This window comes from Lygodium microphyllum, chromosome 13 (assembly GCF_053477565.2).
Source record: "Lygodium microphyllum isolate KBCC chromosome 13, Lygodium_microphyllum_v1.1.10, whole genome shotgun sequence".
In the NCBI taxonomy this organism is placed as follows: Eukaryota; Viridiplantae; Streptophyta; class Polypodiopsida; order Schizaeales; family Lygodiaceae; genus Lygodium; species Lygodium microphyllum.
This window is the reverse complement of record NC_141147.1, coordinates 148,198,532-148,270,620: the sequence shown is the minus strand read 5'-3', so window position 1 is coordinate 148,270,620 and position 72,089 is coordinate 148,198,532. Positions and strand designations below refer to the sequence as shown.

At 40.1% G+C, this 72,089-nt stretch overlaps 1 protein-coding gene across 1 annotated transcript; it reads left to right on the top strand.

The window, feature by feature from the left end:
* Positions 1-14,897: 14,897 nt before the first annotated feature.
* LOC148027333 (eukaryotic translation initiation factor 3 subunit I-like) lies at positions 14,898-69,158 on the top strand. The gene is made up of 8 exons (XM_087691902.1): positions 14,898-15,262; positions 32,800-33,015; positions 34,211-34,338; positions 37,452-37,571; positions 37,659-37,748; positions 67,788-67,874; positions 67,988-68,067; positions 68,717-69,158. Exons 1-8 carry the CDS (start codon positions 14,908-14,910, stop codon positions 68,790-68,792), a joined length of 1,152 nt encoding a protein of 383 aa, XP_087548028.1. The 5' UTR covers positions 14,898-14,907; the 3' UTR covers positions 68,793-69,158.
* The last annotated feature ends 2,931 nt before the right edge of the window (positions 69,159-72,089 follow it).

The following is a 72,089-nucleotide window of genomic DNA, read 5'->3' as shown; positions in this document are numbered from 1 at the left end:
TTATGATGTCTTGGTGAATGCTTTATGCTTTGGCTGTGGATGGCAGTTGTTTGAGCTCGTCTCAACATTCATTTGAGTATTCCCTTGAGCAGTTGGACATTGACTTGGCTTTTTCCATTACGACCTTGGATGCTATATGGGATTTGATGCTCTGATTATGGATCTTGGCTAGTACTTGGATGCACTTACAGGTATTGAGCAGTGAACTGCTCCCTTGTTTTGACAGTTGCCTATTGAGCTGTGATTGCTTGTTTGCCTTTGATATGCAGGATACTTACTAATTAGTGGACTTGGATAGTGCTTGGGATTTATAGTTATGGCTTTCTTGCTCCTCTGTTGTTTAGCTTCTATGCTAGTTGGGCTCCTGTTGCCCGTCTATGTTAGAGAGTAGATGCTATGTATGCTTACCCGTCTGTGCACATCATCTATTGTTGTATACCTTACAGAGCCACTTATTTGGATATTGTTGTATAGATGTTTGGGCTTCACCTAGAGCTTGACTCTTGCAAGATGCTTTGCCACTTGTCGGTCTTTACTTGACTTGGATGTTCCTTGGTGGCATGATGTACTGCAGAGCTATGCGTATGCATATGGTTATGGGTTGATTTCATGGCTGAATATCATATGCTCTTATGACAGATGTCTTATGCTTTACTGCACTATGGTTGGTTATGTCATGCAGTTGGGTACAACTCTTCTTCATGTGGGAGCTTTTGCATCCTTGATTGATGCCTTTATGTCCTCCCATCCATTGAGGTTTCATGAGCATTTGCAGCATGCTTCTACCACTAATGTACTAGCAGATGATTGTCTTTATGAGCAGGTTCCCTATGTTGGGATAGCCCTCGACTACTTGAGCTCTGTGGATGCTATGGATATCCCTATTCATGATGACTTGGATTCATTGTCATCTTCTACAGGTTCTTCTACATCAGATTTTGTTTGCTTCCATTGTGGGAAGCTTGGGCATGTTCAAAGAAAATGCTTTAGATGGATTAGAGAGCAGTAGAAACAGAGACGGACTCGACGTGAGCAAAGAGTCAGCAATAAAGCAGGTATTACCAATCTTTCTAGTGGTGAGGTACATGCAGTTAGCCATGATGATGTAGTTGAGTATGTCCTCCTATCATCTAGTTTCCCTACAGCTTACTTGCTCAATGATCAGGCCCATGCCTTTGATTGGCTTTTCGACTCTATGGCATCTTGTCATGTTACCCCTCATAGAGCATGGTTCTCTTCTTAGAGGGAGGTTGATGGATGTATTGATCTGGGCCTTGAGCAGACTTATGCTATTGTTGGTACAGGGAACATACACCTAGCTTTGTCTAATGGGACTTCTCTTATGCTCAGGGATGTTCTACATGTTCCCATGCTCAGTAAGAGCCTGATTTCTGTCAGTCAGTTGCATGATGCAGGTTACTCTGTTTCTCTTCAGGATAGGTCATGGAAGATCTGTCATGGTTGCTTGGTTTTGGCCAGAGGTTCTCTAGTTGGTTCTCATTACCCAGTGTTGCATGTCTCTCGTGTGGGAGATTCTATGGTTGCAGTTATCCGAATACCACATGCATTGTTATGGCATTATCGCCTAGGCCATATGCACCACAGAGAGATGGAGATCTTGTCTTGTTCAGACTCATTATTGCCTCCTATGTCACTTACAGATCTTGATGCTTGCCCTAATTGTACTCTTGGTCCTTGCAGAGCCCCCTTGGCTTATGGCGATCATATGAAACATGCTCCTCTAGATCTTGTCGATTATGCAGTATATGGACCTATGCCTTCCCAGTCACTTGGTGGAGCGGCGTACTTTGTGACCTTTGTTGATCATGCTACCCATCGTGTTTCTCTTGGTGCAGATTGAGGATGTTGCAGTTATGCTTGACAGGTTTATGGGTTTTGCTGGTAGCAGGCCTAGGTGCTTGTAGATGGATTATGAGAGTCATGCTCTCTCTCCCAGCTTTCGGACCTCTTGCCAGCAGTATGGCATTGATTTCTTGTGCCCACGATATTATGGGATTGCTCATGGCATGTGTCTGACCTTATAGGCAAAGGTTGCTTCTATGCTTACCAGAGCTAGGTTGTCTTATGGCTTTTGGGCTGAGACCCTTATGACAACAGTCTATTTGGTTAACAGGACGTCGTGCTTGACCTTGGATGGTATTACACCCCATGAGGCATGGAGTGGCATGCAACCCTCCTATGATTACTTAAGGATGTTTGGCTGCCAAGCATCTATACGTATGCCACATGAGCCTATGTCACATAGATGTATCCTCCTTGGTTATGGAGATGGTGACTTTAAGACCTACAGATTATGGGATTTGGATGCTCAGCAGGTCATAGGCAGCCGTCATGCTGTCTTCTATGAGATGCAGACACCTCTTAGCCCTCTTGATGAGCATTCAGTATGCTTTATGGCTAATTTACAGCAGCTACAGTGCCATTACAACAAGTTGTTTATGTTGAAAACGAGGCACTTATTGGCCCAAATGATGTAGCTATGCATAACAGTCAGGGTCAGGATGTTAGTGGTCAGTTGCTAGACCCCTTGCAGGCTCATGAGAGCCGTTTTCTTGTAGTTTTGCAGGCTAGACAGCCAGCCATATGTCAGTCTTCCACTTCGCTGAGGCCACATGTAGTCTTGAGACCCCATTGGACGAGTGTTCGGGATGTTGGCCCTCTTTCAATGATTGACTCTAGAGAGTTTGACTACTCTCCGCTGTCTTATATGCGCCATGCTGATGCTATGCGCGACTCTGATGCTTTACAGTTGTGCACTAATGAGTTGTGCTTGCTTCATGAGAAGCATTCTTGGATTGCTTCGTTGTATGGAGCTGTGGGATCGCTTATCTCATGGATGTCATGGACTCGGGGATGCTTGACTCTTCTTCTGTAGAGGTTCCTGACACTTCTTGCATAGCTCACTTTCCAATTGGGCGTTGGGTGAGGTGTTATGATTCCTCACCTTGTCTTTCTTTTCTTTTCTTTTCTTTGTTTTCACTCCCTAGCCACATTGGCCTTTTAGTGGGAGGTTGTTGGGGTAAAAGGCCTCTGGGCCTACCCGTGTATACTGTGACCGCCCATTATTTATTCATATATAATATGATAGTGCAATAAGGCTGTCAGATCAGTTGGACAACACCTACATTCTGTGTGCTCTTCTCTCCCGCATCTTCCTCTTCTCCTTCTCCACTGCCATTGCATCCCCTTCATCATCATGACATATCTTTCTAATATAGACAATGTAAACATGAAAAGTATGGAAACAAACCAAAAAGGACTAGAATATAAGCTGTAAGTCTTTCTGATTTTCTAAATTTGATGGAAAAACCATTTTGTCTTGGTTGAGGCATTATGATGATTATTTTAATGAAGAAACATTTTTCGAGAAGGACAAAATCAAGTGTGCAACTAATTATTTCACAAATAAAGCTTCACTTTGGTGGACCATCCTATGCCATACCAACTGTTTGAGGACATGGAATCGCTTTTAGAATAAAAGTAAATAATATTTTCTTCTACCCTAGTTTCATATTCAAGTGATGCGCTATTGGTCCAACTTATCTTGGCAAGAAAGTGATAATGTTTCTATTTACACTAAAAGATATTGGCAAATACTTTTGCTACTGCACATGCTTGAGAAAGTTTCCGAGACATGTTGCAATGCAAATATGAAGATGGACTTCAATCCAACATTCAAGCTAAACTAACTCTCTTAAACCCACTTCTCTTTATGAAGCTATACATATGCCCATGATGCCAAGAAAGAATTCCAATCTATTGCCTAGATGCTTCACACTCCACAATCCCATCCACTGAGAAGTAGAAAGCTATTTTGTGTGCCCATGATGCTGATTGCTTCACACTCCACAATCCCATCCACCTCGTTTCTTCAATAACAATTGCAATCAAAAAATACCTATTGTACCTTATTTCCCTAACTCTTTTTGGTCTAATAGGTCTTTTGATTTCCAACCATGAAGTAGAATATATGCAAAGTACCAAAATAACAATCTAAACAACAAGGTAAAGCCTCAAACTACAAATTGTAATGTTCAAAATAAAAAGACAAATTTATTTGTCATTGTTGTGGAAAATTTGGACACTTTCAAGTGGATTGTCGAGTTCCATTACCCCCCCAACAACAACCAAAACGTCGCTCAATTGCATAACATCAAAGGAGAACCTAATTACACTCTTGACTAGACTGCTAACACATTACAACAAGAATAACTAATGACAAAAAATCAGATATGTCTATTTCCTTACATGCTTATTTGAAGATGAAAGGTTTTACGCATGGTTTAGATGTGTTTATTTTTCAAGGTTAAATTTGCATTTCAAGGAATTAGGTACAACAATAGAAGGGAAATTAAGGGGTTATAAGCTTCTATGGAAAAAATATAAAGAAAAACATAATTTCTTAGTTGCACATCTTCAATCATCAAATATTATTCTTCATATGCTTTTCAGACATCAATTTAATCATGATATTGATTATCATACACACGCAATAATGTTTGAACTCCAAGGCCAACTTATTCATTTGACTAGTAACCTAGAGATTGAATTGTTTTCATTGATTAGTCATACACAGACTAAGCGAGCACTCAGGAAACAACACAAGGTATGCATGATTTTGTGACTGAAGTTGAAAAGTCTGGCTCTTCTACATTATCACCCACACAAAAAAAGTTTCTAGATTCATATAGACTGTTTTGCAAATGATTATCCAACTAAGTCGCTACGGTCTCATGAGGAGAATTAGATCACAAAATTGAATTATTTCCTAGCGTTACTCCATCACGCAAAGCTCCATATAGGCATGGTTCTTTGCATCAAAAAGAAATTCAAAGACTAGTGATTGGGTTATTAGAAAAGTCTACATTTAGGACAAAATTTGGTCACTATGAATTTATTGTTATGTCTTTTGGTCTTACTAATGCACCAACTATATTTGTTTGAATGATGAATATTATTTTTTTACATTATTAAGATTTTACCATTGTTGTTTTTAATGATATACTTATCTTCAATAAATCATAAGAGAAACATAAAAACATCTTCGTGTTGTATTTGATTTACTACACAAAAATCACTTGTATGCATTAACCCTCATAACATTTTGTTCTTTCAACATCAAATTGAATATTTGAGTCATATAGTTTTTGGTGAGAGTACCATCGTTGACCCTATTGGGTTATATAGTTTCTATTGAGGGTATCAATATTGACCTAAGAAAATTTGGACCATCAAAGATTGGCTTAATCACAAGTGTGTGCATGAAGTTCGATTCTTCATAGGATTAGCTAGATTTTATAGAAAATTCATTAGAAAATTTTCCGCAATTATTTTGCCTTTGACCATGTTGATGCACAAGAATATTGTTCTTCTCTGGGCCCCTAGTTAGAAAAAATCTTTTGATACTTTGAAATATATTTTGACCCATGTACTTATTCTTTAGTTACATGACTTCTCCCAGCCTTTCTTCTTAGTTATATACAAAGCGTATTTTTATTGGCTTGTTATGAAGCATGACATAGTAAACTTTGCCTTTGAATACATTGTATGTTAGTGAAATTAAGCATCACCATGGGAAAACGTACGGTTTACTTATGCCATTGTCAATTTCTAATGGCCCATGGGAGCAATTTTTGATGGACTTTATCACTAATTTTCGTACATCATCTTCTCATCATGACATGATTTGGACCGTTGTTAATAGATTTAGTAAACATGCTTATTTCATTCCCTACAAAGAGACTATGTCTACTCTATAATATGCTAAGTTGTTTGCTAATACCATATTTTTCCATCACAGATTTCCTAAGGTCATCTTATGTGGCTGAGACAATCAATTTATGCAATCATTTTTTGGTAGCTCTTTTTAAGAATTTAGACTCTAAGATGGATTTTACTTTAGCCTTTCATTCTAAGAGTAATGGATAGACCAAAGTAATTGATAATATGATTATTGACGTTCTTACATTCTAAACAATTGACCAACTACCTATTCGTCAATTTTCTTACAACAATACCCCACATTCTACAACTGGTAAACCTCCTTTCAAAGTAGTTTATGGAAAGACATTACTTGTTCATATCTCCATTATTGCTAGTAATGTGCTAGCTTTCGACTCTTTAGCTCTCCTAACCATAGAAAATTTTTAGAAGAAGTCACAGACAAAATTAAACAAGCTCAATTGAGGTACACAGTTTAAGTTAACAAAAGATACAAGGCTATTAAATTTCAAGAAAATAATCTAGTCTAGTTAAGAATGGAAAAAAGGAGGCTTCGATCCATCACAAAGCATCCAAAAAATTAAGCTAGCATCTAGATATTATGGCTAATTCAGAATTGTTCACAAGATTAATAAGAATGCATATAGACTAGGTATTCCTCCTCACTAGAAAATACATAATTATTTTCATATTAGTTTGTTGAAATCATTCAAGGGAACACCTCTAGTTACTCTTGTAGTTGACGATCCACCTTTTTTAGAGATTGATACTGAAATATAAATTCCTGAAATAATCATTGACCATGTGAAGGGGATGCTATGATAGTGGAGAAGGAGAAGAGGAAGATGCGGGAGAGAAGAGCACACATAATGTAGGTGCTGTCAAGAACGATATGACAACCTTATTGCACTATCTCTTATATATGAATAAAGAATATGGATAATTAGTGTACATGGGCAAGCCCAAGGGACTTTTACCCCAGCAACCTCCCACTAAAAGGCCCATTTAAAAGGCCAATGGGCCAGGGAGTGAAAAAACAAAGAAAAAAGGAAAAGAGACAAGGTGAGAAATCATGACATCTGACCCAACGCCCAATCGGAAAGCGAGTTGTGCAATAAGTGGGAACCTTTGTGAAAGAAGAGTCAAGCATCCCCGAGTCCATGACATCCACGAGATAAGTGATCCCACACCTCCATACAGTGGAGCAATCTAAGAATGCTTCTCATGAAGCAAGCACAACTCATGAGTGCAAGGCTGTAATGCATAAGCATCAGAGTAGCACATAGCATCATCATGGCGCATAGGAGACAACTGAGAGCACATAGACTCTCCAAAGTCAATCATAGAAGAAGGGCCAGCATCCCGAACACATGTTAGATGGGGTCTCAAGATAGTATGCAGCCTCAACGAAGCGGAAGACTAACATACGGCTGTAGCATCAACCATAAAGCGCACTGAATGTGCATCAAGATGCTTGAGAGATGTCTGCCTCTCATAAAAGACAGCATGACAATTGCGTATGACCTGCTGGGCATCCAAATCCCATAACCTTATAAGCCTGAAAGTCACTATCTCCATAACCAAGGAGGATACATCTGCATGACATAGCCATATCTGGCATACATACAAATGCATGGCAGCCAAACATCCTCAAGTAACCATAGGAGGGTCTCATGCCACTCCATGCCTCGTGTGGTGTAATACCATACAAAGTTAGACACGGCATCCTATTAAGCAAGTAAATTGTTGTCATAAGGGCCTTAGCCCAAAAGCCATAAGATAACCTAGCTGTGGTAACCATAGAAGCAACCTTTTCTTGTAGAGTTAGGCACATGCCATGAGCAATCCTGTAATATCGTGGGCATAGGAAATCAATGCCAGACTGCTGACAATAGGACTAAAAGCTGGGAGAGATAGCATGACTCTCATAATCTATCTGCAAGCACCTAGGCCTGCAACTAGCAGAATCTATAAACTTGTCAAGCTTAACTGTAGCATCCCTGATCCGTACCAAGGGAAAAGCCCAAACATGGTGGGTAGCATGATCCACAAAGGTCACAAAATGCAAAGCTCCACCAAGTGAATGGGTAGGCATAGATCCATAAACTACACAATGGATAAGATCTAGAGGATCATGCATCTCATGATCACCATGAGCCAAAGGGGCTCTGCAAGGACCATAAGAACAATCAGGGCAAGCATCAAGATTTGCATGTGACATAGGAGGTATAATGGAGTTTGAATGAGACAAGATCTCCATCTCTTTGTGGTGCATATGGCCTAGGCGATAATGCCATAACAATGCATGTGGTATCCGGATAACTACAACCATAGAATCTTCCACATGAGAGACATGCACAACGTAATGAGAACCAACTCTAAAACCTCTTGCCAAAACCAAGCAACCACAACAAATCTTCCATGACCTATCCTGAAGAGAAACAAAGTAACCTGCATCATGCAACTGACGAATAGACATCAAGCTCTTACTAAGCATAGGAACATGTAATACATCATGGAGCACAAGAGAAGCAAAGCTAGGTGTATGTCCTCTGTACCAACAATAGCATAAGTCTGCTCAAGGCCCAAATCAATACATCTATCAACCTCCCTATAAGAAGAGAACCACGCTCTATGAGGGGTAACATGACAAGAGGCTGAAGAATCCAACAACCAATCAAAGACATAGGCCTAATCATTGAGCAAGTAAGTTGTAGGGAAAACTAGATAACAGGAGGACATGCCCAACTGCATCATCATGGGTAACTGCATGTACCTCACCACTAGAAAGAGTGGTAACACTTGATGCATCGCTAACTCTCTACTCATGTCGATTACATCTCTATCTCTGCTTCTCTCTAATCCGTCCAATAAAATTTCTTTTAACATGCCCAAGCTTGCCACAATGGAAGCATACAACATCTGTAACTGAAGAGCTCGTAGAAGACAACAAGGAATCCAAGTCTTTATAAATAGGGCTATCCATAGTATCCACGGAGCTCAAGGAGTCGAGGGCTATCCCAATGGAGGGAACCTGCTCACGAAGACAATCATCTGCAAGTACATTAGTGGTAGAAGCATGCTGCAAAGGCTCATGAAACCTCAATGGACGAAAGGACATAAAGGCATCAACCAATGATGCAAAAGCTCCCACATGAAAAAGAGTCGTAGCCAATTGCATGACATAACCAACCACAATACAGTAAAGCATAAGACATCTGTCATAAGAGCATACAATATTCAGCCATGAAATCAGCCCATAACCATATGCATACGCATAGCTCTGTAGGATATCATGCCACCTAGGAATATCCAAGTCAAGTAAAGGCCGACAAGTGGCAAAGCATCCTACAAGAGTTAGCTCCAGGAGAAGCCCAAACATCTGTACAACAACATCCAAATAAGTGGCTCTGTAAAGTACATGATAGTAGACAAAGTGCATAGCTAGCATCAACTGTTTTCTGACCTGTATGGGCAAAAGCAACCCAACTAGCATAGAAGCTAGGCAACACAAAAGCAACAAAGCCATAACTGCTAAACCCAAGCACTGTTAAGAAGTCCACCGATCAAGGAGTAACTTGCAAAGAATCAAGCATCAATGAGCAATGAAAGCTCAATAACCAATTACCAAGACAATGGAGCAAGCACTGCTCAAACATGTATCTGCATCCAAGTAAATCCAAGATCCATAATCGAGGCATTAAGGGCCAAATAGCATCCAAGCTGCATAAGTGATAAGCCAACCAAATGAAAATTTCTCCACAAAATTCTCAAATGCAACTCGATTCAAGCCCAAACATCTGCCATACTGCAGTCGAACCCAAAAGCATCCACATGAGACATCAGTCCCATGATGGGTAGCACGAGGCATAAACCTTGTCAAGTGAAATGCCAGCTACAAAGATAATGATAGTGAACCAAGAATTGAGCTCTACTCTTTTCTCAAGAAGCATCTGGGAGCATAAACATCGAAGTGACATCATCCAAATACATCAGCATATCATCCCGAGTAGTCGAGAGCACACGTAGACCATAGACATAATCAAACTGGAGGTAAAATAACTTGTCAACCAAGGTAGCACAAATTCCAACCAACAATGAAGTGTCTGTATCCAGATCAAGGCTCAATAGCTCTCAAATAGCATATCCAGGCATAAACCATGATGACCAAGCATCAATACATTCAATAGGACACCCGAATGTCAACAAAGAGCATTATGCATAAGCCGTCCATGATAAAACCTTACTGCCCAAACAATGTACAGCAATGAGTCCCTACATAAATTAAGCTATGGAAGCTCAAACCAAGTCCCAAAGCATCTCAAAACATTGGGCAAACATCCCCAAAGCATTTGGGCATCAAATACCAAGCCTCGGGAGCATCACATAAGCTAAGAGCATGACATTTTCTTGCTGCAAATCAACTCAGATCTGTTGCAAAAAATTCTATGATCAGAATTTGGCAAATCTGACATTGCCATTGCGTCTGGAGCGTCCCAAAACCCCAAGTTAAACTCTTACCTTACCTAAATCGAGTTTTGGATGCCCGAGATATGAGAAAAAATGGGATTATTGAGCCAAATTTTGAAATAGGCACAAAAAAACGTGAGCTGCTACTATGGGACTTGTTGGTTATCCTGAGGATAAGGGGGAAAATGGGGGCATACAAGGTGCCCAATGAAGCCAAGGAACACCTGCAAAGAGCCTAGGAGGGCCGGGGAGAGGTGAGAGATGAAATCTTACCTCGGGGGGAAGAAGCCATGGCTGGCATTGAAGCTCCAAGCTCTAGGTCTTCAATCCAGGCTAAAGTAATGCCTCCACGATCAAGCTCTGATAACGGTTGAAGGGGATGCAATGGCAATGGAGAAGGAGAAGAGGAAGATGCGGGAGAGAAGAGTGCACACAATGTAGGTGCTGTCAAGAATGATATGATAGCCTTATTGCACTATCTCATATATATGAATAAAGAATATGGGCAGTTAGTATATACGAGCAGGCCTGAGGACCTTTTACCCCAACACCATGACCATACAACTACTAGAATAGGAAATCAATATCTTAAATATTTAGTTAAATATAGAAATCATTCTATGGAAAAATCATAATGGATACAGAAGTTATAGCTAACTTTGTAATATGACAATCTAATTAACACCTACCACTCACAATCACATTAAATATCCCATGGGCACAAAATTACCACATTAAGTAGTGTTTTATGTAAAATTTATGGAATGTTATAGTGCATACTCACTACAATAGGCATCACTAGTATGTGGTGCAGATTCCCTATATTAAGTAGCACTTGCATGTGGTTGGTCACCCTTGTATATTCTTCTTTGAGTTATAAACCAATGACATTTACTTTTTAACCCCTAGGAAATGTTATGTAATTATGTTTATCAATGTATTTTATCAAAATTAAGAAATTATATTTATCATAATGTTTTACTAAAATTTATTATGGGTTTTGTTTATTTACCGTATGATCTGTGACTTATCGCATAGGGGATACATGTGTGATATTGGTTGCATTACACCTAGTAGATAAATGGAGGGATAATAATGTGTATTGTGTTGTGGTGAGTAAATAATTAGATGGAGTGAGCGAGATTATTATTTTTGGAGTGTGCAATTTTGTGCGTGGAATTTGTACACACTCTTTAGCATGGAAAAATATTACTAGAAGCATTGTATTTTGTATGTGCCTATCAGTGCAAGGATTTTGTATGTACACATGCACAATAAACTTATTTTTTATGTATTTATTAGACAATACAAAATATTATTTTTGTAAAACGATTAGAATAGAGTATAGAGTGTACTTTGATTTATTTGCACAAAAGAAGCCATACAAAGTGAGGTAAAGCAAGGAACACAAAAATGATGCTTTCAATATATATTGGGCACAAAAGCTTATTCTAATATTATAAATACATGCATAGTGGAGGTACTCACCCATGCATGGGAAAAGATTGTACCCAATCTTGTGTTGTGCAAGTCCTTTGTGTTTTTTCTCTCATGCTATTTGTTCACTCTTATTTTATTCTCAAATATTATTTATCTCATGGTGAAGGTGAGTGACAACTTGAACATTGCTTAGGTCTTGACTTGTGTGTTAGATGAGGTCTATGTGATTGGATGGTATAAAGGTGACCTTTGTAGATCTAGCCTTTAGGTTAGATAGAGTAGTTAAGATGATAGCAACTCAAGGCACATTGCATCAAGTTGCGAGATATAGGAGTTATCAAGGACCCTTATTTTGGGGTCTAGGAGCCATGGAAGTGGCCTTGGGTGGGGGGTTTCAAGGGGGCTATAGGCCCCTTGATAAGGGTCTATGGGGCAACACTTCCAACTTGACAATAAAGGGAATATTCATTGGCTAACTAGTGAAGGTTAATAATATGTTAGGTTGGACAAGCTGACCTAACCGCCTTCCTGGGCAATAAAAGGAAGACACCTCCAAACCCATGATCAATTTATCTTTCACTGAGTCAAAGTTCTTCCAAACCTTCCTACATATTTGTGGAATTTGCTATCAAACATTGCAAGATGGTTGGGAAAACCATTTTATGCACCTCCTCTTGCAAGCCCCTATATAAATCGTCTCTACTTATTGTGGGACACACGTGAAAAGAAGCCAAAGTTTCTTGAGGGGGATATACCTTACATCCAAGAGCTCAAACTAAAATTTGCTTGTAGCAAAATTATTGATGCTTATTATAATTATGCAAATTTGGGGCTACTATCATAAAGAGTGCCTATTAGCATAGTAAACGATGACAATAAGCAATGAGCAAGTTGGATTGAAGTGGATGGGAGAAAATTAGTGGCAGAGTGGTATAGACTCATGATTGGATGGACATAAAAATAATAATGATGGAGGTTGATAGATGATTGGAAACTCCAAGGGTAAAAATTTGCATTGAAAGAAAAGACTTTGAGTGCCTGAGAGTACTCCAAATAAGTCCCCCCATCATTAGAAACTATTGAAGCAATGCTATTATCCCAAAGTAAATTTGGGGAAAAGAAAATGTTTTGATGCAACTTAAGAAAATCTCACTAGAGGATTTGGACCTTGAATATATTGGTATGGATGCCAAGATGCAAGCGGTATTTGGATCAAGTCTAATATCAAGTGGTGATAGGATGCCAAGAGCCTAAAGCCAATGCTAGTTTGGTTCAAATTTTGATGAAAAAAATATTGGAGGAGCAAGGCAATGCACAAACTGATGAATGATTCAGTGAGAGTAGAGAACATTGGAATGTGGAGACAAAGGATATAAAAATACACAAAATACTAACAATAATGATGCAAAAGAAGCTTTGTTTTGGCAATGGATTTGGAGGATGAATCTTGATGTCACTATTATAGAAGAGTATAGATTGCATAATAAAAGTGGGACATAATTGTTGCACAAAGAATACGCTTGTTTTATGGGAGGCATCATGGGAGGAGATTTAGGATGTATGATGCTAGTCAAAACCTATAGGAATCCAAAAGATTTAGGTTTGCCATGATAGAGTGTGGATTGTCATAGTCAATTGGGGTAATAAGGCCTTTGACTAGGTTAATGTGTATGGTTTTCATGACTTAAGGGGAATGAAGAAGATATGGGAGAGTATCTCTAATATAAGCTATCCTAGAGGTCTAAAGAGGGGGAGGGGTGGAAATTTCAATATGGTTCATGAAATAAATGATGCCTCATTTTTATTTTGTTGGCTATCAAGAAACATAATGCATGGAAGCAAGCACTGGTTGAGTTGGGCTTAATTAACATCAGGGATTATTTGCAACATCATAGTCCTATGATGACTTCCAGCTTGTTGAGCCACATTGGATATTGGGGTAGATTAGATAAATAGTATAGTGCCAATCTTGACAGTTGGCTACCATTGGTCATGCTTCTTAACATGGATTTTAGCTCTTCATTATATGATCATGCTCTAATGCTCTTAACCTTGGGTTTGTTTCAAGAAAGGAGATTGATTGATGAACACAAAATTGTTAATAGCTAATTAGAGACATGTTTAAGTAGACACACTCGACTACATTATCAAAGGAGCCATTGGACACCTAGAGGCAGATATTCAAAGCAACCATGTTGACCTTGGGGAGAATTTATTGGCCTTATATAGTAGAAAAAGAGGAAATTCTTTAGGCTAAGAATACACTTCAACAACTAGCCATAATAGCAAGAGGAATGATATTAAATGTTGAAGAAAATCTTTTAGCCAATAGAGCAAATATCATTAAACATGTAGCCTTGATTAGAGAAATGGAGAAATCAAGCTCGATTTCCAAATAAGAGGATGATTTTGGATCTGCAATGCATGTTATTGGGTGAATTGATTAGTATCAAGTGTAGAAGGACTAAAAGCAAGCCTTCTTGTACTTCAATTAGGAGAATATCAATCAAATATTAGATTAGAAGGAAATTGCAACCTTCTTGTACTTCAATTAGGAGAATCTCAATCAAATATTAGATTAGAGGGAAATTGTAGGCATAAGTAAGAGGCATTTTAGACTCCTATACAAAGATGAAGAATCTTCAAATTCTAAAGCCAAGAAGTTCTTACTCCAATTAGTGAGGAGGGTAATAATTGAGCAAGAACAACATTGCTCTTAAGAAAATGTTATTTGAAGGACTACTTGGTGCTTTAAAATATTTGGGAAAGGAGAAGTCTCTAGAATACGATGGACAAAAAGTGGAAGGGAGAAGTCTCACGAATGGAAGATGGACAAAAAGTGGAAAGGAGTAGCCTCATGGATGGCATATGCAATTGTGGACAAAATGAAATAGCCGAGCACTTATTTTGGGATGGAAGATGCAGTGTGGAGAGGATGAAACAACCAAGCACTTGTTCTGGGATGGCTGCACAATGGCAAGTTTGCATTTAAGGGGAAGCAAATACACATGGCAGTCCTAAGGAATTGAGGTACCAAATTGTCAAAATAACGACTCTTCAACTAATTTAGGAGCCTGGCTCAAATCAACCCTCGGGAGACCTAGAATAGAAGTGGAAGTAAACGTAGTATACAAGGTCGCGTGGTATTGGAGTCTTGCTCGTAAGCTTGGTAAAATGTGAGAGGACATGACTAACATGGCTATTTATTGATTCCGATATATCTATTTGCATCTGAAATGAAAGCCTTCAACGAAAATGCTACCCAAGAAATCGCGAAAACCCTACACGAGATCGTCGAACAACACAATTAATGTTTCAGTCGAACCATTAAGGTCCGCGGTGCGTTCCAGTCCCCTCCTCTCGCACTCTCAAGTCTTAGGGTGCCGTGCTGCCGAGTCCATCGTCTCCTCCAGATCGGCGTGCGCCATGAGGCCCATTCTGTTGAAGGGGCATGAAAGGCCCCTGACCTTCCTCAAGTATAACAGAGAAGGCGACCTGCTGTTTTCCTGCGCCAAGGATCATACCCCTACCGTGTGGTATGCGCACAACGGAGAACGCCTTGGAACCTACAAAGGCCACAATGGAGCCGTTTGGTGCTGTGATGTCTCAAGTACGTTGCCATTTTTTCTTGATTTTAGCAAATGCGATATTGTATCCTATCCATTTTCTGCTAGGAAAAAGTATTTAAGTCAGATTTCCTAAATCTGCCGACGATGGCTAGGGTTGCTGTATTAATAAGTTGGGCCTGCGGTCCATCATTGTCCCTGCATGTTATTTGGCAAACCCCTTACGCAATGCTGATGAAGTGAGAGATTGGTGGGATGAGGGTCCCCCGAGGGAAGACACACACACACCCGAATGCCCGCAAGGGGGGGGGGGTGTCTGAGAGAGCGGGCAAGAGCCACCCTGATATTTTTCTATGTTAGCTTGCAAGCCGAATGAACAATGGAGCTTGATTGCACTGGGATACTCCTCCTTGGTGACCCTATGAGGGAAGACGACTAACCAAGTGTTCTAGTGGGCGAGAGCGCCCCTCAATATTGGCAAATCTGGTGGACACTCACATTGCATTAACAACTAACCAAATTATTGGTTGATTGGGGCCAGCTTCCAGGTATTCCATGTTTGATGCTCCAAGGAATGGAGGAATCACACCAGCAACTACCTTTTATTGTCTCTATATGAAAGAATTGGACATTGGCAAGTAGGAGTGATGGGGCTGGCTCTAGCCATCCATTTTTGATGCTCCAAGGAGTAAAGGGATCACATGAGCAACTAGCTTTACTGTCCCAAATACAAATGAGCTCCACAATAGCAAGTATATGATGTGAGACTAGCTTGTAACTGTGAGTGCTTGTTCAGGTGCAGCTTGCACCAACTAGTGACTCACGGATGAGAACATTCTTAATGTCTTGCTTTGTCTTTGGCAGTGCTTGTGCCAACAGACAAGTATATGGGAGATTAGTTTAGTTTAAGAGTTTATATAAGCTTCCTGGATCTCTTGGAATTAATAACCCAAAATTTGGGGTTTTCTTGGCCATTGGTTTTGGAATCAATTCCTAAAGCTAGGAAATGAAGATGGGAGCCCTTTTGATGCAATGCAGCTGTTGAGTGCATGATGCAATGATTGGGCCAATTTGCTCTTGACGAATTGCAAAATCTGGAAGTCCAGGCTGTTGGCTGCTGTAGACTTTGATATTGATAGCAAACTCTTGCTATAGAAGGCAGAAAACAAATGAAGGCACAACTTAAATAAACAAATTTAAAGTATGTGCAGTGTTGTCACAGAGAGCCCGAGCATATCTATGTACAATGTTCACCAGTTCAAGAAAATTGTTAAAGTTGGAAGAAAGCCTTCAAGTTTCCAAGAGATGCTTTTATAGATTCAAAGCTAGACCCAATTTAGTTCTAAATTAGAAAAAATTGGAGATCTTTCACATTGCTGAGGTTGAAGGTTTTTGTATTTGCTTTCAAAAATGCTTTGCATGAATGTAAGCAATTATAATGCACTAAGGCTTGGTATTGTTTTAAAGCGTAAGCAACAATGAATGATAAACTTAGAGCGCTAGGCTAGGAGTTTGATTGCAAGCTCCCTCATATTTTCAATCTCTTTACTCAAACAACGAATATATGGAATTACCTTTGTCAATATGTACTGGCCAGTTTCAAAACTGGCTGACTACATAACTGCACAACCAGCTGATTTAAATGCCATGTGGCTGCCGAATTTTCAGATTAAAAAACTACACATCGGCTTACTTGATTGCCACAGACTGCCCCATGGCAAAGTTGGTTTTAATGCCTTGTGCGTTGATCCAACTGCTGCCACATATCCCTTGCCACTTCATTCTTGCTTTGTGTTACATTTCATGTCATTGCAAGCTGCTTGCTGCCTTGAATTTGTCAATGCTTATCAAAACTGTAAAAGTGATGTCAAGTCTGTCCAGCATGAGGATATGTATTTTTGAAACCTCACTTAACATGTGGATTAATTTTTAATCACATGATTAAGTAAATGTTGCACATGTGAGGTGCAATTGGGGTTAGAGTAAATTTATGAGCCTGAGACCCGAGAAAAATCACGGGATGTCAAAGGCAAAAGTTGCTATAAGTTATGTTGCACAGGTACTTGGTGGTATCTGGTGTCAATTGTTGGCCTAGGTCATTCATTGGCCATAAGTGTCAGTTGGTGACACTAGAGATGTGGTGTTTAATGGTACTTAACACCGATCTAATGGTCAAGGCTGGCACAGAGAGACTCGGGAGTGAAAGATGCTTAGCTAATTTAACTATTGGCCAGTCGGATTATTTTTTAGGGCTTTGAAATAATTATTAAATTAATTTTTAGTAATTATAGGCTGAAAATTAATTTTTAATGATGGATAATGTTGGAAAAACCATTTGGGAAGGTTGCCACTTGGCAAACTTGCCCATACAGGCTGGTAAAAGGCTGAAGAAGAGGAGAAAACGAGATCATTCTTGCTGTAGCAAATATGGGAGAGCTGTGAGTAGCAATGGCCAGCCTATTTTCAGCCATTGCAGCCAGCCATGAGTTAGTTTTGAGGAGACGATTGCAGATTCGGACCCTCCATAGCTAGGCCATTGCATCCAGGTAAAGGTGACAGCTGATTTGGGTGTTTCAGTTGTAGACGACAACATTTAATGTTGTTGCAACAGGGCAACAGCTGCATTTGACTGATTTTCAGTCATTTTTCGCGACAAAACTCTGAATTTTCTCTCTCTACAGCTCTCTCTCATCTCCCAGCCATTTCACAGCTTTGCTCCAAAGATTTCAGCATTTGGACAAAAAAAATACAAATTTCATTGCTGTAAACTCTAATTTGCAGCAGAAATTAGGGTTTAGCAGCCACTTGTTGGACGAGTTCATGACATACCCCAACCCCGCTTTGCTTACCACTTGTAATTACCTCTGCCTCTTATGACTTCTACTAGAACAAAAACCAGTAGTCCAAGAAGAGTGCTTGCCACCCCTCTATTTGATATAAATGTAGGGATAAACAATAGTGCAATGATCCACCTAATGTTAAGGGGGGCCGCTCTCTTGCCAGCTTTTTGCATGAGTCTTTGTAAGATATGAGTGATAGTAGATTCTCAAAATGTAATCATCCTTTAAGAAGAGTGCTAGAAATTGAAAGCTCCAAGACTTGGATTTTTCAGGGTTGAAGGTGAATTTCAGCTAAATTCAGGTGGAGGACTAACCAACCATTGAATTTGGAGCATTTCCATTGTCTATGAAGTGGGTGAAGGCCAATTAAGTGCCTGAATCAAGGGGCAAATCAGATTGAAGACTTGCTAGTCACTTTGGGCAGCAAGGGGAGTTTGGGTTGCGAAGGGGATCGGGAGAATCCCATTGTAAATCAACTTTTCTTCAATAAAGCTAAAGAAATACCGAAAGGGGCGCCAAATTTGGGGCCAATCGGGTGTGCATTGTCCAAGATCAGCAAGTAAATTTGTATTTTTAGATTTGCATTTATTGTTTGCTATTGTAATTAGGTTGTAATCAGGGATTTACCTTCCATCCACGGAAGGAAGGTTGGTTTTAGAAACAATGGTAACAAATTGCTAAAAATGTCTGTAGACCCCACATTGGGCTGATTTTTGTAGTCCATGAAGGGGTGACCAGCATGTTTAGCAAATTTTTACATCTCTACTGACAAAAATCTTGTTCGTGGATGATTTGTACAAGCGGAACCCTTTATTTTCTACAATGCAACTAATAAAAGTGCATTTGACAGCCTTGTTTTACAATTTATGTCTTTGTGGTTGTGGCACCAAAGCATATGCCAAACAACCGAAGACAACTGCGTGACGCCGATGGTTTCCAGCCATTTCAAGGCCCAAGAAGATGTCCATTTAGCCAAATGTTGTAGTGGGGCTACAATTCAGCACATACATTGCACACATAATAGCATCAAGCCAAAACTTTAGGGCTAGCGTATTGTGTGTGAAAGCATATAATGTATTAGCTCCACCAAAGTGCGAGTTTTTCTTTCAGCCACACTATTTTGTTGAGGTGTGTAAGGCATAGCTCATTGATGAATGCTCATTTTAGCCAAAAAACTCTTGGGACATATATTTCCCCCCTTGATTTGTATGGAGTGTAATTAGCTTGCATCCATTGCCATTTTCAGCCGAGGCCAATGAAGGTTTTAAACCATGCAAACACTTTTGGTTTATGTTGTTAGTAGTCATGTTTGTCATGCCTTGTCATCTCCTGCTTGTGAGCCTCAGTCTGAGTCAGACAAGGACTTTAGGAGCTCTGGACTTGTCTATCACTTGCTTTGACGGAGGAGATAGCTCATTCTGGATCACGAGTTCTTTGTTGATTTAGAGGATGAGGTCTCTATTTCTTTCTCCAAGAGACGGAGAGACTTTCGTGCTAGTTCACGCGACGATTGGAGGTCACCTAGCCCATTTTTACGAGATCCCTCTATTCCCCGTTCTCTCCATGTTTCACAGAAGACTCATTCTGTTGGCCTTCATATGCCTTCCATGGCACCCTCTATACATGTGTCCGTACTCCCTTCTTTGTCCAAAGAAGACCAATTTGATGGTTCCAACTACTCTCTTTGGTCGTGTAAGGTGGAGTGTATCCTTGATACCTTCGATCTTTGGGAGTTTGTTACCCACCCTATTCCTCGTCCAGGAGGATTCCACCGTTGGATCATTGATGGATCGTGTGACCTTATGGGATCGGCTCAACTCGAGAGCTCGATCTTTCCTCTTTATGAGATTATAGGATTTTGTCCTAGTGTATGTGCAGAGGTTACGGAAAGCAACGGAAGTGTGGACAAAACTTACTTCTTTGTACCATCAAAAGACATTTGCCCATTGGATTACTCTTGAGTAGTAATTATAGATGCTCGTTGTATTGATGATTCTTCTTCCATGAAGGATCATATCAACAGGTTGGAGGACATGAGGGATGAGCTTGCGTCCCTTGGCAGGATGATCTCTTTCGAGGATATGGCCATGATTCTTTTGACTCAGCTGCCATCTCCCTGTTTTGATGTCTTCTACACTAGCCTTCTTACATAGAAGACCTGTGAGAAGCTTTTATGGGAGGAGCTTGCTCTGCTTGTTTTGGAGCATGACGAGCGTGCCAAAGAGGTAGCGAGTGGATCCACCTCCATCAAAGCTTTTGTTGCAGGTTTGGGAGGGGGGACATAGAAGGAAGGGAGGTGATAGGCTAAAAGAAAGGAGAGTTCTTCAGGTTCCTGACTCCGACTTGGAGAAGTCTAAATGCCCATATTATGGGAAGGGTACACATCCAGAGGAGAAATGTTGGAAGAAGTATCCTCACCTTCGTCCGAGAGCGAAGGATGGAGCTACAACATTCGAGCCTTCTACCTCTACTCTAGTGGTTACCCAGGAGTTAGTGTTCCTTCATATTGTTGACTTGGAGGAGCCTTCTTTAGTGGTTGCCTCATGTTTTGGTTGATAGTGGAGCTTCTAGTCATATGACTCTCTGAGGTGATTTGTTGCAGGATCTATGCCCTTTCGAGGGTTCAGTCTGTTGGTGACATTGTTTCGGTGTCTATTTGTGTTGGCACTTTGCCTTTATTTCCCAAGACCGCACGTCGAGCTTCCTTTCACAGGCTCTTTATGTTCTGGACTTGGGCTTTCCACTCCTCTATCTATGGCCTTACTAGGCTTAGTACCCGGGTTGTCTTCACCGAGCAAGCCGTCTGTATTGAGGATTTTTCTACTGGGGCTGTTATCGTGAAAGGTTGGCAGGAGAGCGGGCTTTACAAGCTCCATTCCCCTTCTCTTATGTAGGGTCCTTCGAGGCAATTGTCTTTTGCCACACCCGTTCCCACTTGTGTACCCTTTTTTCCACAGGTTCCTTCCTATCCCGCACTCTCTCCTCCGGTGGTTCCCTTGTACCCCCCATCCCTTTCAGAGGGGGATGATCTCGGTGATGCGACTATGGATTTTCTGGCCCCTAGTGTTTTAGAGGGGGGTTTTCCAGGATCGTGAGGAGCTTTTTCATCGGCAATATTCATCAACGGACTTCATCGACATTGGCATTCCCCTTGCCACCCCAAGATCCGTTTCTCCCTTGGCCTTCTGCCACATCTAGGATCTGAGAGGGGGTGTTAGCAGTCATGTTTGTCATGCCTTGTCATCTCCTGCCTGTGAGCCTGAGTTTGAGTTAGACAAGGATTTTAGGAGCTTTGACTTGTCTATCACTTGCTTTGATGGAGGAGGTAGATCATTCTAGAGCACTCAACTTATTGCATTTCAGTGCATTTTCTCCTCTAGTCGGGATTTTATGTGCATTTCTTGGGGCAGTTTTTGCATTCTTTAGCCTGTCTCACCTGTTGGACATTGTCCACTCTTTTTGGGATTTTTTTGAGCATTCTTGGAATTTTTACTAGCATTAAATGCTGGTCGGTTTTTGGCCTCAAATTTCAGGTCGGCTAGTTTTTGGGTCTTTTGGCTATTTATAGCCATTTTCCACTTGGCAGTCAGTTGTATTATCATCTTTCCTTCTTCCTTGGCAGGTGCACACTCTTCCTCCGTCTTCGATGCTGCCGTCATCATCAGCTTAATCTGGTGCTCTCACTGACGCTCTGGGCTGCGTGTAGGGACTGATCAGTCCATAGCTTTGTATTCAGCATTCATTTCAGTCAGTGCAGTATTTCTTCTTTCATTTTTTGTTTTCTCTCTCTCTCTCTCTCTGTGTGTGTGTTCATGTTCCTTCTTCCGTTGCGCACTCTCACATATGCCTACAATGACAAGTCATGTCATCAATGAAGGTAACAAAATACAAGTATCCTTTGATGGATTTGACATGTATGAGTCCACAAGCATCACTGTGCACAAGTTGTAATTTCTAATCAACACGCATAGATTCATATTTGAAAAACAAAGCATGATGCATTTTGCCAAGTACACAATTGTCACATACATTATGAGTAGGTGCTTTCAACAGAGGGAGATCAAGCACCATATTTTTGCTTCTCAAGCGAAGCAAACTGCCATGATTAAGATGAGCAAATCGAGGATGCCATAATTCAATGTCATCCTCAATGGTGGTATCAATTGTAATGCGTCCTCTAATGCTCTCCTCTCATATAAATCTAGCGGACAGAGGCCATTATACAATGTTTGAAACTACATCAATCATGGACACTACATCAATCCATGTGGAATTTAACCACAAAACTAGCACTTGCAATGTTTGAAACTGAAAGCAAAATTTTCTTTATGGCAGGGATATACAAGACCTTTCCAAGCATGATAGTTTTCCTATCTATTGCAATAATGGACATTTGTCCACTGCCTTGAATTGCATATGAAGCATTATTTGCACATACAACGGATCCCTCCTTTTGTACATTTTCATATGATACAAACAAGTCACAAATGGATGTTATATACTTGGAAGCTTTGTTGTCAAAATACCATGTATTGCTGTGTTTTTCAGCCTCTGATAAACCATGTGCATGTGAAGAAGGATCATACGAACAATGCACAACAAAGCATAAGATTGATCAATGTTCAAACTTGCTAAATGTGCTGTTGTATCCTTGGTACTTGCTGAATTTTCAGCAACACTCATGCCCGATTGTTTGGTCTTTTCACTTGCGATCCTTTTTCTGCATTCTTCAATAACATGCACATTTTTCACTTTTTCTTAGCACGGTCATCCTTGGTGCTTGAAGAGTCCATGGAAGAAGCTATTTTGCCTTTACCCTTCGAGTTTGGGTGTTGCCACTTCTCTTTGTTTCTATAGTTGGCTGCAAATGCTTGATTGTTCATACTTATGTTAGAGTCATTCATTTATGATTGCTCTTCTTGCAATAATAATGACACCAACACATCAAATGTGTATGCCGCGACATCTCCTCTTGCAAATAAGCAAAGTGTAGTGCCAAAATCTTGATAAGTGTGAGGAAGGCTAGCCAAGATTGTAGATACAAGAGAGGTATTAAGAATTATTTCATCAATATTTGCAAGTTGTTTCGTTATGTCCTTGACACATGTAATGTATGTATCCATTGAATCACCCTTTTTCATGTGCTCCATCTAAAGCTGTTTGTGTAAATAGGCTATACGATTCTCATTGTCTACGTGATACAATGAAGCAAGCTTATCCCAACTATCCTTGGTGGTTGTGCACCATTGAATATGCAGGATAAATTATCTTTTGCATAAGAGTGCAATTAAAGCATAAGCTTGGGCATTACAACCGTCTTTTTTGAAGTGATTTGTGGTGGAAGGTGCAGTAGGGGTTGGAGCAGAAGAGCCACTATCACCTAGTGACAATGGATGAGCTAGATGAACATGTAGCATTTTGTGTAGCTGAGTTTGCAGGCCTAACCTTTGAACCACATACATAACCCCAAAGCTTCGTGGCAGCTAAGACATGCTTCATCATGCATGCCCATATGGGATAATTAGTGCCATCGAATTCATCGGAGTCCCGAAACATAATGAGCAAATCATTTTTCCTGCCATTTCTTGCTGTAAATTGCTGGTATTTGTGACCAATAGCTGTCCAAAGTAGAAATGCAGGGGCAACACAAAATAAAACAAAAAAAAGAGTCCAAAAACTTATAATTTTTTGCAAAATTGATGATGACGAGGAAGAATTTGCAGTTGAAAGGGCTCCAATGTCCGTGAACGTTGGTGTAGAAGATGTAATTGGTCTCAATGTTGATGAATTTGAGTAGATGTCACAAAAGCCCTAAATTTATATGATGAAATTTGGGCTCAAATGTGAAAAGCCCTAAATTTTTGGTATGAAATTGGGCAATTTTTATCCACTGAACATAAAATCGCTATATTTTTGGTGAAATTTGGGATTTTAAGATAGAAGTTCCAAATTTTTTGGAGAAATTAAGAAGTCTATTGAAAAAATCCCCAAATTTTGTGCCTATTAAAAGGGTTGTGCATGAATGGAAGTTTATTTCTGAGGTTGATGTTGATTAAGGCTAGGGTGTTGAATATTTTAATAATATTTAGTGTTGGGCAGATGTGGGAAACATGTCTGCAGGGTACATGAGACCAGTCTTTCTCCTCCGATAGGGTGGTAGATAACTTGATTAAGTACTAATTATAGCAAGTATAAAATTCACATAAACTGAAAATACACACTTTACCACTTTAATCTTGGACATAAGATACCCGGTTGGCCCCAAAATTGACGCCTCTCGTGGTGTTTCTTTAACTTTTATTGCAAATGGATGGAGTACAACAGAGATGCTTTGACCTCCTTTGCTAATCCAAGCGCCTCTTGTTGTTAAAACTGACCAGCAAGCTTCCAAATCAATTTGTTTCTTGGTTTGCTTGGGGATTGGTCTTTACTTTGCTCCTTGAAAGATGAATCCAACCCTAAAACTGAAATTGGTTGGCTGGCCTCTTCAATCTCCTTGAAATTTCTTAATTTTAGTTGCTAGAATTCAAGTCCTAGGTCCGCAATTCTGAGCACACATCTCGAGGTGGCTGTCAAACCCTAATTTTTGTTGTAAATTAGGGTTTACAACAAAGATTGATTGAAATCTCTTCTTCTGATGGCTCAAATTGCTAGAAAATGTTGAGATAACTTGAGAGATAGTTGGGGGATAAGAGAGAATGTTGTAGAGAGAGAAATATTTGAGTTTCATTGCGAGAAATGTTGAAAAACTGTTGTTGGCCCTACTTAAACAACCATGGAAGTTGTCACCTACAGCTTAGGACCATCAAAAAAGTTGATGTCTCCTTTTGCACCAAAAGGACTTTGGACTGCTGTCACTTGCTCTTGGAGAGCTCCAAATTGCTGTTACTTGTCATGAGGACATGTATTTTTGAAATCCCACTTAATATGTGGATTAATTTTTAATCACATGGTTAAGTGAATATTGCACATGTGAGGGGTAACTGGGGTTAGAGTAAATTTATGAGCGCAGGACTTGTCGAAATTACGTGATGTTAAAGGCAAAAGTTGCTATAAGTTATGCCGCACAGATACTCGGTGGTATTTGGTGCCAGTGGTTGGTCTAGGTCATTCATTTGGCTATAAATGCTAGTTGGTGACACTAGGGAAGTGTTGTTTAACGGCACCTAATGTCAATTTGATGGTCCAAGATGACGTAAAGATACTCGGGAATGGAAATTGCTTAGCCAATTTAATTATTGGCCAGCCAGATTATTTTTTAGGGGATTGAAATAATTATTAGATTAATTTTCAGTATTTAAAGATGGAGAATTAATATTTAATTATGGATAATGCTGGAAAAACCATTTGGGAAGGCTGCCACTTGTAAAAAATACCCATGCAAGACTGAAAAACGTCTTTAGAGTCTGGAGAGAGGCATTTTTAGTGTATTCAGCTTGCAAGAGAGAGGGAGGAGATGCTGCTGTTTGATTTGCAGCCTTTGGAGGAACTTCTGAGGCAACCAGGGGTAGAAGAAGACCAATCAACATTAGGTGACAGCATCTACTGGCTGTTGAGATAGGGCAGCAGCAGTAAATGACTGATTTTCTTCAGTTCTTTGCATCTAGAAGTTGTTGAGATCGGGCGACTACAGTAAATGACAGATTTTCTTCAGTTCTTCGTGAAGAAAGTTTGAATTTTCCCTCTCCTCAGCATTCTCTCTCATCTTCTAGTCTTTCTACAACCTTACTCCAAAGATTACAGCATTGAGATCACCAGAGGTTGAGAAATTTCAGATTTCTTTGCTGTAAACCCTAATCTGCAGTAGAAATTAGAATTTAGTAGCAGCCTTGGGAAGTGTGCCAGAAATTGGAAGCTCCAAGACTTGGATTCAATAAGGCTGAAGCTGTTTTTAGTCCATTTAAGTGGAGGGACCAGAAAATCAATGATTTTGGGCATTTTTTAATCTCCATTAAAGCGGATGAAGGCCAATTGACTGTCCGAATCAAAGGGCAAATCAGATTGGTTATTTTGGACAGCAAGGGGAGTTGAAATATTGAAAGGGATTGGGAGAATCCCATTGTACATCAACTTCTTCTTCAATTAAGTTAAATAAATACCGAAAGGGGCACTAGTTTTGGGGCCAACGGGGTGTCCAATGTCTAAGATTATATAGTAAAGTGTGTATTTTAGTTTTGTGAATTTGTTAATTGCTGTAAATAGTGCTTAATCAAGTTATTTACCACCCTATTCAAGGAGGAAGACTGGTTACAATTACTTGTTATAGGACTAATCCTTGGTGGCTGCAAATCACACCAACAACCTCTCTTTGCTCTCTAATAGCCTCCTTCATTCTCACAATGGTTGGAATAGACTCTACCAATCCCTAAAAATCTTTTTTCCACTTGCATGGGCAATCTTTGCCAAGTGGCAGCCTTCGAATCCCATTTTCTAGCATTTTCAGTTTATTAAAGTAATTTTTAGAATATTAATTGTGAAAATTAATTTAATATTTACTTTAATGCTCAAAAAAGTAATTTCACAAGCCAATAATTAAATTAGCGAGGTTGATTTGTCTTCCAAGAATCTGTGAGTAGTTATTAGCCCTTAGATCGGTATTAATTAATTAATTAATGTCTAGTCTCTAATGTCATTACTGGCGTTAGTGGCTAATAAATTGGTCTAGGCTAGTGCGTGTCAGGCATAAATTATTACAACTTTTGCCTTTGACACCAATTGATATCTCGGAGTCCTACATCCTATGCGGTGAAATAATTGACTTGCATCTCACATGTGCAAGTCACCTTAGCACATTTGATTAACTTTTAATCAAATACTTAGCAAAGCAATAAAATTTCACGTCCTCATGATAGACCTTTCTCTTGAAATCCTTGCAATCATCCTCGATTACACTGAATTGGAATTTTTATAATGTATCACAGTCACAATAGGCATCACAATCACAACATTGGCCACTGTTGTCCAACCATGCCATACGTCCCAAATCTATTGAAAATTTCCAGCTAGCATATACATAACTTAAAACTGAAAATTAGTCTAGAACCGTTGCTAGAAACCCATTGGATACATCCATAACTCATGTTTCTCAATTGTTTTGACTTCAGAATCACAATAAAGCATATTCTCAGCATAAACTATGGCTGAAACTATCAGTGGCATTTATTAACATGTTGTTGTCCATGGAAGCAGCTGTAAACCATTGAAAATTGAGCATAAATTGATCACTTGTTGATCTAAGAACTGATCACAAACCGTTGCAAATGTGACCTCAAATTGATCACAAACTGATTGCAAAAATTGATTAGTAATCGACGCAAATACTGACGCAAAACCAATCCCAAAAGTGACCATAAACGGTTCTTAAACTAGTAAAAACTAAGCTGAAATTGATCAGAATTTGATCTCAAAACTGAGGCAAAAACTCATGTCCAAGTGATCATAAATTGATGCAAAAGTATAGTTTCAGCGCTCATTTGCCTACATCTCACAGCGACTAATACATTGAATAGTGACCTCATGGCAGACGTACTATTAGCGTAGTACCTTGGATGCATGTTGAATACATCCAAGATCCACTACATACGAGAACTGTCCACAATTGGTGGAGTGGAAGTGCTACCTCCTCCTTGAGCATCAAGCAATGCTTTGGACCCTTGCTCTGTTGAACTTGACCAAGCTTGAACCAAAGTCGGCTCTAATTGAAAGTATCTCGGTAAAGGTGCAACGATTGAGGATGGTGTGCTAAGTCATCCTCTTCCATCCACTTTGTATCTATTGGTAAAACAATATTGAAGCTTCACCAAGAAGCAAATCGAAACTTTACCTCTAACTTTACTTGCCCCAAAACCTCCACTAGGTTGTAGGCATTTCTTCCCCTTAAGCATTGCAATGCTTTATACTTTCACATTCTTACAATTCCAACTTAACTAATATGTAACATTGCATTGAGTTGACTAACCTCTCATGTGTACCTGACATGCAAGGAGCACCAAATGGATTAGGAAACATTCTTGTTTGCATACATTGGACCATTGCAATGTGATTGTGCATGGGAATTTGCATACTACGAGCCATACCAAGATACATTTTTCCATATGTTGCATGCATTACTAGCTGCATTTTCCTCATGACCAACACTATACGGAGCATTTGCATGACCAGCATTAATACCATGAGTCCCAAACAGAGGGGGTTGCATATGTGTTACCAAACTTGTCACTTTGTGCCCTAGCATCATGTTAATATTGTTGCATATGGGGTTATGTATATTACTAGACATACCCGGATACACTAGGCCTTGCACACCATGCATTGGTTGTGGGATCTTTGTATGTGGTCCCTGATCCACCGTAGCATGGCAACTAGTGCCACCACCAAAGTAACGTGGCTGCCCCATAATTGCATGTATGTCCCTATTGTCCAAAAAGCATTGGATTGGTACTTCTAAGTTGGCCTTGCATATGCATCAATTGCCCCATTGGCATCATTTGCTTATGCTCGCTACCCATGTTTGGAACATCATGCTGTTGTATTGGCTCTTTCTTCGGATCTTGTTGTCTCGAAGCTTTCGAAGACGATTTCCTCTTTTTGCCTTTGCTACGCTCCTTTAATGGGTTCAAAAAGGTGCATGAATTCAGGATGATTTGCCAATTGCATAAACATTTTAGTTGCTGTCCTCAACTAATCTTTAAATTGGTCATCACAATTCTCTTACTTGCTGGTCATCAACTTGTGAAGGCTTGGAGGGACCCATATTTTGGTCTAAATTAACAATGTCAGCTAACCCTGAAAATAAACGTGAAATACCTTCATTTGCAGTCATCAAAGCATATGTCTTCAACTCTTGTTGCGCGCCTTCTCCAAGATTAGGGATTGCATTATCCCCAACACTTTGTGCATTTTATCAACAACGTCAGCTTGTTGTCCATGTTGCGCGCCTTCTCCAAGATCAGGGATCGCATTATCCCCAACACTTTGATGTCAGCTTGTTGTCCATTGTTGTCCATGTTGTGCGTCTTCTCCAAGATCAGGGATTGCATTATCCCCAACACTTTGTGCATTTTTAGATTGAGAGGCATTATCTTTGCTTGATCCCATCTAAAGACTTTCTTGTCGTAATGCTTAGCTGAATACAATTTCGGCTCTAAAGTAAAGCTTTTGATCTTCAATTAGGTTCCTTGGGGACACCAAGTCAAGGGAATTGATGGTATCTTGGCAATTGAACCTTGAAACCAGCCTTCCTCCTCAGATAGGGTGGTAAGTAACCTGATTAAGTACTAATTACAACAAGTATAAAATTCACATGAATTGAAAATGCACACGTTATTCTTAGGCATTGGATACCTAAGTGGCCCCAAAATTGATGCCCCTCGTGATATTTCTTTAATTTTTATTGGAAATGAATGTACAATAGAGATCCTCTGATCTCCTCCGCTAGTCCAAGTGTCTCTTGTTGTCAAAACTAATGAGCAAGTCTCCAAACCAATTTGCCCCTTGGTTTTGCTTAGGGATTGGCCTTTACTTTGCTCCTTGAAAGGTGAATTCAGTTCTAAATCTGATGTTGGTTGACTGGCCTCTTGAATCTCCTTGAAATTCCTCAATTTCAATCGCTAGAATTCAAGTCTTAGGCCCTCAATTCTAAGCACACATCTCGAGGTGGTTGTCAAACCCTAATTTTTGCTGTAAATTAAGGTTTACAACAGAGATTGATTGAAATCTCTTCTTCTAATGGCTCAAACTGTTGGAAAATGTTGAGATAACTTGAGAGATGGTTGGGGGATGAGAGAGAATGTTGGAGAGAGAAATTTCAGAGTTTCATCGCTAGAAATGTTGGAAAATTGCTGTTGCCTTGCTCAAACAGCCATGAAGTTATCATCTACAGCTTAGGATCACGAGAATGATTGATGCCTCCTCTTGCATGCTATCACTTGCATTAGAAGGACCTTGGCATGTTGTCACCTGCTCCTAGAGGGCCCAAATTGCTGTCACTTACTGTAAGACCGATCCTTGGTAGCTGCAAATTACATCAACAGCCTCTCCTTGCTCTCTAACAACCTTCTTCTAGCCCTTAAAAACCTTTTTTCGACTTGCATGGATAAGTTTTACCAAGTGGCAGCCTTTTAATCCCATTTTTCAGCATTTTCAGCCTACTCTAGTGCTCAAAAAATTAATTTCAATAGCCAATAATTAATTAAATTGGCCAGGCCAATTTGTCTTGCAAGAATCCTTGAGTAGTTATTAGCTCTTAGATCCGCATCAATTAATAAATTAATGCCTAGTCTCTAGTGTCACCATTGACATTAGTGACCAATAAATTGGTCTAGGCGAAAATTTGACAACATGCATCACCTAATACCTGTTAGGCACAACTTATCACAAATTTTGCCTTTGGCACCAAGTGATATCTTGGGGTCCTATGCCCCGTACTGTGAAATTATTGACTTCGATCTCACATGTGCAAATCACATTAGCACATTTGATTAACTTCTAATTAAATGCTAAGCAAAGCAATAAAATTTCATGTCCTCGTGATAGTACAAGGGGCTGTCTGCTAATGAAACATGAACTTTTGGGGCATGTGTTGGCAAACGTATTGTGAAATGGACTGTTGGGGCAGATTTCACCACTTTCAGCGCAGGCTAGACTTGTCGTGATTGGCGCAGGCTGTTAGCATGCAAGGAGGGATTGTTAGCTTGTGCAGATGTTGGATAACCAAGACTTGTGTTGCATATTGAGGGTTGAAACAGACAGTTTTGACTTGGCAATTCTACTGCAGGTTGTTGGGACATGGAGGTGATTGGTACATGGCTGTTTGAGCAAGGCAGACTATTCAAATTAATGCAGGTTGGGGAGATGGGTGGTTGGAACAGCAACTGGTATATGAGCTGAGAGCGAGGTTCAATGACGACACTGGAGGGGGCAGCTGCTTAGAAGAGGTATGGCTTTGATACCATTGTTAGGTTAGAATTCAGCGCCGTGGATAAGGGAGCGTTTGCACCAGAACTTTACGGAGTACGATAAGCGTAATAGATAGTGGAGGAGGAAGAGATGGAGGAGGCAGCGGCGCACAATGGGATGGGGTGTGCAAGGAGGAGGGTGTGGATTAAATGTAGGTTGTAAAAGAAAAACTGCCTGTGTCTTCTTTAATAAAAGAAACCCTTTAATTTTTTTTTTTTGTTTTGCAAATCAAAATAGAGTAGGAAGAGATGGGGGTGCGATAGGATGCACAAGGATGAGGATGTGGACAAAATGCAAGTTGTAAAAGAGAGACAGCCTGCACATTTTCTTTAATTAGAAAAATCCTTTTAATCTTTTTCTTTTTGATATTTTTTTCACTTTGCAAGCCTGTTTTGTGAAACAAAATGAAATATTTTGAGTGTTCTGAGGCTTTGCGTTTGGTCAATACGAAACACATCTTTTGGTTACTACGAGTACGGGGAGATTTGCCTCAAGTGCCCACCACGCCTCATTGAAGTGTGCATAGTGGATCCAATGGTATAAGTAGGCTAGCTAGTGGTTGCCACTTTAGTCATTGGAAGGGGGGAAAGAGACACCATAAATCGGCATGGATATCCTTGTTTTGAGTAGTTGAGGATAGAGGTGTAGAGTGCATGAGGGGATGCCTAATATGGCAGTGCTAGGAAGAAAAGTGGTAGTCAACATGGCTTGAGATAATGAGTGGTTGATGAGAAGTGTGGATAATCACTTTATCTAGCAAACGATAATAAAGAAAGAAAGGAGATATGATTGGATGATAGAGAATAACGGGTGGCCCTGGTGGTCATGTAGATGGACTGTGGTGCATGCAACTTGTGTCGCAGCAAACCGTACATTTGCGGGCCTGTCAGAGGTGGTGACACTGGAATCAGCAGTGGGTGAATTAGTGAGGCAGATGTGCTCAGCAGCTGTAAGGTCCGCGTAGTGGATTTTATGTCATCAGTTATGGAGGCTGCATGATAGCCACTTTCAGCAGACACACAATTACACTGAGCAACTTTGTCATTGTTAGTGGACACATGCTTAGCTGGTTGAACACAAGAGCAGCCATACTTCTTTCTGACAGTTGTGTTGGTCTGTCAGCGTGTCCCGGATATAACCTCCTCCAATGTGACCATGCTATGGGTGTAATTGTCAGATGAAAAAAACCGTGTCAACTATTGAATTCCTAGTGTTCAGATCATGTGGTCTTAATCTTCAGACCATGTGCTACAAATGATCCACTCAAGCTGAATCAAACTTCACTTTGTACACACACATTGCTTTGGACACCAGTATGTGCAGCCCTCTCTTTTACCCATGCACGAGTCCAATTTCACCTTGCTTTCGGGACATGCACATGCCAACTCCACAGATGTGCTCATAATGCACTTGTCCATTGTGCTTGTATGCCTATGCACAAGCTCAAACAAGGACCTTAGGTGAAATGTTCTCCCTGGCGTAACATGAGAGTGTCTCTGGAGTTTTCCAGCTGGTATTGATGTAGAGGATATGATGTTGCTTCTTATTGTTTGCAAAAGCATACAGATATATCTTTTGAGACATGTTTTTGTGGCTGTGCTGAATGAAATTTTTTTGGTTAAAAGATTTTTTTTTTCAGTGGGAGCTGAAGTTATATGCAGTTCAACATTCAGTATAAACAGAAAGCTCTTAGCCAATCTCTTTATTTAGGTTCTTGATTGCTCAGTTGTAGTTGGTATTTTTTCCTATTGATGGTATTTAATGTGGTAGAGATGTGGTTCCAGGAGACACTTCTCGACTGATTACTGGGTCTGCGGACCAGTCAGCAAAAATTTGGGATGTGGAGACAGGAGTGCAGCTTCATTCCTTCAATTTTGAGTCTCCAGCTAGGGCTGTAGACTTTGCTACTGGCGACAAGCTAGCTCTTATCAGCACTGATCCCTTCATGGGGGCACCTTCTGCCATACATGTGAAAAAAATTGAGAAGGATCGATCTAAGCGTGAGTATTACAATATTCTCAGACTAAGACTTCTAATGCTTTCTAGCATAGCAAATCAGGGGTGCTTAGCTCATTATGTCCGGTTCAAGGCTGCTTATTTTTGCATGAGTGTGTCTATGTTTTTATTTTATTCTTGGGTGTCAAATTTGTTGGTTTGTTCACATCTTAAAATTGTCATTTTCTCCCATTTTTAAAGTTTTGTCCAGCTGATAGATATGGGGAGCTTCACTTAGACCTCTTATCATGTTTGTCATGTAACTGTTGTGGCGAGAGTGCAATGGAGTGCAAGACAGGAATGGAGCAGGAGCAGAGCTAAGAGTGAGAATGAGAGTGAGAATCCCAGGATGAGTGTACCAGCTAGTGTTAGGGTACACAAAGAATAAAAATGTATTTATATGATAGGGCACAAATGAGGGTGTGTTCACACCCATAAGTTTATACACACGGAGATTAATGGGACTTTACATCTGAAGGAACTTTACACCCAACAGTAATGTGGTTCTTAGAAATGATTGACTGCAACTGTTATTGATTAACTGTATATTAATCAGGTTAAAATTGTCATTTTCTCCCATTTTTAGAGTTTTGTCCAGCTGATAGATGTGGGGAGCTTCACTTAGATCTCTCATCATGTTTGTCATGTAAGGTGGTTCTTAGAAATGATGGACTGCAACTGTTATTGATCAACTGTATATCAGTCAGCGTCTTAACAGCTAGAAGCTGTAGCAGTGAGATACCCTATGTACTGATAAACTGAAGGTTGAGGTAGGTTCCTGTGTTGTCAAGAACAGCCTCTTTGGCAAGCCGCAGGACAAAAGTATGTTCCTGTTTTTGTCAATGGTCAATACTCAAATCTGCCAGATGCATCTCTATGATGAGGGTATCAGGGCAAGTTTGAGATGTTCGAGATGGAGGCAAAAACCAAAGGTTGTAAAGCACAAAGTAAATAATAATTGTTTATTTTTCTGAAATGCTTGTATGTTGAGAAGAGCGCAAGATTAAGTTTGTTTTTCCAAGCAGATCACATCTATGGTAACTGCTTACTACAATGCACCTCTATAATCATTGCATTCAACTTTGTGGATCTTATCATCAGGGACAGGAAAGGAACATTAGCTTCATTCCTGCACAGCTTTAATGCCTGTAATACAAAGTTTGCAGTCTTTGAAAATAACTTGTATACCACTACATGTAGAGACCAGCGACTCTTTACTCGTTATCACGGGACCACAAGGCAGAATCAATAGAGTTGTCTGGGGTCCGCTCAATAAGACTATCATAAGTGCTGGTGAGGATGCAGTTATTCGCGTGTGGGATGCACAGGTGTGTACATCTAGCCTTAATAATAAATTTTTTGGGACCAAATCTTGTTGTAGGGCATATTATGAAAGCTGGGATTTTTCTGTTGATCGTTGGACTGCAAATACATGCATTACTTGTATTTCCTTTTTTTTTTGCCGAAAGTTTTTCCATATGGTATTAATTTGTTAAGAGCTCTTAAGTAGGCTGCAATTTGCTAATTCTATTAATCCTTAGATTGGAAGAAGATGCATTATGCGTACTTTTGGTTTATTTCTGAAGGGGGTATATGTTTATAAAGGGTGAATGAATAGAGTGTATTTCAGTGTTAAACATATTTTCCTTAACATGAAGTTTCCAAATGATCATAAGTGATCATAAGTTCTTCTTCTACACAGCTTACCCTCTAGACAATGAAGTTCATGCTACATGTATGTTTTAACTAGCAGTCTGTTAGTGATATGATTGCCAGAGAGTAGACATGAAAATTGAAGTGGTAAAAGACCAGGTCTTCTTTGGTGAATGTCTTTGTAGATCTGGATCTACATAGTGTTCTTTTTGAGTCATGGACATTTTACATAACCTTGGCAGTTTATGCCATCTGACTTGCTTTGCATGATGACTGACAGGAGAACTCAAGGGATCTTTCTTATGCCTGTTCAACATTCACATGTAGGACATTGCATGATGATTACGCTCAATGTCAGTCCAAAGCTTCTTGTGTATAATCTTAGCATCCAACTTTGGAGTGGCATAGAAACGTCAGTATGTAATTGTGGGTGCAACCAAGGAGCAACGTTGGTGCTGTAAATAATCACCCCATTGGCGCCTTGCTTGTGACTGCCGACGAAGCAAGGATAGAGATTCTCAGCAAGAAAACCTTTTATGCCTAAAAAGCCGGTTTAGTAATCAAAAGAAGGGTAATGTTTTTGCTGTGGGTATGATAAATCTATGTCTCATTCATGTCTTGAAAGACCAAAAGAGGGAATGCCATTCCTAGATGCTCAATAGAGGAAATTAAGGATACAAACCCCAAGTATTGGTACCTGAAGTTGATCGTGAGAATATTCAGAATGTCAAATGGTTGCCATCATTAACTGAAAAAGGTTGAGGATATTATGGAACACCCCACTTGGCTCTTGCATGATGCAAAAAGGTGTACACACCTGTGCTTGTCTTGCAGAGAGGAATTTTGGTCAGATAGTACAGGCTTGGTTTTCATTTTTTTGACATAAGAAAACCTTTCAAGGTGCATTGTTGTAACTCAAGTGCTTCATAATGTGAGAAAGAGATACAACATGGAAGCAATGAAAACAACTGCTGAACGCTGAAAGAGATGAACACGAAAGCAAGAACATGAGAACTCAATGAACGAAGAAACGGGCCATGGAATCCATACACCAGAGCACGAGAAGATGTGTACAAACCACACAGGCTGTGGCGACTACCAGAGTGCCTCCAGTCTCCCTCTCTCTAACAGATGCAGAAGTGTAATGAATGAGCAGAGTGGGGACTCGGGAGGAGGCACCTATAAAAAGTCCACAGGCACAGGGTGACACCCGAGACATCTGAGCCTGACATAAATGGCTGCTCAACCACTCGGACCTGCCTAATTACTCAAATACAATCAAAACCATGAAATGTATTAATGCTATACATAGTAGAGATAGGCATAGATGCAAATGTGGGTGTGCATGATTGCCTAAGTGGCAGCCAGATGGATCAGAGGGAAGGGAATGGCAACTGGATGAGCAGAGAGAAGGGGCAGCCTCATGGTCAATAGGTGGCAGGCAGGTTGCCTGGAGCAAGTGGTGTGTACAGGAGCCTCTTGGGTGGGCTAAGAGTAAGGTGGCATAATGGCAGGTAGATGGCTAGCCAGCTAACTAGCCATGTGGCAAGGTAGCCAACAGGCAGGTAGGACATGTAAGTCTGTAGGTTGAACCTTCCAGCACTATATACGGCCCTTTTTCTTGACATTTCAAGGAGGCAGCCACCAGTACAGGTTGAGGCGTCTGCTTGTTCTATGTGGACATGCTTGTGGAAACTGAAATGCTTGCTAGGTTTAAATAAGTTATTGTCTTCGAGGAAAGTGAGACGTCCAGTTATTGCATAGATCTAGGTTCTCTAGATAGAGTAGAGGGTGGAATACTAGAACAGTTCGTGATTTAAGATTCAGTAGTAATGTCATAAGTTCGAGGGCACTTGGTTCAAGGTTGGCAGCATTCGCCCTCCCTCCTGATTTGTTATTCTCCTCTCCTCTCACCTCATGTTTTGCTGCAGGTGGGTTGGTTCTGGCTTTGAGTGGGGCAATCATGGCGGTGCCTGTGAGGTCATTGAGGCAATAGGGTCATGCCACTTTTGGTAATCTTGCTAGTATGCTAGTGGAACGTGGGCATGGTTGAAGGTCGTAGGCCATTTAAGGAGGAGCAATAGTATGGTCAAAAAAACTCTCTATGTGAAGTTGAACAGCAAGCAGGATAGCTAACTTGTTAATACTTTATGTGAGTACACATTACCATGTCCATGGTGTGGCAAAGTGATGTGCATGAGAATGAATGGGCTAGTGTGGCTTGTCGTGGGTGCTGTGCTTGAAAGTGAGCAACAAGGGTGTGGACACATTCTTCACTAGGACAATAAGTTCCCTATCATGTATCCTTTTCATTTCTTAGGATTGTGCCTGCATACTTCTGTTTTGGCTGATGTTCCAAGAGTCTCTCTTGGAGTGGGCAATGGAGCTTGTAATCACCTAGGAGAGAAGTGAAAATTAATGGAGGGTGGCACTGCATCAGGCTTAGAAGCTAGGACAATGCAGAAGGGCAGCGGTATGTCTTTTGTGCCTCTCTTCTCTCACTGACACCCCCCCACCCCCACCCCCCGAAACCCCAACCCTTGGAGGGGGGGGGGGGGTGGTCAGAAATTCCATTTACAAGATTAACACGTTGTGTTGTCTCTTAGGAGACTGATGATTATAACTTATTCAGCTTGCACTACAAGAAGACATCATGTGGGCTTGTTTTGTGCATAGTAGCTAGCAGTAAATTTTGTTGCTTGGGTCTTTTTGATTTATAGCTCCTGTGTCAGTCTCAATGCATAAGCTACTGTATCCATGTTGATATTTGTGTAAAATCTCATTATAGTCTGGCAAGCTGCTGAAAGAAAGTGACCGGGAAACTGGGCATCAAAAAAATATTACTTCTTTGGCAAAGTCTGCTGATGGCTCACATTTTATCACAGGATCAAGCGATAAGACTGCCAAGGTAGACTCTTTTTGAACTCTTCATCTCATTGTGAAAAACATCTAGTCTTTTAATTTCTAATTTGCATGATATTTTGTCTGGTTTTAGCTCTGGGACATAAGGACATTACAGTTATTGAAGACATACCAAGCAGAGCGTCCTGTAAATGCGGTTGCCATATCTCCACTTCTTGATCATGTATGCACAAAATGTCCCTTTTTGCTGTGTGCATGAGGCTTTTGAAGTGGTCTCTTTCACAGTTTCATTTTCATTGCAATCAGTTCAAAACGTTAAGTTTTTTTACGTTGCTATGTGCTCTAAGTTATTATGAAGTTGATTTATTAGGCAAGCTGTTATCGATTAGTTTTGTACATAGTTTTAAAGCATGAACAGCTTTCTGCTTTTTAGATTGGTACATATATAGTTCAGAAGCTGCTATTGGTTAGGACTGTATATAAATTAAAATGCACGAACAGCTTTCTTCTTTTTAGATTGGTACAGATTTAGTTCAGAAGCTGTTATTGATTAGTTTACTATATAAATCAAAATGCACGAACAGCTTTCTGCTTTTAAGATTGGTATGTATATAGATCAGTAATATTGCAAGTGCCCAATTTGCTAAGAATATCAACTTTTTGATGATTTGCTGTATTATTGATTTATCAACCTCCGTCAGGTTAATGTCCTGCTGCCCTCGTTTCCTTCCTGTTGAGAGTATGCCTCCAGCTTCCCATATCAAGGCACAATGTATTTAGACTTTTGTTTCCAGAATTTTGCGCCTGCTCCTAGACAGTCCAGACCAAATTACATGTTTCAGGTTGGCCAGTTTCTGTCATCTGCACAGTTTTCTACTCCCGCCTATTTTTGGGGTTCAATGTGTACACACTAAATTGCAGATTGAGCATTTCAGTTTCAGTGTGGGGGGTCTTTTATCTACCTCTTGTATTTGTCTCATTCTCCTTGACTGTCCACTCTCTCTCTGTGCACCTCTGGGTTTGCCATGGTATTAGAGCACAATCTACATCCTCATCACTGAAAATCGTCATGGAGGGTGCAGCAATTTGATCCCGGAATTTGAACCTGTGTATCACAACATATTGTTTTACTGGTGCAACAGTGGTTGGCACTCCGTCAATCTTTTTTGGTGACGGACTGTGCTGGTGCTTTGGTAGCAGGAGGCTGTATTTTGCAGCAGATTCCAGACACATGCTTGTGCGTTTTGTAGAGTGCCCCTAACCAGGACTTGCAGGGTTGTACAATATATGTAGGGCCACTCCCACTGAACATTTATTACTCAGTTTGCACTTTGGTTCCTGGGAGGCTGGACAAAGCACACGTCTGTGTTTATTCAGCAGTTAATTTTGAGGTGTCTAACAACCATCTCAGCATGCTCACAGTGGTGTTTGTGCAGTTGAAGGCAGATGACTGCTGTGATTAGTGTGGCAGCAGCAGGTGATGCTATATTTTCTCTGTGTTTGGGGTATGGTTCTCATTGTTCTTTTGCATTTCATCGTCTCTTTGCTACTAATCATCTATTTCTCAGCCACCTTCTCCCCTTGCAGCCCTTCCTTTGCTGTGTTTTGCATTGACAATGCAAGATATGGAAGTGACCTATTAAATTTGAAGATGCACTCCCATTGGGGTTCCCTCAAAGGACATGTTTCTATTCCACTTGCATTTGCTTGCCCAAATGAGATCGACAAATTCATTGTTGGTGATTGGGGGCATTGGGTACCCTTGTCTCCCTTATTTCGCAGAACGTGTTTACCATTGTGAAGACATGCTAGGGTTTATATTGAGAAAACCGGGGCATTGGGTACCCTTGTCTTCCTTATTTCGCAGAACGTGTTTACCATTGTGAAGATATGCTAGGGTTTATATTGAGAAAACCGGGGCATTGGGTACCCTTGTCTTCCTTATTTCGCAGAACGTGTTTACCATTGTGAAGATATGCTAGGGTTTATATTGAGAAAACATAGAAAATATGAACACGACTAAAACACAATAAACACAAATGCAAAATGCAAAAACACAAAATGCAAAACTCAAAACTCAAAAACACAAACAAAACCGAGAAGAAGAACTTTGAAGTGAATGAATCAATGTTGTAAATGAAGGAGAGAATGTAAAGAATGCTTAAGGGTAGAGCTTTCCAATAGGTGGTGGCTCTTGTGGGAGTGGACTATGGGAGGTGTTGATGTGTGTTGTTCACTAGAGCAATGTAATCTTCTAAAGATGATGACAGCTGATCACCGGCAGCAGTGAGAGGTTGGGCGATAGTTGTAGACTACATAGAAGCTGTCACTTTTGGGACTGGACAACTAGTAAAAGATGCTTGAGACTTGCACATAGGAGTGAGAAACTTGCACATAGGGATGGGTTTGAATGTTGGGCAGCTTGTTTATTTGTAGATGCAGAAGGATTCTTCCAAATTAGGGTTTTGCAAGTGAGACATAGAAACTCCCTAGAACTACTTATTGTTTAATGACACTTTTTGGTAATTTACATGTTTTGGGATTGTTTTAAAGAGCTAATCAATATGGGTGAGTTTTTATCTTAACAGCCGCTTGTAGTAAGCACAAAATTGCTTAGTCCGTATGGTCTTACCTTGTTGACAAAGTTGTTTAACTCATTGGGACCAAGAATCAATGAGTGGGTGTACAAACTCATTGACCTCGTAGGTTAACTAACCAAGATCGGTAGGGCCTTCGATGATAGTGAATTGTAATGTGCATCCTCTGGAATTACCAAACTATTCTTTTTATTCTTCGAGACAATTATCAATGCTCAAAGGAAGCTTGTAACCAGTCTTTCTTCCGTGGATGGGTGGTAAATCCCTGATTACAACTTAATTACAACATCGAACAATAAATGCAAATCTAAAAATACAAATTTACCTATTGATCTTGGGCAATGCACATCCGATTGGCCCCAAATTTGGCGCCCCTTTCGGTATTTCTTTAGCTTTATTGAAGAAATTTTCAATGGGATTCTCCTGATCCCCTTCACAATCCAAACTCCCCTTGCTGTCCAAAGTGACTAGCAAATCTTCAATCTGATTTGCCCCTTGATTCGGGCACTTAATTGGCCTTCACCCACTTCATGGGCGATGGAAATGCCCCAAATTCAATGGTTGGCTAGTCCTCCACCTGAATTTAGCTGAAATTCACCTTCAGACCTGAAAAATCCAAGACTTGGAGCTTCTAATTTTTGGCACGCTTCCAATCCGAGGTTGTTGCTAAACCCTAATTTCTACTGTAAATTAGGGTTTACAGCAAAGAAATTTGCAAATTCTCAGTCAAAGGGTTCAAATACTGAGATCTTTGGAGCAAGGTTGTGAAATGGTTGGGAGATGAGAGAGAAAGCTGAGGAGAGAGAAAATTCAGAGTTTTGTTGCGAAAAATGACTGAAAAATTAGTCAAATGCAGTTGCTCCCTTGCCACAACAGCTTGTAGATGCAAAAAATTAAAGAAAATCAGTCATTTACTATTGCTGCCCTATCTCATTAGCCTATAGATGTTGTCGCCTGCTGTTGATTGGTTTTCTCTTGCCCTTGGCTGCCTTAGAAGGTCCTCCAATGGCTGCAAATCAGACCAGCAACATCTCCTCCCTCTCTCTTGTAAGTTGAATATACTAAAAATGCCTCTCTCCAGTCTCTAAAGACGTTTTTCAGTCTTGCATGGGCATTTTGGACAAGTGACAACCTTCCTAAATGGTTTTTCTAGCATTAGCCATAATTAAATATTAATTTTCAGTCTTTAAATACTGAAAATTAATCTAATAATTATTTCAGTGCCCTGAAAAATAATGACTGGCGAATAATTAAATTGGCTAGGCAACTGTTACGCCCTGGAGCGCAAGGATTGAGACACGCAATGCTTTCTCACAGCAGAGAAACAGAGAGAGAGAGTGCATAGTAGAGAGGAAAGTGAGCACAACGTTCTTGAGTATAATGATGAGTGTACCTCTTTAGGTTTTTAGATAGATATATATATGAAAGCACAAATGTGCTAAGGGTGTGTTCACACCCGTGCACATATAAAAGGCACGACGGCCCTTTATTTCCAACAACCTTCTAACTAAAGGCGATGTGCCTTAAGGGGAGAAAAAATCAGCTAAGTCTAGGTATGTACAAAGCTGAAATACATATATCTATCCAACTTCCATCATCTGTTGGCAATGAGCAAACTGCTCTGCTGGAAGACCCTTCGTGAGAAGATCTGCAGGATTATCATCTGTATGCACTTTGACAAGCTCAATGCTCTTGCTGTTTAGTACATCTCTAATGAAGTAATACTTCACCTGTATGTGCTTCGTCTCTGTATGAAAGACGGGATTCCATGCTAGCATGATAGCACTCTGACTATCACAATGGAGAACAGGTAACTCTATAATGCGAAGCTCTCCCAGTAGACATGAAAGCCACAAAGTCTCCTTGCATGTCTCAGTGGTAGCTACATGCTTTGCCTTTGTAGTAGACAATGCAACATACTTTTGTAGTCTGGAGATCCAAGAGATTGCTCCTGTGAAGGTAAACATATACCCAGAAGTGGACTTTCTGCAATCCGCATTACCAATATAGTCTGCATTTGTAAAGCCAACAACAGATGCCTTCTGCTTTCCAAAGCAAATGCACAAATCCTTTGTGTCTTTGAGGTATCTCATAATACCTTTCACTGCTTCCCAATGCTTTTTACTAGGGTTTGCCATGTATCTGCTAACCACTCCCACTGCAAAAGCAATGTCAAGATGTGTAGCAACCATAGCATACATCAAATTGCCAACAACTGAAGCATATGGTATGTTGGCCATTTCAGCCTTCTCATCATCGGATGTAGGGCTGTTCTTTGCATCGAGTTTCACATATGGAGGCAATGGAACCCCAATTGTTTTCCCCCCCTCCATATTGAAACGTTGCAAAACCTTGGAGATATACTCTTGCTGAGATAGATAGAGTAATCCTTTTGACCTATCTCTTAGTATTCGCATGCCCAGAGTGTGATTTGCATGATCAAGATCCTTCATGTCAAAGCTGTCATGAAGACTTTGCTTCAGTGAGTCCAAGGCATGAGTATCCCTGCCAGCAATTAGCATGTCATCAACATACAGAACTAAGATAATCAGGCTGCCATCTGCGGCCTTCTTGGTGTACAAGCAGTGACTTCTATGAAAACCTTGAGACTGCATAAATGTATCAAACTTATGATACCATTCTCTTGGTGCTTGTTTCATCCCATACAAACTCCTTTTGAGTTTACATACCATCTTCTCTTTCCCTTTTGCCACAAACCCTTCAGGCTGCTGCATATATATGTCTTCATGCAGATCACCATGTAAGAATGCAGTTTTACATCCATTTGTATGAGCTCCATATCTTTAGTTGCAATCAAGCCCAAAATGGTTCTCAATGTAGTCATCTTGACTACAAGAGAGAAGATCTCATCAAAGTCAGCTCCATGTTCGTGCTTGTATCCCTTCGCAACCAATCTTGCTTTGTACTTTGGCGAGGAACCAGAAGTGACCTTTATCTTGTAAACCCATTTGCATGGAAGGGTTTTCTGCCCCTTAGGCAACTGCACTAAGTCCCAAGTCCCATTTTTATCAAGAGATTTCATCTCTGACAACATGGCTTTATACCATTTCTTGCTGTCCTGTCTGTCCATTGCTTCCTTGAAGCAAGATGGTTCACCACAGTCTGTCAACATGACATAATCAGCCACATTGTTTGCACCAGGAATGAATCTATCAGGTTGTCTAGGAGCCCAAGACGATCTTCTAACCTAATGATCATTGTTTGCTGGCTGTTCGTGCAAATTTTCATTTTCAGCTTGCTGTCCTAGCATTTCAGCCTACAAATCAGCATTAACAGCTTGTTGTCTTGGCTGTTCTTGCACATCCAGTGGCTTATCATTATGGGCAATAGCTGGCTGATCTTTTCCAATATTATTTTTTGCATTTGCAGGTTCATTTACAGCAGGTATTTGTTGCTATACAACGGTCACATTTTGCTGTCCAAAAGGTATTTCTTCCCGGAATACAACCCTACGGACTTCCTTTGTTCTTTCGGGCTGTTTGTGCATGCGATCTTCCCGGAAGATAACATCATTGCTGCGTACTACTTTTCTTTTCTCAGGATTCCATAATCTATACTCCATTTCACCTTGATTACCATATCCTAGGAAAATACATTTACAGGACTTTGGCTCAAGTTTGCTGTGTTCTTTCTTACGTATGTGCACAAATGCTTCGCAGCCAAACACTTTCAAGTGTGCATATGAAGGTGGCTTGCCCGACCACGCTTCTTTGGAAACTCCCCCCCCCCCCCCCCCCCCCCCCTCCCAAAAACCACCACCACCAAAGACTTGCTTGGTGACCGATTAATCAAGTGTACGGCTGCCATAACAGCCTTTGCCCAAAAACCATGAGGTAAAGCAACATGAGACATCACCGTACAAACTTTATCTTGTATGGTCTGATTCATATGCTCTGCAACTCCATTTTGGGGTGGATTATGAGGGGCAGCGAGCTCTCTCTTTATTCCTTTGCTGTCACAAAATGCCTAAAAGGTCTTGGACACATATTTTCCACCATTGTCAGAGCGAAGGCACTTAAGTGTCTTATCAGCAACCAATGTCAAGAATTTTTTAAACTTGTCAAGCACTTCATCCTTGCTACGAATAGTGTAAACCCATACCTTCCATGTAGCATCATCGACAAAGGTGACAAAGTATTTTTTTTCCCCCTTAAAGATAACCTTGCCATTTGACATACATCGGAATATACTAACTCTAGAGTAGAAGATTTCAGCGAAAGAGATTTCTTATGAGACGTCTGTGCATGTTTGCCATAAACACGATGATCACAATGCTCAAAGTCAGCATAACGAAGACAAGGCAAGTAACCCAAACGAGAAAGCACTTTTATTCCAATTTGACTCATGTGTCCCAACCGGCCATGCCACAAAGAAACACTTGGTTGCTCGGTCACGACAACAACATGATCACTCACACTAGATACATGGAGAGGATACAAGGTATCACTTTTACAACCTCTGGCAATCACTCTAGATCCCTCATAGATCTTCCATTTCCCATCACCAAAGGTAGTATAGAATCCATTGTCATCTAGTTGCCTTGTGCTAATCAAGCTCTTCTTGAGCTGAGGTACATGTCGTACATGCTGAAGTATGAAGATAGAACCATGCTGAAACTGCAACTGCACACTGTGAATACCCACAATGTCACATGCATAGTTATCCCCAAGATGGACAACACCATATTGACCCCTTTTATAGTAAAAAAGCCACTCATGATGAGGGGTGACGTGAAAGAAAGCACTTGAATCTAGAATCCAAGTATGCATGTCATCATCCGTATCTGCAAGTAAAGCATATGTACCAAAGTGTGAAGAGACAAAGAGTACGTCATTCCCATTGTCACTGTCATGAGTGACTACATTTGCCTCTTCAGTTTTGACACCGCTCTTCTTAGGCTGATTCTCTTTCTTCTCTTCCTTGCTATCATCTGTCTTCTTGTCCTTTCCTTTCTCTTTCTTCCATTTGTAGCAGTCACGTTTAAAGTGACCCTTCTTGCTACAATGATGGCATTCAACATCCTTACGACGTGATTTACTGCGTCCCTTGCTATCAAATTTGCCTTTGTGTTGTGATTTGGCCCTAGTATGCAAAGCACTGGAAGACTTATTAGATGCATTGTTTTGTCGATTCATTTCTTTCATGAGTAGAGCACTCTCTACATCAGCATAGAGAAGGATCACATTAAAATTGCTCATAGCAGTCCTGAATGTATCCCAACTCTTTGGCAGGGTGCAAAGCAAGAACGTAGCCTTAAATTCTTCATCAATCAAGAACTTCAAGGCAACGAGTTGTCTGAAAATAGAGCTAAACTCACTCAAGTGAACATACATTGCTATATCCTCTTTCATATGCAAATCCATAAGCTTTTTCAGTCAATAAACTTTGCTTGCAGCACTCTTCTAGGCATATAGTTCTTCCAGTCGAGTCCAAATAGCATAGGCAGAATCTAGACCTTCAATGTTAAACAATGAGGCATCAGAAATCAATAGCTCGATGGTTGAGCGTGCAAGCTCATTTAACTCATCCCAGTCTTCTTGTTCCATGTTTGCGGGCTTTGCCCCTTTGGTCTTAATCGGCTTTGCCTGCTTCTTTTGCAACAGGATATTATAGCATTGTTTTTGCCGGACTGCAAAGTTATGTGCTCCTTCAAGCTTCTTAATGTGCATGAGATTACTGCTGTCATTGCTGCGAACCATGATTTTCAGCCCAAACACGACAAAAAAATTCAGCAAATGCAGGCCCTAACTGTCACACAAGTGACCAAGGTACAAACAAGTACCAACCAGCAATAAATGACTACGTAAAAGCAGAAATTTCAGACCTGCAACTAAATTCAGAAGCACTAAACCTTGTGCTACAACACTCCACAACTGATTACAGCTGTTCCAATAACAAATACATCACATTATTTGAGAAGTCCTAAGTTTTAGCTGCAATTTCTATTGTACATGCACCCACGGGCATAAAATTTGACACGCACGGTCAAAACACCCAAATTTTTTGTGCTCAAAGCATCAATTATACATCTGCACTGCCTCTGACATGCATAGAATAGAGCAAATTTACCAAAATAGAGCAACTTCAGCAAAACCCCCAAAATTTTTAAGTGCTAGATGTCCAAATTGCATGGAATTAAACCCGCATGTACATAAAATGACCAAATGGCGCAAAATTTTGTCCAAACAGTAAAAGCTCCAAATTGCACCGGGTCCAATGTGCATCAATGTTGAGAAATTGAGTAAATTTCAGCCCAATTCTTGCATGTACATGAAAAGCTCCAAATGTCGAAGGGAAAATGCCACAAATCCTTGCAATTTTTGAGACAAATATCATTGTTATGTCTTGCTCGCATCAAATCTGGACAAATCCCCAAATTTCTTGGGTCCGGTGTGCACAAATTTTAGTGAAATTGAAAAAATTTCACTAAAATGTAAAAACCCCCAAAATTCACGAGCAAATGTGTACCAATTTTGCAATTTTCGAGTCACATTGTCCAGTTGTGCATTAAGGTTCCCAAATCTGGGAAAAGCCCCAAATTTTCCATGTCAAAATTGCACATTGTGCTTGTGCATATGAAGGCTTAGCAAATGGCAGAAGGAAAAATGTCAAGAATTTGACAAAAATATCCAATGGCGCTTGTCCGTGTGTGTCTTGCCCGTTTGGCATCTATCAGCGTGTGTCATCAGCTCATCTATCCGTCAGTCACCACGCGTCAGCTGCTTGACCCGTCCTCTTGGCAGGGCGTTAGTTACTTGACTCCCCGTGCACGACCTATCGTGTGCCCTCTGCGATGACGTCTGCAAATTGCCGTCTACTACTCGTCGAGCCCGCTTGGGACTCCTGCAAGACTTGCCCGCTTGCAACACTTGCAACATTGCCCGCCTTCAACACTTCGTGCTCGCCTGTGACACTTGCAACTTCCTTCTTGCCTACGACACTCAGCCTGACGAGTGTAAGCTCCTACTCGTTGGTTACTCATTCTAACAATAGTTAATGTCTCCGGAAAGCGTGCACGACTTGTGAGCTATGATACCAATTTGTTACGCCTTGGAGCGCGAGGATCAAGACACGCAATGCTTTCTCACAACACACATAGAGAGAGAGAGAGAGAGAGAGAGAGAGAGAGAGAGAGAGAGAGAGAGAGAGAGAGAGAGAGAGAGAGAGAGAGAGAGAGAGAGAGAGGAGAGTGAGCACGACGTTTTTGGGTACAATGACGAGTGTTCCTCTTTAGGTTTTTAGATAGATATATATATGAAAGTACAAATGTGCTAAGGGTGTGTTCACACTTGTACACATATAAAAGGCACAATGGCTCTTTATTCCCAACAACAACTTCCACTCCTGAGTGTCTCTACGTCATCTTTGACCATCAGATTGGCGTTAGGTACTATTAAACGACTCTTCTCTAGCATTACCAACTGATACTTATGGCCAAATGAATGACCTAGGCCAACAACTGGCACCAGATATCACCAAGTACCTGTTCGGCATAACTTATAACAACTTTTGCCTTTGACATCTCGTGATTTTCTTGGGTCTCGAGTTCTTAAATTTACTTTAATCCCAGTTGCACCTCACATGTGCAACATTTACCTAATCATGTGATTAAAAATTAATCCACATGTTAAATGAGGTTTCAAAAATATATATCCTCACGACAAAGCTACGTAAGTATGTGGCTTTTCATGTATACTTTAGAGGAGATTGCAACTTCTATTTCCTCGTAGTCAGAGGCGGGGCTAGAGTCATTGTTTCTAGGGACCATGGGTGTGGATGGGTCAAGAAGAGTGTTGTGAGTGTGATTGTTGTTGGGCCTTGCCAAGTAACAAACTCCCTTAATTCTCAAACTCAAATTGATATGGAGAGAGAGAGAGAGAGAGAGAGAGAGAGAGAGAGAGAGAGAACTAGCCTTGGATTTGACGTTATTTCTTTGAATAAATATAAAAGTTGCCACTTGGATTGTGTGAGGCATTTGCTCGTGTAAAAAAAAACATGACGTGGCACATTTTGCATCATAATTAGTGGGATGTTTTATGTGCTCTTGAGCAAAAGAGTAACGATGGTGCAGACGAGATTGTGGACTACCACGGGTTTTACTTGTTTTATTCTGATGGGTGTCCGCCACTTGCAGTGTATAGGTGTGCAGTCACGGTGTGTGAAGTAAATACAGGGAGGCATAGGCATAGGGTCCTTTATCTCCAACAACGTCCCACTTAAAGATGAATGTGCCTCTAGTGAGAAGAGGATAAGAAAAAGTGAGAAAGTACAAATGTACATGAAGTACAATAGGATGAGGAATGGATGTTATCTCATCCTATGTGCATCATCTTTCTCAGGAAGGTAAAACGTTTTGCTAAGAGACTCTTAGTGAGTAGATTTGCAGGATTCTCGTCAGTCGAGATCTTGACAAGCTCAATAGAGATGTCCTCTACCACCTCCCTGATGAAGTGATAGTATATCGTGGAAGACCAGATTCTTGGCCAATTGAACAACACTCTGTCTCAATAGTAGATAATATTGTGAATTTCTGCATCTTGAACATCTAAGAAACATCTCCTACAAAATTGAAGACATACCTAGAGGTGGACTTGCTTCTATCTATATATCTTGCATAGTCGGAGTCAATGTAATCTATGATTGTAGTATCTTGAGTACCATAGTAAATGCTCATATCTATAGTGCCTTTTAGGTATCTCATCACGATGTCCCAATGTCATCGGCCAAGTGTAGCCATATAGTATGGCACAACTCACACTGCAAATGCTATGTCTAGACATGTGGCTATCATGGCATACATTAAATTGCCCATTGCGGATGCATAAGGGATCTTGGCCATCTCAGCCTTATGCTGAAACTAGCCTTCCTTTCATGGATGGGTGGTAAATCACTGATTACAACTTAATTACAACAGCAAACAATAAATGTAAATCTGAAAAATACAAATTTACCTACTGATCTTGGACAATGCACACCTGATTGGTCCCAAAATTGGTGCTCCTTTCGGTATTTCTTTAGCTTTATTGAAAAAGAAGTGGATTTGCAATGGGATTTTCCCGATCCCCTTCGCAAACCAAACTCCGCTTGCTGTCCAAAGTGACCAGCAAGTCTTCAATCTGATTTGCCCCTTGATTCGGGCACTTAATTGGCCTTCACCCATTTCATAGACGATGGAAATGCCCCAAATTCAATGGTTGGCTAGTCCTCCACTTGAATTTAGTTGAAATTCACCTTCAGCCCTGAAAAATCCAAGTCTTGGAGGTTCCAATTTTTGGCACGTTTCTCGAGGCTGCTGCTAAACCCTAAATTTTTATTGTAAATTAGGGTTTACAGCAGAGAAATTTGCAATTTCTTAGCCTTGAAGGGTCCAAATGTTGAGATTTTTGGAGCAAGGCTGTGAAATGGCTGGGAGATGAGAGAGAAAACTGTAGAGAGAAAATTCAGAGTTTTGTTGCAAAGAATGACTGAAAATCAGTCAAATGCAACTACTGCCTTGCCACAACATCATTAAATGCTGTCGCCTACAGCTGAGACATCCAAATCAACTGTCACCTTGTACTTGGATGCAATCACCCAACTGTGGAGGGTTCAAATCTGCAACCGCCTCCTCAAAACTCACTTGTGGTTGGCTGCAATGGCTGAAAATAGGCTAGCCATGGCTACTAACAGCTCTCATACATTTGCTGCAGCAAGAATGATCTCGTTTTTTCTCTTCTTCAGCTTTTTACCAGCTTGTATGGGCAAGTTTGCTAGGTGATAGCCTTTCCAAATGGTTTTTTCAATATTATCCTTCATCAAATATTAAATATCAGCGATTAATTACTGAAAATTAATCTAATAATTATTTCAGTGTCCAAAAAATCAATCAGACTTGTGAATAATTAAATTAGCTAGGCATCTTTCACTCTCGAGTCTCTCTGTGTCATCTTTGACCATTAGATCGGGGTTAGGTATCATTAAACGCCACATCTCTAGTGTCACCAACTGACACTTATGGCCAAATGAATGACCAAGTATTTGTGCAACATAACTTATAGCAACTTTTGCATTTGACATCGTGTGATTTTCTCGGGTCTCAGACTCGTAAATTTATTCTACCCTAGTTGCACCTCACATGCGCAACATTTACTTAATTATGTGAATAAAAAGTAATCCACATGTTAAGTGAGGTTTTAAAAATACATGTGCTCATGACATATGCTCATGTGATTGGGGACAATTTACCTGATTGACCTTTTGGGAAGGTAAGGGACAATCAATACGCTTAACATCTTGCACAGGGAAGTGCTTAAGGATCTTCTATATGTAGTTTTTCTATGACAAGTAAAGAAGCCTCTTTAGAATGATTGCGCGTGATGTGCATGCTAAGAATATGTGAGGCTTGTTCCATGTCCTTTAGCTCAAAGCTTTTCTTGAGCTGACTTTTCAAGGCATCTAGCTCATCATGAGCTCTTTCAACAATTAACATATCATCTACATAAAGTACTAAGATAACTAGGTTGCTATCAAGAGTCTTCTTTATATAGAGACACGGATCCATATCACTATGTTTATATCCTTGTGAATACATGAAAGCATAAAACTTATGGTACCATTTCCTAGGTGCTTGCTTAAGGCGATAAAGGCTCTTTCTCAACTTGCACACTAGGTATTTTTTCTTTTTATCTTCAAAGTCTATAGGCTATTGCATATAAATTTCATAATGAAGGTTCTTATGTTAAAAAGTCGTATTTACATCCATCTGACAAAGGTTCAAATCTAACTATGCAACCAAAGCTAATACTAAGCATAGGGTAGTCATCTTGATCACAAGAGAGAATACCTCATTAAAGTCAACACCATGCTTTTGCTTAAAACCATTTGTAACTAATCTGGCCTTATATGCCGGCTTGAGCTGTCCAAGGGTACTCTTCAACTTGTATACCCACTTGCATGGCAAAGCACGCTTTCCATTTGGCAAACGAACTAAATCCCATGTATGATTTTTCTACAATGAGTCATATTCTAATTGCATGGCCTTCTCCTAAGAGTGACTATAATCTTTGTGCATGGCCTCGTCCTAAGAGTGACTATAATCTTTGTGTTTGTTCTTAGGAACATGGCAAAAAGCCTCACATCCAAAGATACACAAATGAGCATATGATGGAGGTTTTTCAAACCATACCTTCTTTGCAACTTGACAATCAATAGCAGTGCATGGGGACTTGTTTATTAAGTATACAACAGTAGTAATTTTCCCAGTCTAAAAATGCAGTGGTAAGCCTAACCGATTACCAATGCTTTCATGAGGACATGCATTTTTGAAACCTCAACCTCACTTAACATGTGTATTAATTTTTAATCACATGGCTAAGTAAATGTTGCACATGTGAGATGTAACTGGGGTTAGAGTAAATTTATGAGCTCGGGATCCGAGAAAATCGCGGCATGTTAAAGGCAAAGGTTACTATAAGTTATGTCGTACAATTACTTGGTGCTAGTTGTTGGCCTAGGTTATTTATTTGGCCATAAGTGTCAGTTGGTGACACTAGAGAAGTAGCGTTTAATGGTACCTAACGCCAATCTGATGGTCAAAGATGACGCAGAGACACTCGAGAATGGAAGTTGGCTAGCCACTTTAATTATTGGCCCGTCAGATTATTTTTCAGGGTACCCAAATAATTATTTTCAGTAGTCAAAGACTGAAAGTTAATATTTAATGGTGGATAATGCTAGAAAAACCATTTGGGAAGGTTGCCACTAGCCATACAAGACTAAAAACAGTCTTTAGAGGTTGGGAAGATGCATTTTAGTGTATTTAGCTTGCAAGAGAGAGGGAGGAGATGTTGCTGGTCTGATCTGCAGCCATTGAAGGACCTTCGAAGCTAGCAAAGGGCAAGAGAAGACTAATCAACAGGATGTGACAGTATCTACAGGCTGTTGAGACAAGGCAGCAGTAGTAAATGATTGATTTTCTTCAGTTCTTTGCATTTACAAGCTATTGAGACAAGGCGACAACAGTAAATGATAGATTTTTTTCAAAGATGACAGCATTGAGATTACCAGAGGCTGAGAAATATCAGATTTCTTTGCTATAAACCCTAATCTACAGCAGAAATTAGAGTTTAGCAGCAACCTTGGGAAGCGTGTCAAAAATTGGAAGCTCCAAGACTTCGATTCAACAAGGTTGAAGCTGTTTGTAGTCAAATTCAAGTGAAGGGACCAACAAATCAATGAATTTGGGGTATTTTTTATCTCCATCAAAGTAGGTGAAGGTCAATTGATTGCTCAAATCAAGGGGCAAATCAGATTGAAGACTTGTTGGTCATTTTGGACAACAATGGAAGTTGGAATACCGAAAGGGATTGGGAGAATCCCAATGTACATCAACTTCTTCTTCAATTAAGTTAAATAAATATTGAAAGGGGTGCCAGTTTTGGAGCCAACAAGATGTCCATAGTCCAAGATTATAAGTTAATTTGCATTTCTCAGTTTTGTAAAAAAATGTTATTGCTGTAACTAAGTTGTATTTATGGAATTACCACTCATCCATGAAAGGAAGGTTGATTTCAAATGGCAATAATATTTAATGTTAAGTCATTTTTAGTCTCATAGAGCCTGTCAGGTTGCGATAGGAATGAAACTAATCCCTATGCAAGGTAACATGAAAAAAAGCCCCTGAATCAAGCAATCAACATCGAGAAAAAGTGGATGAGACATCAGTTAACTGACTAGTATGAAGAGACAAAGACGCCAAGATGTAATCATTATTTGACTCAAGTTGCACTATATTTATCTCTTCAATCTTTACATTGGACTTGGTGGAGACAATGTGGCGATTGTTAGACTTATCTTGCACTTTGCTCTTGTCTTTTTTCTTGTGCTTATCATCGTGTATCTTATGACACTATGGCCTAATGTGACCTTGCTTTCCTTAGATATGACATGTAGGAGAGGCCTTACGACCATGGGACTTATTGCTCATGTGAATGAGACTATAGTATGGGGAAGTTTTAGAAATGGAAAAACAAAGACAAGAAAAAGTGGAGTTTCAGAGTTTTGGCCAAATTTTGGAAACAGGAAAACGATGTTTCGAATTGTACACTAAAATAAATAGGGTATTATGCGGGTATGTAAATATATCAATGTCTATAATATGTTCTCAAATTTCATGCAAAACTTTGGATCTTTATGCCATATGATTAATATCATGATTTATTACACATATCATGGCTCACGACTTACGATTGAAGATTTAGGAGTCAAGACACAATGGTTAAAACTTAAGATAGCTTAAAAAAATTAAGACTCAATTTTTAAAACTTAAGACAATTAAATGAATTATAATTTATGACTCATGAATCATTTATGATTTGTTAAAACTCCAAAGTTCATCGAGCATTGAGCATTGTGTACTATTTTATAGACTCTAGTAACAACAGAGTCAACATCAATGAATAACTGGCAACTGCAGTTTGCAGTGCTAAACTGACTTCTGTGTATCATAAGTCATGACTCATCGAGACTTCAAGGATCCGTGCATCATCACCTTGTCCGACTCTGAGGACCTTGATCGAGAAGATGATGAAGCAGCCTCGGTCTTGGACTCTGGCTTAGACTTTGCTTGTGATGTACGACCATGTGTGGCCCTTGCTCTAGTGACTCTAGCTCTCTTTGTGTACGAGTCTCATGCACTGGTGCTCATAGCTTCTTATAGAGTATAGAGTAGATATCCCGCTTCTCTTGTGGTATCTTCGGGGTGTTACGTACCTTCTTTATATTAATCTTGTCAACATTTATATGTAAAGGTGAATGAGACAAAGATATGAGAGAAGATTCAACATGTTCAATGCTCATATATATCACAATTTACAATTCAACTTCCAAGGAATGTCAAGTGTCAAGGTTAAAAAGTTTATTATACATAATACTAATCATTATCAATTTACTTGTGAAGGCTCAGGGGACAAAGCGGTTCTCTCAAGAAGTTAGAGATTGCAATGGCAAAACACTAAACACTTCAGTTGGATAATTGTGAGCTTGTTTCTCTTTTTGATGTGAAAGAGGGCCGATGTGCTCCGGTTTCTCTCAGTAGGCCTTGAACTACAATCTTGCGAGAGGATACGAATAGTAATGTGTATCTATTTAAATTTAAGAGATTGAGGTTAAGTAATTGGCAATTGCTAATAGATAAGCCACAAAATCAACATTTATGTGGACGATAGATTATAGAACCAGGTATCTAGGTTGAATAATGCATTAGATTATCGATATTCAAAATATAAAAGTCACTAGTCACATATCAAAGTAAGAGCATAATTGTCGTATTTCTCTCACCAAGAGACAGATTGACGCCGTGTCTCTCAATGCCTAGTTGCGGGTTGACTAAAACGAAGAGAATGATTACGGAATGCCAGCAAATCCTCTACTCTTCTCAACTTTTCTATATCATCCCTTGAGGTGTCTCATGTACTTGACGAAGCGCTTCTCTAACTCTTGGCTAGTGTATTGCTTCTCATTGTGCCAAAGGGAATGCAAGATATGTGTGATAACATGGATTGGTTTATGGAACCAATTGCATCAAGCATTCCATACTGCATGAATCTCATCAATCCTTGAGAGTGAAGGATAATTAATCATAAATAAAATAGGTTAGGAACTTAGAAGTTAAAACAATGATAAATTTAAAGAGTCGTTAACACTGAATAATTACATGTGTAAAAGTTAAATAATAACTTACTTGTCTTGGAGCAAAAAGCTATTGCGAAGCAAGGTCTCATTAATTTTATTCATATACTTATACAGAAAGCCCAAAGTACTCTCCATACTTAACCCACAAACTCTCATTTAAAGTATTGCGCCTAAAAGCAAGAGCCTTTGGAGTCTCTCTTTCACTCCATGTAAGCCATTCTCAGCATGCAATGGTCCGTATCAAATTTGGACGGATCCGTATCAACCTCTCTAATATAATAAACATATAAGCAAATCTAGTGGCAAAGGGCTTCAATAGCTCAAGCGTGCTATTGGCTCAAAACATTCTTGTGATGGATGGCCTCTTCTTTACAAATCTTAAAATTCTTATTGCCGTCTTGAAAATGTTATCCACCTAAGATATTTGCCCAACATCTTCAATAAACAAGTCAAGGCAATGGGATACATATGGAGTCCATACTATGCTAGAAAACTCCTCTTCAAGCATACGTCCCATAAATATACAATTACTTTCATTATTTGCTACTACTTGCATCACATTATGGATTTCTATGTCCATGATGACCTGTCGCATGTATTTCCATATGAAAGCTCTTGTGATGGTAAGACTTGAGGCAGAGGCATCGATGGCCTTAATAAACATGTTGCCTTTGCATGAAGACACCAAAGCATTGTAAATATTCTTTGTGCACATATCTAACTATCCATCGCATAATATTGTGCATGCATGTTTCGCCCATGTCTCCTTCAAGGGCTCCAATTGAGCCTCTATGGATGCTTTTTCCTTTCGAAGCTCTTGTGTGCCTAATGCAACTACGGATGGGTCTTTCCACTCACACCTTATGCGGCTCATTGTTTTGATTATCTTTTTCCATTGATGTGTAGTGGCCACATTGAAAGGGATAGCACACTGAATCAATAAACGTGCGAGTTTCCTAGTTGTCTCCACAATTGCCTATCTCTGAAGTCTTATGCGGATACTTGTACCACGCAAGGAGTCCTTTTGCTCACCGTCGCTAGAAGATGGCAACGGGGTTCTTTTTGCACTTGGACTCAATACGGATATGGATGCACTTCTTTTTGATGGGCCAGTGGCACCTTCAATTGGGCTAGCGCCACTAGGCCCTCTAGCCTCTCTTTGCCTCACTTGTGCTTCGTTAGCCCAATGTGGTGTTGGATGAGGAGATTCATCCTTTTAGTTCAATACCCATATGCTTCCGGTGCCAAAGATGGAGACTTACTATTACTTTTGCCGACTCATTTGCGCAAGGCCGAATGTCTTTGTTGGGAACGCATGCCAAGTGGTCTTTTACGTGTGTCACACTCCCCGATTTCTTCAATCCACTATAGCTACACCACATTTTCTTTGATCCACGGGAACCCTCGTATCCCTTGATTGCAGTGACGTGTCTTAAAAATGGATCCGGCGCCATGACTAGGTAATAGGAATTGAATTTGGAAAGAGGATAAGTAATAAGAACTTAGAAGATTGAAGAAGAAAAAGGAGGAGGATGGAACTTGGAAGCAGAATAAAGAAGAAGGATGGAAGAAGAAGGAAAGAAATAACTTGGAAGGAGAAGAACTTAGAAGAAGAAGAAGAAGAAGAAGAAGAAGAAGGAAAGAAGTAAGGAGGAAGAGTATAGGAGGAGGAGGAGGAGGAGGAGGAGGAGAGCGAGTTGGAGGAGGTAGAGAGTTGGAGTGCAGGAGACGAACATGCCAAAGACTAGATGAAAATGCGAAATGAAGCCCCTTTTTTCCTTGGATAATCTGTTACTCGTTTTTTTGTAGGAAACTGAAACAACGTTTCCCCGTTTCCATTTTGGGCTGAAATGGCCATTCCATTTTGGCAGCTCCAAAACGCCGCTTCAAGGTACTATGATTGAGATATTTGTGAGTCTGTACCATGGCGGTCATTACTACTCTTACCGTCATGTTTGCCCCTAACCATCAATGCATGAGAAGTACGGTTGCATCCACATTTTTTTGTTTATCTCCTGAGTGAGTAAGGCACCGTCAACAGTTTGGAGTTTCAAACCATCCTTAGGTATATTAGTACATATGGCAGTACAAAAAGTATCCCATGACTTAGAAAGTGTCACAAGCAAGAACAAGGGAAGAAGATTATTCTTAACCTCAATGCCCTCTGAAGTCCAATGGCTGAAAATTAAGTGAAACTCATTCAAATGCGTAGACACAGGAGTCCCTTCTTTCATGCGAAAATCCATGAGTTATTTCAACCAATACATCTGTGAAGCAGAATTTTGCTTATCATAAAGATTACATATCTTCTTCCATAACTACCAAGAATTATCCTCAGGTGCCACAACATTGAAATAAACATGTTTTTACAATGACAATATAATAGTGGATTTACATAGCTCATCCAACTCATCTCAAGTGTCTTGATCAATGCCTTTGGGCTTTACACTCTTGGTTTTCAAAGGCCTAGCTTGCTTCTTTCGAACTAATACTTGCCATATTTGTGTCTTTCAATAGGTGAAGTTTGTGTCATCAAGCTTTTCAATATTAAAAATATTACAATCATTCGAAGAATCGGCCATAATGACAATATACCATGATTGCAAATCAGCCTCCAAAACTTAGTCAAAACTAAGGCAAAAGAGGAAGGAATATCAAAGTATAGAGTTGTCCACCAACTACAAGTAATAGACCGCCAAAGTTCAATGTCTACTCTCTATGATAATGCTGAAAATTGTAATTACAGCAATGCTGAAATAAAGACAGCTGTATATACCAATCCAATTGTGGGCAAATAGCAAAGAAAGTAAGCTCCCATTGCCAGGATATCCAAGTAGCAACCAGGATACAAAGAATAAAACTAGTAGTGACTAAGCATAGACCACCGGTACCAAACACTGTCATAAATTTAAATTATGAGTAAGCCATACATCCCATAAGTATATATATCACTGACAAACTATTGATAGAGGTAAGTATGGATGTCCAAAGGATACAGAATCAAATCAGCCCATAAGTGGAGGTAACTGTATCCAATAGGATACAAGAGAGTATATATGTGAACTAAGAGTCCCATTGTCTCAAAGAACCAACCTTTGCTAAGTAAGTACAAACAAACGTCTTGATAACATTTGATTAAGTTATTAATCAAATGTGCAAGGTTGTTTAACATATGTGATGCACATGGTAGTTATTTCATGGTAATAGGCCAAGGATCTCGAGGATGTAGTGGATGTCAAAGGCAAAAGTTGTGATAAGTTATGCCAGTTGGGCTTTGGGGGTCAATTGATATTAGTTTTGACCCTAGGACAATTGATCAGCCAATAAGTGTCAGTGGTGATATTAGAGACTAGCATTAAGTAATTAATTAATGCCAGTCTAAGGGGGAACGAAGGCTGGAGACCAATCCAAGTTGCAAATGGCCTAGCCAATTTAATTATGGATGGTTACATTTAATTTTGGGCAGGGTTAGAAGGGCTGAAATTAATTTTTAGGATGATTTAATTCTGAAAATTAATTAAATGGCTAGATAATACTGAAAAATGGGTTTAGAAGGCATCCCTTTGCCAACAACATCAACATGTGGCATAGGAACTATTGGCCTTGGTGTATTCATTGCTTCTTCAATCCCGGTATGATACATTCTTGTCCTGACTGACTATGTGATTGGTTCATGTTATTTAGTAGTTCCAATTGAGATCTTATGAGCATGCTAAATTGAAATCTTTGACTGATAATTTGCAAGATGTCTCTTGCTAGTCTCATAAATTCTTTCAGAGTGTGTAGATGGGTATATGGTTATAGATCCGTAGTCCATTGTTTGCATGTGTCGTGACTATTTTCTAGAGTTCCTTGGAATGGCCCAACACCTCTTGGAGCATATTTCTACAGCTTGTTTATCTTTTTATGAGTTGGCTTGGGACCACGTTTCATCTGACATATAGGTTACACTGGAAAGTGTCATTCATGAGGATGAGGTCATGGATATCTTACTGCACTTACATATGGATTAAAGCCTTGGTTGGGATGGTGTCACGAGGATGTGAAAATTTGATGCTTTGCTTATGTTTAATTGACATTTGATTAAAGGATTAATCAAATGTGCAATTAAAAGATGCACATGTGTTGCACATGTGAGGTGCAAGCTACTTTTTTTACAGTTGAAGGCCCAAGGACCTTGTGAAAAAGATGTGTGTCAAAGGGAAAAGTTGTAACAAGTTATACTTGTTAGGTTCTTAGGTGAACTATGGTGTCAGTTTGCCCCTAGGACCATTATTGGCCATTAAGTGTCAGTGGTGACACTAGGGCCTAGGCATTAATTAATGGATTAATGCATGTCCAAGGGTCAATTAATGCATGGGACCACTCTGGGTTGCAAATGGCCTAGCCAATAAATTCCTGGATGGGCAAGGTCAGTTTTCTGGGCATGGATTAAGGGTTGAATGAAAATTAATTAAATGACTAAAAATTGCTGAAAACCACTCTGGGTTGGATGGGCTGAAGGGAGAGGGAAATCTCGTTTTTTCATTTTGGAGCTGTTGGATTGTTGGTACCAGCTTTGGGGCCATTTCCCAGCCATTGGAGACCATTTTGGTGATGGAGGTTGCATATTTTTGACCTTGGGAAGTTGGCAATTGCTGTTGATGTACTTTCTCGTGAAGATCACAGTCTCTGATGCTCCTATTGTTGTTGGTGCATCCGTTTGGGTTTGGTACAGAAGGGCATCAGCTGATTTTGATTAGTTCTTTGCGACAAATCTCAGAATTTCATCCCGAATTGATTTGGGCCAGCATTTGGCTAGCCAAGGGTCAAATTGGAGAAGAAGTCCTGGGTGAATCAAGGGGCAAATGACCCAAAAGGCTTGCTGGTCATTTATGACAGCAAGAGCAACTGGTTAGTAGGAGGAGATTGAAGAATCTCAAGTTGTACTCCTTCCAATTGAATGAAAGCTAAAAAAATACTGCAAGGGGCACTAATTTTGGGGCCAACAGGGTGTCTACTGTCCAAGAATGTTATGATAAAGTGTGCATTTCATTTTATGTGCATTTATTTATCGCTGTAATTAACTCTTAAATCAGGTTATCACCACCCATTCCAAGAAGGAAGGTTGGTTTAAGATGGCTAGACTAATGAAATTTTTGAGACCTATACCACTTGCCTGGCGAAACTTTTGGTTGTGATGTGCCAACAGGTTCGGGAGATTGGAGTCATGCCAACATCATGGAAAGAGTGAGTTATTAAATTGATCTCGAAAGTGCCATCTTAACCAATGTTAAAGTATCGAAGACCCATTTTCTTAATGGGCTCGATGTATAAAATCTTCTCTAGAGCGCTAGCTAACCACCTCCATAGACATCTCCTTGTCATTGTGCACCCCAATCAATATGGCTTCATTAAGGGTAGAAACATTTTGCATAATGTGCTAGATGTGCAGATGGGAATTGACTATGCCAAGCATTTTAACCTTGAGCTGGTATTAGTGCAATTGGATTTGGAGAAAGCTTTTGATTATTTGGACTAATCCTTACTTGCAGAATTGATTCATACTATGGATTTTGGGCTGTGTAAGTTGTGAGTCCTAGTTAATATATACCATTAGTGCTGATGCTTCTTCTAGGGTTATGTTAAATGGTGGTGTTATTGACCCCTTCCCCCTTTCCCCTTGTAAGCTTGGCCCTACAAGGCTGCCCGTTGAGCCCTTTGTTTTTTGCTTTGGCAACACATCCGATATTGATCATGTTATCCCATATGGTGAAAATTGGGTAGTTGGCAGGTTTGTCTCTTCCTTTTGGACAACATTTTGTTGCATAGTTGGTAGTAGACGACACCTTCATGATCTTGCATGCAGAGAAGGACAATCTTTGCAAGGCATTGGATGTTTGGACATTGTTTGGGCAGGCATTTGGTTTCCATGTTAGTGCTGCAAAATCATCCCTCATTAGTTGCACTGAATTTGATATCCAGTCTTTGGGATGGCAAGGGCTGATGGTGCCCCGTGGCAATGTTGTTAGACACTTGGGATATCCTTTGGGTATTGATATTCAGTCAAAATACTTGTTGGAATGGAACTCCCAAAAGATGAATCCTTTGGGTATTGATATTCAATCAAAATACTTGTTGGAATGGAACTTCCAAAAGATGGAGGCAAAATTTATCTATTGGAAAACGAAGGTGTGGCCCTTTCAAGTATCAAAGTAGCCTAGGCCATTATGCTACCCATGCTTACCTATTTCTTACCACTCTTGCCTTGGAACATCGCTTCTTTTAATGCACTCACCAAACATATCTATTTTATGTTGTGGAAAAAGGACTCCTTGCATGTAGGTATCTCTTGGATTTCTTGGAGCCATGTTTGCACCCTAGAAAGCATGGGTGGTGGGGCGGTTTTGGATGTACATACCCATATAGTGGCCCTTCATTGGTTACTCTTCAAACCAATGTGTACTGATTGTCATCCTTGGGTTTTCATAGTTTGCTGTGCTTTGGAAGATTGAGGTATTGTGCATGATAACACTAGCATACAAGCATCATGGTGGCGCGTTCTCAATTTGGATACTCACTTTTCCACATCCTCCTTCATTTTGGTAAATCATTTGGTTTCTTCTTGGAGGCTCGCTCTTCAGAAGGCTCGATGGCATCCTGTACAAGATTGTCTAGAGGCAAATTCCTTTCAGTTGGAATTGTTGATGGTGTTGTGGCTGCTGTCTTTGGAAGGGAAATAGGAGGACAAGCCCAAGTTCAACCTATGGCACATTTGGGTTTGTATTCTGTTGTGGATGCCACTTTGATGAGCCATGGGGGGTTGATGTCTTTCCGTATAGCGAGGAGACTTTTCCGGATTCCTTGTGGATACTAATGACTTATGGTGCAGGATTGAAAGGTTGATGCAGCCTATGTAGCCTTTTCTTGCACTTGGCTCGGATTGCCCTCGGCAAGATTGAGATCTTGCTAGTTGTCTTTGTCTTTAAAAGGCTTCTCCTTGCTTCGGTCTTTCCAAGCACGGAATCTAAAATTGCAACTGCTTTTTTTGTACAGCTAGCAAGGAATCTTCGCATCATAGAATTACTTATTGCCCTTTGGCTAGAAAAATTTGGGCTCTTTTGATAGATATTTGGGTTGTTGGTCTATCGCTACGCCATTTTGATTTGGGATTTGCCAGGCCTAAATATCCCACACTGGTGCAGCCACACAAGGTCTTGTTCCATTTTTTTAGATTTTGGGGTTGTTGGCATAATTGGATCACCCGGAATCCTTTCATCTTTGACTTTATTGTGGGCATCTAGGGACATACAACCAAACTCAAGGGGCTTCTACATTGGTAGTTAGATCTTGTGCAACATATCAATCTTCTCCCTAGGGAGGATTTAGCTCCTTGGCATATGGCACTCTCTATTGCTTCTTTGCCATGACTTTTGTTTTCTTTTAGTTACTTGATCTTTTGTAAAGCGAGTTCATCCACGATGGCCCAGAGCCATCTTGTAATCTTATACTTTTTTTGGTAATTAATACAATTATTTATTAGAGAGAGAGAGAGAGAGAGAGAGAGAGAGAGAGAGAGGTGTATTTGGTAGGGGGTGTGGTCCTTGAGGTAGCTCAACACTTGGGTTATCCCATAGGGGCGGATGTGGATCCTCATGCTCTGCTCGATTGGATGTCTTCACGTATTCATGATAAGTTTATGTATTGGAAGGCCCAAGGTTGGCCTTTGTATGTGTGATTGGAAGTGGCTCGGCAAGAACTGTGTAGCCTATCCGCTTTATGCTTTGTAAGAAGCAAGGGAATTGGCTTGGCCAAGTGTGGGTATCGTGACAACATGTTACTATGCCAAAACGGTTGGGTGGTGTTGCCTTGTTGAATATCAAAATTCATATAACGGCCTTGTTGTTTGCCCTTTTGTAATTTTTGTGTGTTCAACATCACTCTTGGAGAGATATTGTTAGGTTATTTCTAGAGGATATTGGCATTTTGCATGGGCGCACTACTTTCTAGGCATCGTGGTGGAATATTCTGAATTTAACTCAATCATTCAAAACTTCGAAGTCTTTTTTTCTTATCCACTTGATTGCATCATGGCAAGAGACTCTTCGTCTTACTATTTGGTGCCCTCCTAATTTATAAAAGGAAGCAAATTCCTTATAAGTAGATGTTTAAGCTACATCTTGGTTGCTTGACTAGCTTGACAAGCAAATGCAAAGGGATAAATTTAATAGGATGGTAAGATTGGGCTTGAAGACTATTGAGGATGCTGTTATTTTGGGTTAGGTGAGGGTTTATTCTTTTTGCTCTAATCTCCAGTACTTCCAATACCTTGTAGTTACATTCTGATCTGGCTTTGGAGGCACTCTCCCTTGCTTGCATCTCAGCTCTGAGAGAGGGAGGGAGGAAGCCTTGATGTTTGGGAGTTGGCCTCATGGAAGTGGGAGTTTTTAAGCTGATTTTGAAAGTGCCGTTGCCTTGGATGTTGAAACATTGGTGATCCATTTCTTTGATGGGATCTATGTATAAAATCTTCTCCAAAGTGATGGCAAATCATCTCCATAAGCATCTCCTTGGCCTTATTTACCCTTATCTGTATGGATTTGTCAAGGCAAGAATATTTTGCACAATGTGCTGAATGTTCAGATGTGCATTGACTATGCTAAGCACTCTAAGCAAGAAGTCATGTTCCAATTTGATCTTGAAAAGGCGCTTGACTACTTGGATTGGTCTTTTGTGATAGAGCTTAACCTCCACAAGGCGTTGGATGTATGGAATCTTTTTGGACAGGCTCTTGATCTTCGTATCAATGTAGCCAAATCATCCCTTGTTAGTTGTATTGAATTGGATTTGTAGTCTTTACAATGGCAAGGTATGTTGATGCTTGGTGGCAATGTTGCGAGGCATCTAGGCTACCCCTTGGGCGTTGATGTTCAGCCCAAGCAATTGTTGCAATGGATCTCCCAGAAATCAAAGGCTAAGTTTTTGTACTGGATCTTGTAGGCTGACCTTTCCATGTCCGCCTTAAGTGGCACAATCCATCATGCTCCCCCTGCTCAGTTATTTTTTGCTGCTCTTGCCTTGGAGTGCTTCTACCTTGAAGGTACTTATTGGATAAATTTTGTTTTATGCTATGGAAAAAGGACACTTTGCATGCTAATATCTTGTGGATCTCTTGGTGCGATGTTTGCAGTTCTAAAAGTATGGGTGGTGGGGCTATTTTGGATGTGCACACTCATATCGTTGCTCTCCGATGGTGTGTCTTTTGTGCCATGTGCATTGATCAACACCATTGGGTCTTCGTTACTTGTTTCTTTTTAAAAGAATGGGGGTGTGGCTCATGGTAATTTCACCGTTCGGGGTTCTTGATGGCATGTTCTTAATGTCGATGCCCCCTTTCTCCTCATCTTCCCCTTTCTTGGTGACTAAGCTAGTTTGCTCTTGGAAGTTGGTTCCTCAAAAGGCTGAGTGACATCTTGTGGAGGATCGCTTGGTCACTAATTCTTTTCAGATGGAATTATTGGCTGTGCCCAAACTGCTTTTGTGGAATGGGAAACAAGAGTACTATCCAAAATTTAACCTCATGGCACACTTGGGCTTATCTTCGGTTTCTGATGCCACTCTAGTGAGTCACAGGGGGTTGATATCTTTTTGTAACCCTTAGGAGGCTTTATCGGATCTCTTGAGGATACAAGGACGTGTGGGACTAATTTTTTATGGCAGTGGAGTTGAGGAAGCCCTTCCCTGCCCTTGATTTTGATTGTCCATGACATGGTTGGAATGTTGTAAGTTGACTTCATTTGGAAAAGGCTTCGGCTAATCAAGTGTATGATCTTATGATTAAAGATGACCATTGGTTGGCCACCAAGGCAAATATTGTTTGAGGCTTGATAAATCTCAGGCTTGGTGGAAAATGAGTTTCATGGAGGGTTGGATCAACAAGTCACCATATAAATGTAAAGTCTTCCTTTGGTGTGTCATGGTTAGCGGGACTGCCCCTTGCCACGACACTTGCAAGATGCTGAATTTCCAATAGCAATTCTCTTTTTTGTCTCACCATTGCAAAATCTTCTCATTACTATTTTTTTTTTGTGCCCTTTGGCTCAACTACTTTGGACCCTTTTGTTAGATATTTGGAGGGTTGTGGTTGGCACGTTGTTGCACCCTTTGATTGGGTCTTTGTGCAGCCCAAATACCCCACTTTGACACAGTTGCATATGATCTTGTTTCCTTTTCTCCGTTTCTATGGCTGTTGGCATAAATGGATTAGTCGGAATTGTCTTGCTTTTGATTCTGTGTTTGGTGTGTAGCGACACCTTGCTAAGCTAAGCAAGGTCTTCTGCATCGGCAATTGGATCTTGTCCAGCACACTAATCTTCTTTCGAGGGAGAACTTGGTCCCTTGGCAAACGACAATTTGTGTTGCTTCTTTGCGGTGACTTTTGTACTCTTTTAGTCATTTGACTTTTGTATCCATGTAATCTTTTGATATAATATAAATTACTCATTAAAGAGAGAATAAATGGATGTGAGAGAGGAGAAACTGAATTGTATTGCTAGTCAAATGAGATAGCATACATGTGGTTGTATAGGCACCCTTTTGCACCCTTTGGCACCACAGAAGGGTGAGTTCACATTAATGAATGTGGTGTGCCTTTTCACCCCCCAAATAGTGGCAGTAATTGTTAGTTTGGTGAGGTGATTCTCACTGTTAGGATGATGATGATGAGGAGGATAATGATTTCTCCAGGCAAAAGGGGGACCCTGTAACCAGCCTTTCTTTCTTGAAAGGGTGGTAATTCCCTGGTTAAGCACTTAATTATAGCAATCAGCAAATAAACATAAATTGATATGCACAATAATCTCGGACATTGGACACCCTATTGGCCCCAAAACTAGCGCCTCTTTCGGTATTTCTTTAACTTGATTGCTAATGGAATGAGTACAAGCTGAGATTCACAATCTTTTTTGTTGTTCCCAAAAGCGTTTTTGCTGTAGCAACAATCAGTAATCAATTCACGCCAAGTGCCCCTTGATTTTTCACCTAAGACTTGTACAAATGGAACTACCAACTGGCCAAATGTTACCCCAAATTACAATGAATTCAGTGCACGGTGCCTTCACCAATTGGCATTGGTCCTGAGGTGGCTGTCAAACTCTAAATTCTGCAGAAATTTAGGGTTTACAGCAGAGATCTCTTTGCTGTCCACCAAATTTGGCTGAGAGTTGCTTAAGATGACTGAGAAATGCTGAAATATCTTGAGAATGGGTTGGAAAAGGTAAGAGAAATCCAAGATGAGAGAGAAATTTGATTTTCTTCGCGAGATCCTAAATTCTACTTGTTGCCTGCTCTAGCTTGCATTTAATGCAGTCACTTACTACTAGGCACCTTCAAACTGTTATCACTTAATCAGTGATGCCGTTGCCAGCCTTTGGAAGGTGACTCCTTGCTGTTCATTGCCTGTGGAGGCCCCCAAATGGTTGTTTTCTGCAGCAAATTACTATATGTGATCATCTAAACCATCTAAACCTTTATTTAGCATTGTCCAGCCATTTAATCAAAATTTTGAATTAAATAATCCTGAAAATTAAATTCAGCCCTTCTGACTCTACCCAAAACTAAATGTGCCCATCCATAATTAAATTGGCTAGGCCATTTATAACTTGGAGTGATCCCCAACCTTTGTTGACCCTTAGGTTGGCATCGATTAATTAATTAATGCTAGTCCTTAGTGTCACGACTGACGCTTACTAGCCAAACTACTACCCTAGGGTCCAATCCGATACCGACTCACTAACTGAACCTAGTTGGCATAACTTATCACAACTTTTGCCTTTGACACCCACTATATTCTTGGGGTCCTTGGCCTGTTACTATGAAATATTTGCCATGTATATCACATGTGCTTAAACAACCTTGCACATTTGATTAATAACTTAATCAAATGTTATCATCAAGATTAAAGCATCTCAAAATTTCACGTCCTCGTGAGAGACCCCCTCCCCACTTTGACAGAAGCATCAAGTGCCACTGTATTATCCATATGTTGACAGTAGTTTTTGTATTGGGGCATTCAAATTTCATATGGTAGGAGCTAGGTATATCCATGTAGTTTTTTCCATATGTTTCCATATGGCAAACATGGATTTGTATGGAAGTATAGTTGGAGCATGATTCAGAACTTGGGCCTAAATTGTATATTGCAGTGACTTTCATACAAAAGATTAGAGTATTTACATTAGTCATTTACACAATATTGAGTGCTTTAAAAATCAACAAGGTGGAGTATTACATCAAAGGCTTTCTCCCCATTCGTAGAACACTGTACAAGTTTAGGCTTGTGAGAGCAAACATGGAATTGTATGGAAGTATAGTTGGAGCATGATTCAGAACTTGGCGGCTGAGTTGTATATTGCTGTGACTTCCATACAAAAGATTAGAGTATTTACATTAGTCATTTACACAATATTGAGTGCTTTAAAAATCAACAAGGTGGAGTGTTACATCAAAGGCTTTCTCCCCATTTGTAGAGCACTGTACAAGTTTAGGCTTGTGAGAGCCACAGTGATAAATGTGGCTTAGTCAGGTGAAGACTTAGCAATTGACAATAGATATTTCAAATTCTCGGGGATTTTTAAGTTACCTCTTGAAATAGCTTCTGCTGAATTGTCAATGAGAGAGAGAGAGAGAGAGAGAGAGAGAGAGAGAGAGGCTTCCCCAACACAGAAGGATGTAAAAATATCTGATTGTGGTCTCTTAGCTGTTCTGTGGAGTTTCTTCTCTTTGATGTTCTGGTAAAACTGATTGTTGTGGTCTAGTTGTATAAATACTTTCTACAATTTCTTTCTAGTTAGGCTTATTTTTGATTGTCTTTCTTTAGCCAACTGTTCTCTCCAAAATCGACAATCATTTCACTCAGCACGTTTCTTTGTGCGGCGTTGATCTTCACTACATGACAAATAACTGAGTTTGATCCTTCTCAACTGAAATTCTCGTAGGTTGTTATTGGTGGGGGTCAAGAGGCCTCACAGGTTACTACTAGTGACCGCAGAGCGGGCAAGTTTGAAGCAACATTCTATCACAAGGTGTGTCTTTGTGAATATTTGTTTCACTTGGCCTTCAAAGGAGTACTTTAGACATGCATTTTGGTCATGATGTTTCCAGCTTTGTTAGGAAGCTGATTGTTGTTTCTACACAGATCTATCAAGAGGAGATTGGTGGAGTCAAGGGGCACTTTGGTCCAATCAATGCTCTTGCTTTCAATCCTGATGGAAGAGGGTAAGCAACATATGGCCAGTGAAATACTTGTGCAGTTTTGTTTCTCTTTCAGCTTAGATCTTGGTTGAGCTGTCAACTGTTGCATGAATTTAAGTGTCAAATAATTAATATCATATTCTCAGGAAAAACATATTAAGGAATTGTGATTCTGAGTGCATTATAGAATATATACCTACAGGTTTAGGGGGCATGACTAGCAGCACACATACGTGATATGAGTGCCCAAGGGCTTAGGCCATTTAAAACATGGGCTCCAATCAATATATTCACGTGCAGAGGGGTTAGAGCCAAGTGGGTATGTGGCAAGCATGCACCACACGTGCGAAAGGTTAATGTGGTTAATTGCAAAAGTAATAGTGGCAAGGCTGGGAAGCGAATTGTGCAACTCACACACTTTTCTTACTGAGACCCTGATTTGCAGATTTAGACCAGCAAGTTGTAAAGTCTTACCTTACACTGTCCTTGTTTCCTTTTAGATCTTGCATAAGTGTGCTTACCATCAAATTCAGATGACCATTTGTATTAAGCAAACTCATTGTCTCAGCAAAAGTACATCAACTGTATTACTGTTGAAAGCATGACTAAGATCATTCCATGTCACCCTTTCTGTTTCAGCCGTCAGAAACTGACTTCTCCCTCTTGCTTGCAGTTTTTCTAGTGGAGGCGAGGATGGGTATGTGAGATTGCATCATTTTGATGCCGACTACTTCAATATTAGGGTTTAGAGCGGTAAAACACCACTTATTACTTGTGTCAAGCCAAAGTTGTGAGAAGTGGGTGTTTTTTCAAGGTCAACCCATGATCTCTCCATAAGTTCAATGCTGTCTGCAGTGTGTTGAGGAGGTTTTGTTTGATTGCTACATGACTAGGTGAAGTATGGGCTTGTGACCAAATTTAATCTTGTTTGGAAATGAGTCTTGGTTATATTGCCTCAATACTGCAATATCTGCAATGATATGCAGTAGATGGATTAAATACTTTGTTTCATGACTCTCTTTCAGATTGACCATGTACAGTGTTATGTTATTTCTGGTCAAGCAGCTCTGTTAAGGTGGAGTTAAGTAATGGGATGAGCTATTTTTATGCTCTCATTATTGGTGCACGTGTCTGAAATGCAGGATAATATTTATCTCTATTTGTCTGGTTTGAGGAAAAGGTAGCTCGATTTGAAAGGCCTTCATGATTAGAGGCATAGGCTATTTCATTAACTAGTATAGGCAACTTTGTAGGGATGGCCATAAAACTCTATCAGTTAGATGTGACTAGTTTCAAGACTTACAAATATTTTTGGAATTAGAATGAAGATAGTCTGCCTCATCCATTCCTTGAAACAATTTCTAGCGATGACACCTTCTATGACGTCTTGAAGAAATATTTCTTTTATTGGAGGTCAAGCTTAATCTTGAAGCTTACAAACTAGCTTACCCTAGTGCTTGGAAAGTTGTTCTAGTAACCCTCAATTGGCCACTCTAATGAATGGGTCTAATGACATATCATGGTGTTCATGTCTTGGCCATGAGGTCGTGCCATGGTTCAAATGGCATCGCCTAATGTCAAGTTGGACAAAGATGATACAATCGCTTTCTGACTTAGAGCAATACCTCCACAGTATGCCAATCTAGTGATTGCACTTAGGAAGTATTCAAGTTAACACTACGAGATATTGCTTATTCTCTGTAAATGCGTATCGTGGGCAGTCTTCTTTGGAAATACAGGTTATGGCAAGCCAATAGAACATGGTTCTTTCTTGCACTAACATCCTTGTATCGTAAGCTTCCACCAAGTCCCTCAGTTGAGTGGATCACTTTTCGAGCTCTTTATTAGCAAAAACGTTTGCTGTATGTACTTTGCATGACATGGTCATTTAATTGTGCATGAGGTGGCATGCCTACTTCTTGTGCTACTTTATTCCTGTGTTTCATTGCACATAATTTGTCACATTTCCTTAATCATCAGTTCTTCACATTCGGAACAATGGTCATCTTGATTGTATAAACATGCACCCAGATTGGGTGTCTTGGGAATAATACATTACTCGTAGGTAACAATGTGGCTGAACAAAGAGAGCCCTTTTTTTTTTTTTTTGGTTTTGTTGCAACTTTATGGAGAATGCATGTACATGAGAGCACGTCTGATTTGTTGACTTATTGTTTGTAAAAAAAAAAAAGATTATTTCAGTTTGTTGGAAGTGTGACATACACCTCAACATAATGGTTTTTTGTAATTAAGAACAGTGTCATTTGCACCTAAACTTGGATCTACACTTCGCACTATGATGTACATGTAAGTCCATATGTAGATATATGCCAGGTGGTAACTTTGGAATGTGATATGAAATAATCAACTTCAATGTGTTAGGAAGGAGGCTAGCGAGTTACATTGTGAAAACTTGATGTGTTGGAAAGCTAAGCTCTACAAGCACTAATTTGGTGTGTTAGGCTTCTTAAATAATTTATTAGTGTTGTATTGTAGCGTTGGTTAATTGAATTTATTTTTAATTATGACATGCGTATGCCCCCTTGCAAATAAATGACTAGTCGTTGGAGTGTGAATATTTAGGCCCTATTATGGATAGTAGACTTCCATGGGTGGAAGCCTTTTGCAGGCAATATTTGAGTTAAAGACTTTTGAGGAGGATTTTGGCCATTTGATGATTTGGGCATGGCCAAGCAAGGATGTATTTTAGATACTTAGTTTTCTATCTTTTGCCTTTATTTCAAGGGTCTTGAAGGACTCTTAAACCCACAATATTTCTTGGCTCTCCCTATCACAAAGCCAAATACCTTGCAAGCTTATACATTGCTGAATAGTGTGTCAAATCCTCCTCTGGGTGAATATCATTGGGCTTGTGGCGCCGCTTGCCTTCACACTTCGTATTCCTCCCCTTGAGTGAGGGTTGATTTAGTAGAAGCATCTTCTTTACTTGTCACCATATTGAAATTGCCTCTTGCTAGGCATTCATGGCAATTCAAATGGTTGAGCATGCTCTAAATCTGGTCTCGACCTAATCACCATTGATTGAATCCGTATACATAAATCCAATCTAAGTAGTCAGTGTTCCATTGCATTCTTGTTGCCATCAATTTTCCATCTTGTGAGTAGGGTCTAATAGCTTTCGCTATAGTCATGCATATTGTGCTTTATCGCAACCTACTACACTCCCCTAAACAAAGCACTTGCAATTTCTATATATGAATTGCGATTGGCTTCATGAGTGCAATTTGTTTTCTTGGAAACGCATGGCATCCAACTTGTGATGAGGCATCCATTTCTAGAATAAGCTCCTCTTGATGCACCCCTTGAAACCTTTGACATTGAGCATTGCAAATTTAATTTGATCCTAGTTTATTTTGGTTAGGTTGTGAAATGTTGAATTCATTCCCCTTCCCTCCACTCTTTTGGCTACCTTGATCATTATACCATGCTTACGCTAGTTTGCTAATTAAAGCATCCTTGTTTGTTGGCTTGAATACGGGCTTTAAAGAATCTACCATTTCTAGCCTTGGATTGTCCATAGCCTCCCATTTTAGAAGACGTTTGTGTTTTCACATCCATCTTTGGTTACTTCACACCCAAGTGATCCAAAATATGTGTGCCTACGGCTTTAAGAATCTATCATTTCTAGCCTTGGTTTGTCCCTAGCCTCTCATCTTAGAAGACATTTGTGTTTTCATATCCACCTTTGGTTACTCCATACCCAAGTGATCCAATATATGTGTGTCTATGGCTTTAAGTAGTTCAATTGACTTCAAGTTCAATATGATAGGTGTATGATGTGTGAAACATTTGAAGTTAGCATCCTAAGGGATGATTGGAGGCATCCATTCCTTCTCCTTGGAACAATGCCATGTGTCAAATCTAGCCCAATAGCTAACAGGATGGCTAAGAGTTGCATGTGAGGGTATTTTGTTGAACTTGCAAGTGCTTAGCCAACTTCACATGCCTAAGCTACTCAACTAAGGATTGTCATAATTCGTATTCCTCCCTCAAGGGGAGGTGTGATTTCATAGAAGCATCTTCTT

Excerpts from the sequence above, each read along its gene's own strand:
- LOC148027333 (XM_087691902.1), top strand. The coding sequence starts at position 14,908 with ATGCTACCCAAGAAATCGCGAAAACCCTACACGAGATCGTCGAACAAC. Across the intron at positions 37,572-37,658 it reads CAAGCGATAAGACTGCCAAG|CTCTGGGACATAAGGACATT; the intron begins GTAGACTCTTTT and ends GTCTGGTTTTAG. Across the intron at positions 37,749-67,787 it reads TATCTCCACTTCTTGATCAT|GTTGTTATTGGTGGGGGTCA; the intron begins GTATGCACAAAA and ends AAATTCTCGTAG.